We start from the raw sequence: 72089 nt of genomic DNA on the forward strand, positions 1-72089 counted from the left end.
GTGCCGATCACCGTTGCACTGGGACGAGGTAGGAGAAAGGCAGCTTCTAGGGCCCGAAGCTGTTAGGCAAGCTCAAGAAGCAGTAACGCTTATTAGACAGCGTATGCTCGCTGCTCAAAGCCGACAGAAAAGCTATGCAGATACCAAGAGACGCGATGTGGAGTTCCAAGTTGGAGATCAAGTCTTCCTGAAGATATCTCCTATGAAGGGTGTCAAGCGGTTCGGGAAGAAAGGCAAGCTCAGTCCCCGATTCTTAGGTCCTTTTGAGATATTGGACAAAGTGGGACCAGTTGCGTATAGACTAGCCCTACCGCCAGCACTAGCCGATAGTCACAACGTCTTCCACATCTCGATGTTACGCAAGTATGTGTCAGACCCATCTCACGTCCTCAAGTACGATACCATAGCACTCCAGAAAGACTTAAGTTACGAGGAACGACCGGTTAGCATCCTAGATAGGGGGATGAAGCAGTTACGGTCCAAGAGCTTTCCTATAGTTAAAGTCCTATGGAGCAATAGTTCTGAACGCGAGGCAACGTGGGAGTTGGAAGAGGACATGCAGAGCCGGTATCCGGAGTTATTTGGTAAGTAAATTTCGAGGACGAAATTCTTTTTAGTAGGGGAGAATTGTAGAGTCCAAGAACTTTACTTAGCTAATTGTTTAGTAGTATTATAGTATGTTTAGTGTTATCATTGTTACTTTGGATTTTTGGTTCAGACCGGGAGTTATTTGGACACTCATAGTAGTACTTATAGATTTTCTAAGTTTAACCTATAGTTTAAGAATATTAAGTATAACCTAAGGTTTGATTAATGTGTCTGATATTAAGGAATATATTATTATATTATAAGGTTTAGACATCAACCAATAGGATTTTAAGCACATGTTTTGAATGGTAATTAAGGATTTAGTATTTTTGAGGATTAAATTAAATAAGGGTAAAAGTTTGAATGTATAGGGTCAGTCAGCAGCTTTGAGCACGTTGAGGGCTTAGTCAAGGCTGTTTACTCCATTCAAACTCAGCTAAAAATGTGTAAATTCGTGTTTAAATATTCAGCGTATGCCGATATATCGCAGCTATAGGGGGCGATATGTCGCAGCACGTAGATACGGAAAACACGAATCGATGCACGGTCGCCTCGGGAACAAAGGTCCAGGCGATATATCGCCTATAGGGGGCGATATATCGCCTCCACCAGCATGAATTCAAATACATTTGAATTCTTTTCCCTTCAGCCATTCAAACTCCTTCAACAGTCCAGCATCTTCTGAACGAGTCTTCAGCCTCTGCTGAACGATTATTCAAATGATTTTCACCTAAAAAGCCATTATTTTTATTCAAGTAAAATCAAGATATTTTCATTCCCAAACTCTATAAATAGGACCTAGTACCCAGCCATTATTCACCATTTGCTCTAAGTTCAGAGGCCGCTAGTGTTAAGTGAGTGAGAAAGTGTAAACACTTGGTTTGGGGAAAAACTATAAGCTTAAACATCATAAGCTTATCAAACACTTGGGAAGTAAGTGAGTGCTATAGTATTTCGGTGGATGTTAGATTGATCTTGCAATCTTTGAGGTAAACCCAAAACTCTAGTCCTTTCTGTATTCTATGTTATTTCTTTTCTCAAAACCTTCTACTCAGTCCCCTAACCTTGTTCTTATTTTTGGTTAGGGAATCCAAGTTCTTAAGCACTTAAGTGGTGGTAAGCATATTTTCGTTTAATGGTTTAGTCTTCCTATTCTCTTTCATTTCATCTCCTTTCTTTAGACTCACCCTTGTTCATTGTGGTTTTAGGAGTGTTCCAAAAGTCATAACTCAGTCCATTTTATCCCGGTAACTTTGGTAAGGAAAATAGGCTAGAATTAATATGTTATGTGCTTATGTTATCTATATGTTTATGTTATTAAAAGTGTTATGATATGTATATGTGTATGTAGGCTTGGGCATATGACCCATATGACTAACAAGACCCCAAATGGGTTATGGGCATATGACCTACTTAGCTAGTAGGACCCCATTAACCCCATGGGCATATGCTTGTTTAGTCTATGGGACCCCAAGTAATAATGGCCATTATAATAAGTGTATGTTATATGTATTATGTTAAGTCTTTATGTTTTCTTATGAAATTGTGTATATGACTATGTGTTAGGTTTTTCCTTGCTGGGCATTAGGCTCACTCCTTTCTGTTTATGTGCAGGAAAATAAGCTTAGAGGCGGTAAGATTCGTGATGCTTGGGAGGATGTGTATCGATGATGAATGGAGTCAAGGGGCCGAGCGTTATCGATTCGAGGATGTAGTCTCCTTTTATGTTTTTTATGGTTTTACATGTATTTTCCGCATTATTATGTAATGTCTTTTATTTTAAATCTTATTTTGTTTTAAAGACAATGGGATCCCAAAATCCTTCTTAGTATTCTGTTTCTTTGTAAATAACTCTTATTTTCAAGTTACTCAATAAATTATGGTATTTTCGTAAAATGTAAGTTTTTATGTATAGTTTCGATAATGGTCCAATTAGTCTAGATTAGTGGGTCATTACATATGCATTTCATATGCCTTCCCTACACCAACCCGAAATGGTTTCAAGAAATTATAGGCCAAGTATGGAAAAGTCTAGTATTGATTTGAATCGTGAAACATCATCGACATCTGTCTCTGAAACCCAACTTGAACATAGTGTTGAAGGGTTGGAAAATGTAGTTCTACACAATGAAGATGAATCAAAGCATAAATGTAAAGTCAAATGGAGCAAGGAAGCCACTATACTTCTGATAAGTGGATGGCTTAATACATCTAAGGATGCCATTGTGGGGAATGACCAGACTTCTACACATTTTTGGGCTCGAATCGCAGATTACTTCAACACCAACCAAAAAGGTGAGCAAGCAAGGACTGGAAGGCAATGCAAAGACCATTGGAACAAGATGAATCAAAAGGTGGCACGATTCAATGGATGTTATAAACGAGTTCAATTAGCACATCACAGTGGTTGGTTTGATGAGCAAATTCTTGAGAATGCACATCAATTGTACAAATCTGAAAATAACAATTCAAATTTTCTGCTTGTGGACTGTTGGAGATTGCTAAAGGATGAGCCGAAATGGAATACAATATACCAACCAAAAGGTGGTAAGAGAACAAAGGTGTCAAATACAGGGGCATTTACTTCTTCTTCCAATGCAGACATCAATGATGATGAAGTACGTGAAGTGCGCCCTACTGGCCAAAAGGCAGCAAAGAGAAAAGGGAAGGAAAAAAAAGACACACATGCTAGATTTATAGAGATTAGTGAACGGAAAGCATCTGCATTGGAGAAATTGGTGGCGATAAAGGAGAAAGAGGCGACGATAAAGGAGAAAGAGGCAGAAGATAATAGGATGACAAAATACATGGATTATCTCATCATGGACACGTCGCATATGACTCATGAACAAAAGAAAGATCATGAAAACTTGTATACTTATATTAAGAATAATATCCTGAAGTTGTAATTGCTATGTATTTTTATCAACCGCATTATTATGTATTTTATTTTATTTAAATAAATTATCTTTAATGTTAACGGCTATATTTTAACAGCTATATTTCAACGGCTATATTTCAACGGCTACATTTTAACGGCTTTATGTTAACGGCTATATTTTAACGGCTATATTTCAACAGCTATATTTTAACAGCTATATTTCAACGGCTACATTTTAACAGCTATATTTTAACGGCTACATTTCAACGGCTACATTTCAACGGCTATATTTTAACGGCTATATTTCAACAGCTATATTTTAACGGCTACATTTTAACGGCTACATTTTAACGACTATATTTCAACGGCTATATTTTAACGGCTATATTTCAACGGCTATATTTTAACGGCTACATTTCAACGGCTATATTTTAACGGCTACATTTTAACGGCTATATTTTAACGACTATATTTAAACGGCTACCATGTATATAAATACCAAATTTCAATATTCCTTTTACTTAACTCTCCATTCAATCCTTCATTTTACTCTTTCATTCATCTTTCATTCCCAAATATCATATACTCTAAGTTCAACAATGGATTCGCCAAATTCTCCGAATCCATACGACAATATGAGTCTAGAGGATATCATAATTGCAAAGTGTATGACGATCATGATGATCAATATTTCAAAGCGCTCATGGATGGGGGTAGCTCAACAAGACAAGGAAGAAAGAGAGCCCACATTGATAGAGGTCATGTAGAAGGACACCAACGTTTGTTCGATGACTACTTTTCTGATGAACCGGTGTATACAGAATATCAATTTCGAAGAAGATTTAGAATGCGTAGACATGTATTCCTACGCATAGTGCAAGCTCTAGAAAATCATTCAGAGTATTTCCATACGAGGTTTGATGCAGTCAGTAGAAGGGGGCTTTCACCATTACAAAAGTGCACCGCTGCTATGCGAATGTTGGCATATGGAGTGCCTGCCGATTATGTTGATGAGTGAGTATGTTCGAATTGGTGAAACTAACGCTATTGAATGTCTAGTCAATTTCGTTCGAGGAGTGAATGATATTTTTGGGACCGAATATTTAAGACGGCCCAATGTTGGGGACATTCGTCGCTTACTTCAAATAGGGGAGGTGCGTGATTTTCCAGGCATGTTGGGAAGCATTAATTATATGCACTGGGAATGGAAAAATTGCCCATTTGCATGGAAAAGACAATTCACGCGAGGTGATCACGGCAGGCCAACAATCATGCTCGAAGCAGTTGCATCACAAGACCTCTGGATATGGCATGCATTTTTTGGTGTTCCGGGATCCAATAATGATCTGAACGTGTTAAATCAATCCCCATTATTCACTGAAATCTTACAAGGGCAAGCTCCAAGAGTTGAGTTTACAATAAATGGCACACAATACAACGAGGGGTACTATCTAGCAGATGGTATCTATCCAGAGTGGGGTACATTTGTTAAAACTATCCCACTACCTCAAGGAGAGAAAAGAAAATTATTTGCTCAATGCCAAGAAGCGGTACGTAAAGATGTTGAGCGAGCATTTGGAGTACTTCAATCTCGTTTTGCTATTGTACGAAGACCAGCACATTTTTGGCAAAGAGATGTTCTCAAAGATATTATGTATGCATGCATCATATTGCACAATATTATTGTCGATGATGAAAGAGATGCATATGAGAGTTTGGTTGATTTTAATTATGATGACGGCCCTACAGACACCCCAACAGTTGAAGTATTACATGGACCTATTTCCGACTTCCCGACAATGCTGCAAAGAAATGCTGAAATTCGTGATAGAAATATTCATCGCAATCTTCAAGCAGACTTGGTGGAACACAAATGGCCAAAATTTGGAAATCATTTTAATTAGTTTTTTTTTAATTATGTTAGATTGATTAATTACGATTATATCATTTTATAAGTTTTTTTTAAATTTAGTCTAATTTAAATATCATGTACTATTTATTTATATTAATATATGAATTTAAAAAATTTAGTATGATAATATTTATAATTATAAAATGATATATTAAATAATAATATGTGGGAACCATAGTTGTCAATTTTTAGGGTAGCTTGCATTAGAGTATTTTTAAGAAATATGTTGATAAAAGTAATATGGATGAGAGAGAAAATAAAAAATTATATTTTTTAGTTGATTTAAACATTTTAGGCAATGGTTGGAGTAGTTTGCATTGGAGATGCTCTAAGTTCAAAGGAAAAAAAAAAAAACTGATTTCCAACAAAAAACAATGTCAAGTGTTAGTACAATTTTCTTTGAATAAGTGATTTTGTCAAATCACCTTAAGGGGAAAAAGAGGCTACACGAGTATAATATTCATTTTGATTCCTATATATAAATTTCATTCTAAAATTGATATTCAACAGCTGCGGACACTGCACAATTCGACAACCGGATTTTGCCCTGCAAATGGAACAAAAAACACTAAGGTACAAAGCGTTGCAGAAAAAAGTGGGCACCAAAATTAAAACCCGGCTCCTTAATTACCAAGACTACTTTTCGTCACCGAACATTTCAAAAACTTTACATAGTGACACTGACGAGTGACGTGGTACAAAAATTTCCATGCCATTTATATACAACCTTGCATATGAATAATCTCCCATTTCCAAAATCCTCACAGAACGGCATTTCAATTGGTATGGTTATACGGCTGAGGTGTTCGAGCGTTTCTGCTGTTGGCAAGAAGAACCTGCAGTTGAGGAATCATTTGTGGGGAAGTGGCAGGGACTGATGGCGGTGTTGCAGCTTGAGAAGGTTGTGGTGGTTGAGTAGGCTGCATCATGAACTGATTAAGTGCAGATGTATATGCCTGACCTGAAAGGCTTCCACGCATTCGAGCTATTGGACGCCAATTATGCTCAGATGCCAAATCCACCGGGCTATCCCCTCCCATAGTCCCCATCTGATCCCCCCCTGTTGATACCCTAACAGTGTTAGGTGGTAAAGACAGCCCTTGTCTGGATGTTTGAGCTTGACCCAAAGGGTATTGCCTAGCCGCATGAGCAGCTCTCTGAGCAGCGAAAGGCATCCTGGCTTGTTGGTTTCCACTAACCGGTGATGCCTGAGGAGTCGCCAGTTGAGTAGCCCCTTGCTGGGGGACTGGGCTCCGTGACAGATGTGGAGGTCGAACAGCATGTGAAGACTGGCCCATGGCCTGTGGTATTCTTCCATTATTAAAAGCTGCCTGTAGGTGTGAATTTTGAAAATCTGAAAGTGTGGGTAACCTATAAGCATTTGGGAGTTGACCTGGAAATGAACGATCTTGACGATTCTGGTTCTGTGGATTGAAAAAAACAAAGTTAGCATTACAAAAAAGAATTATCCACTCTGAGAAGCCACAGCAGGAAACATTTTAAAAACCATTTTATAGTGCAAGATTTTTCAAAGGTGGTAACGTTAATGTCTACCAGAGTACATTTACAACCAAAAACAATTTGTTGGAAAAAGGATATCCTTGAGGTCTAACCTGTGTTACCAAGGAAGGCTGTGAAGACGGCGAGGCAACATTGGATGCTTGAGGCTGGTTTATAAGGGATTGAGAAAAATGTTTCCGCCTTTCCAAATCACTGTATACCATGTTAAAAGCTGTAGGTGATAAACCACTCTGAGAAGCCACAGCAGAAGCATTGGGAGTTGAGGAATTCAAATTATTTCTTAATCTTTGTTGTGGAGTATGTGTTGCCTGGGACTGTGCTGGGAGGGCCTGAATTGCCGTTGGTGACCTGTTTACCGTTCGGGAAATTGTTGGAAATGTCCCATACTCATTAGCATTTAAGTTCGCAGACTGCATCTGTTGTAACTGCAAAACATTTGGTGAAGAAAAATGATTCTGCATTTCAGAAGCTGTGAGATTAGTATTTACACTACCATCAGCTTCATGAGTAAGTACAGGTGAAACATCAGCCAATTGAGGAGCCTGCACAAAAGTTGCAGGAGTAGTCTGAGGAACTCCACCAAACAAGGCTTCTGACCAAGCTGCAGTCGACAAGTCAGGAGAATCGAAGAGAGCAGACCAATCCGTATCCTCTACTTGAGCACCAACGTTTTGATTTCTCATAGTGCTCAAATCAGGAAGAGAACTTAGATCAGCCTTGGAAGGTTTCATGTCATCAAGGTCACAAACATTGATATCCATTTCATCATCATCATCATCATTATCATCACCAGTGAGATCCAGAATATCAGGGACGTCATTTGGGGTAGTAGACTCTTGCAGCTCAGTCGTTTCCTTTGAACAATCAAGGTTTGTGTCATGAGCCTTATCTGACTGATCAGCATTTTCCATGACAGCCTTCCAAGACCCGTCTGTGGAGATAATAACATCAGCAATATCCTTCCCCACATCTTTCAAGACCTGAGAGAGAAAACATCAGAAATATACACAACAAAAAATCCAACAACAACAAAACCCATAGGGAACAAATGTCTAGCCACTTGCCTTGACCATATTTTGATCTAGACGAATATCTGAGTAGCAAACATGCTGATTACAGTGAGGACAGCGCCAAGATGGTCTTCTTGAATTTATATTAATGAAGTTACTAAAGTCGAAACACTGCAAATCATATAGATATTAAGACAAGAAATAAGATACTCCAAAATCACCTCAAGAATGTTAAATTACTAAATTTGCAGATCATAAAAATAAAACTACGCAGTCCCTGCACCCAAAAGAAAATGAGTGCATGGAATACCACCGAGTTGTTCATTTTTCATGAGAAAAAAAGTTAAGAGCAAATTATCCATTGCTTCTGCCATTAGATTGGAAAATGTATCAACAAAAGAAAGATATGCTATTTTTTTTTTTACGATTTGCCAATCTTGTTTCTCCACTCTGTACCTAGACCTATACATAATTTAACATTTACATTATTCCGATTTCATTTTATTAACGTACAACAAGATACTCCTAATTATTTTACATATATAATCTTATGTTGTTGAAACACGATTATATGTAGAACATTTTAGAAAAAGTGAAAACTGACACTTTCAGGCCAAAAGACAAATTAACAGAAAGTCCCCTAGAGAAACAAATTAATTGATAACTATAATGCATGGCACAATGTCTGATGGCTATTTCTTTTGTAACCTATGAGAACCAATCTAAAAAATTTAAATCATATAAAGATCTTGCATTCATACGTGTGTGCACGTATGAATTTTTCAAAACTCACCTGAAGATGTTTGCATGAATGTCCTTTGACTGGAGTACTAATACGGGTATAACTATTTGTAAATCAAAGCCACATGAATTAATAAAAGATTATCAGTTCTATTAGATTGAAAAAGAAAATGTAAGAACATGATATAATATGGATCTGAAATTTAACATTAACAAGGCTATAACAGATCAATAACAAAAAGGAGAGTTGAGCGCCAAATTAATAAATCAAATTTGTGCGCAACAATATAGAATGGTATACCTTATTGGACAATTCAGAGATATTCGGGATGGCCCTTCAATCAGATCAAGATCTTTAAAAAACATACAACAGTCAGCTCCAAGGATTCATAAATATAAATAGGATATGAACAGCCAATAAAAATATTTCCTATCTTTGTTCCTTTTAGCACACCTGAATCAAATCCATCTGCAAGAGGCTGAACATAATCTGACAGGACTGGAATGTTGTCACATAATTTTGTCTCTTTCATAAAGGCAACAACAATAACGTAGTGACCTAAAAAATTAGTGGCAGACTGTCATGGAATGATAAATGTCACCACTATCTTAAAGCTAAAAGACTATTGTACAAGCTTACCATTGAACTGGCCCACGGCTTGAAGTAGATTTGTTCCATATTTTAACAATGGAGTCACGTTAGTTGGCATCTGTGGTCCAGCATCCTAGATAAAAAAATACAGAGAGATTAAAGAGCTACTATAATAAGCCTCTAAACAATTAGAGATGCACCAGATATTGTCATATAAACTAAGCGATCCAGAAATAAAATTGAAAGAGACAAACCGTATAGACATTAGTTCTCTTATCCACTCCCCTTCCATTCACAATGAGGCTAAAGATGTCATAAGAAAACATCATCAGAACAAAGAGTAATAGATTCGTACAAACAACTCCCTTGATTTCTCAAGGAAAAATAGTAAACTGATTCTCACTTTACTTGTTGAGGAGTTATGATACATGCAGATGTCTCCACATTGTCTACTTGAGCTACAAACAACCGCTGCAAGCAAAATAAAGAATGTACAATTTAGAAAGATTCCCACAATCCATATTCCCAATTTCAGTAAGAAATTGCTTATTTGAACTACTGATTCAAAATTGTAAATGCCTTGCAAACATTAAATGAGAATGCCCAAAGTTTAGATTCCTTACAAGAAAAGATTAACTAATCAGCAGAACTATATTGCTCCAATTTATAGACGTCAATAAACAAATATATACAAAGGAAGTCTCATTCGCATTATGATATGGCTTCCTATTTCAAAATGCAAAAGCAAATAGAAATATATTCATACATATATATATAGAATTTTTTTAAATATTTATGTCACTATAAGAGTTATATTTTAAAAATATAAAAAATTGTATCATTGAATAAAGATCTATCAACTAACCATCCATTGAGTACTAGCTATATGTATACATAATACATATACATATATATATATGCATATGAATCATGAATATCATTTGTAAACAAATGCAAAAAAGAATAGCAAGAAGAAAGTTAAGATTGGATTGGAAAGATCATGCAACCATAAAGAAAATTAGTATGGGAGCACTAGAAAATTAGTATGGGAGCAATAGAAAATTAGTATGGGAGCACTCAAGTGCAGAATAGAGTATGAGGCATCAGGTTCGGTTCAAGTAACATAACATTTAACAAAAAAGGAAATATATTTTCTTTTGATCTTCGTAGAATAAGTTAAATCAAGAAAGTTAACATGCCAGGAGAGAGTGCCCTTGTGGTACAGGCATATTTGCACACATTTGCAAGGTCTCTCAAGCTCTGGGGTCGAAATCAAGTAAAGTGGAGGCAGGATTACCCCTTCTAGTCCAGCCCTTGGACCAAGAAAAAGTCATACACTTGCACCCTAAAAACGAGTTGAATAATTGCATTACAATAATAAATACATAGATACAAACCGTGCTAAGCAAACCTATAACTAAAAGAATCTCATATACAAATTAACTAAAGAGATGCTTACAATCTTTTCCTCTGGAGACTGCACATTGTTCTTCAATATATGGAAATCCATTGTGTAGATCCCATATCCAGGCTAGAAAGCAATATTAAAAAAAATAAACAAACAAATAAATATTAAAGAGGGATAACAACATGCTTCACAAATGCAAACTGTACAAAAAATCTATAAAAAGCCTACCTTGACATCAAGAGAGACAAGAATATGACCCATCTTCAACTGTGGATAAAACCTGAAAAAGGACGCTCAAAAATCTATAAAAAGCTACCACTAGTATGTGACCAACTAGGAAAAACTTAATAAGGCTGAAAATAATTTTTTAAAAAGTTTAATTAAACTAAGCTTAGGAATTTTTTGAACAGTAAACCAGATCAACAGTCCCACCTTGCCATGACTGTTGCAGCAGTAGAATCCAAACAGCTAGTTGCAGTGTTAAGATCCCCTTGACTGCAGAAGTTCATCCCTATCTGTATCAACAAAATGAATGAATGAGCAAGGGCCATAAAAACCCATCTAAGGCAGACCATAAATTCTACAAAAAAATATATATAATATATAATAACATAAACAAATAAAAATATACAACAGTGTAGCAACCTCATTAGCTAGAGTGTAGAGCTCCTTGGTCTCCCATTCTGAAAACCATCCAACTTTACAAGCATTCTGCAGAGCACAAGTCATATAACAGTCATTTTAAAAGACATCTTTAAAAAAAGAGAAATTTTCCCCCAAAAAAAAATTATAGTAATTACAAACATTCCAACCTTAGAAGAAGACTATAAATAAGACAGCAGTGTGCAATAATTCGATTAAATTAATAAAATATAATCAGAAACCAAAAGGGTTCAACTACTTTTCCAATAAAAATGTCTAACTGTTCGTTGTGAACACAAAAAATTTGCCCATCATTGGCGGCATTTAACATTTACCTTTACAGAAATCATTACCACCATAATCACAGCTTGTAAGGAGGAATCACCTTTTCGTTCACATATCTACAAAGACATGAACAAAGGTTTGATTTAAATAACAAACTTATACATGAGCAAATACATAAATATAAAAGACCAAGGTGTTATGCTAATACTTCCAATGATGCAGTAGGTGAAAACAAAGTACAAACAAGTGGATAAATTCATCAGAGAACAAATTGTACCCAATAATATTAAAAAGAAAAAATTAAGATCACTCACGTTGTAACAATTCCATACCTAAGTTGATCTTTCTGACAAACATAATAGACCACCTAGGTTTGGTGTCGTTACAAAAGAAATAAGCTCCTTTAAAGTTTAAATAAAATCCACAAAATTTTTAAGAAATTATCACAGTTAAGCAACAAGTAAATGCATAAAGTTCTTGTCTAAATTCCTAGAGTCATCCTATTATTAACTAGATACACCCGATCTACCATGTCTAAATTTAAATTAGTAAGCAATCTAACTAAAAATTGCTCACAGACAAGAATATATTTGCAAAAATGGATATAGAATCACAATGATTCATACAAAAGTAAAAATCATTCCCTTGCCACTTTACTGAAGATTTGTTCAGTGCCTGGTGAGCTTATTCTGCCCTCTACCCACCCAATACAAACATGAACAAAAGGAAACAGTAATATTAAAGAAAGATGAGGGAAATAGCATGTAGTAAAGTTCAATAGGTAAGGGTGTGCAGTATTCACAAGCAAGATCGACTAATTAATTAGTCAATGTACTACAACCAAACAATACCAAAGCACACTGTTTACTACTCAAATCTTCACACATGAGTATCTATGTATGCATGTTAATCTGTCTGTAAGTCCAATAGCTTACAAACCTGCCCACACCCTCTGCATATAATATATGCTAATTGTACAAGAAAAAAAATGGAGTTTGATTTTAATTAGAAAATCACCTGCTTCGCCAATGCAGATAAATCTTGAGATCTAGTAGCTTCTGCATTGTTTGCAACTGCATAATCAACACCCCTGTATTTTCAAAGTTAACCAAGCCAATTAAAAGACACTATTAGCAATAAACTTTACAATTTTAATATAAACAAATGAAGCATCCCATTCAAAGAATTAAACAGCTGATCAACATGACAACCAGGATTAATGATTTGTACAATATCCACCAATTCAAATAAACTGAAACAAGCTTTACCCCCAGACCAGGTTAAATCTGTCTTCTTGTTACCTAAGCTGGTTCGGTATGGGGTTTCTGAAAAGTGAGGTCTTCCACAAGGTAACAGACTAACTGTTTCAAAGATCCTAAAATCTTACCAAATACAAACCATATGAATTTAAAAATTACTCATAAATCCCATACATTGATTACAATCTGCTCCAAAGAACCATCTCTTTAACAAAATGGTTACTAAGAAATAGGCTGTTGGTCCTTAAACAATCTGTCACTTGACCACATAACTGCAACCTCTCCTACTTATCAATGACTGAGCAAGCTTGGTTCTTATCAACTAAACATTTCTCCAGTTTCTTCAATCAGATGTACCTAAAGGTCTATTTATGTTTAATAAAACAGGAAACTATAAATAGAGAAAATTATTAACTTAATCGTTTAAGTTTCAACTCTATCCACGTCTTTGAGTGTTTTAAAAAAAATAACAAAAAGATAGCCAGTTGCCCATGGGTCTCATTATCTGTAAGAAAACTTGAACTAGACCAAGATTTCCGTGTAGATCACAGTTTACCGAAACTAATCTGTTCATTGGGGGTTCTAACTCCGAATCATGCTATGAACAGCCAACTTTCACCCAAACCAATGACTTCTACAGCACAACTCAAACTGATCCAGAGGCTTAAGTTTTCACCCAAAATGACAACAAACACAACCCTATAGTTCATACATAAATTTGGGAAAACGGAAAAAAAAAATCACAGGAAGAATAACCATAAATTTGGGACAAAAGGAAGCATAACGACATGAGTGATAAAGTAATAATATCACAACTAAGACAAGTTTCCACAACCATAACAAAACCAGATCATCCAATATTACGCTAATAGCAAATAACACTGGGTTAGGTCATACTCCATAATTACATACTCCGCAATGCGGCACTAACTTCTTTCATCTTTAGCCAGTGACCTCGAAAAAATAAAAACAAAAAAACCCTAAAATCCAAAGCTTCATAGCACAACATCAAAACCCAGAATCCAAATAAACCAAAAAAAGAAAGAAAGAAGCCCAAATAATGAGGTTAGGTCATATATAATCAAATACTCACACTACTTCCATCTTTTGTCCACCAAGAAAAAAAAAAGTGAACCATAAAGCTCAAAAGCTTTAAACCAAAATCAAGAACAAAAAAAAGGTGAAAAGGAGAGTAAAATATAGAAACAAACAGAAAGAAAGGAGAACATGCTACAATAAGATACAAACAAAAAAAATGCCCGAAAAACGTCAAGTACCTAGCGAGGGAAAGGCAGAGATTGAAGAGCTCGGCTGAGTCTACACGTTGTCCGGGCCTTAGAACGATGGCCAACCTATCCATAACGCTGGAGATCCGATACGCGTTCACAACTGCCGCCGGTAACCGCCGATCAACGGTACCGATGCCAACGCCGGAGTTGAGTATCGGAAAACTTACCGCAGCCGCAGCCGAAGCCGCTTTCAGTGCTAACGCCGCCGTCTCTGTCATTTGCTGGCTTAACTCACTCAACCACCCACTCCTCTCTCCGTGCCTGGCCTCGTTCCCTGCTCAGTTTTGCACAGACATCAAATTTGTACCATTTAATTTAGGCGGTATTTGTAAAAAACAATTTATAGATAAAAATAGTCAAATTTGGACCTGACAATTTTTCAAATAATCATAAATAAATAATAAAATAAAATAATTGTTAATTTTAAAAAATTAAAAATAATAATGATGATTAAGAGGGAATTGGCGTTACAATATAACCTAACCGACTTATAGTAACGAAAATGAATGTTAGAACATTTTGCAAGCTGTAATTTTTTTTTTTTTTTTTATGTTTTGTCTTTAGTTTGATTTTATTTGTAGGGTGGTTGACCAAATGAAGATCCAATGTAATTATAGGGTTTTAGGTTGTATTTTCTTGGTGGTAAAGGATTGGAATAGAATTTGTTATGTATGATTTTCGAGATAAATAAAATTAACTCGTGAAAGGGATCAAGATAAGCTCGGAAAAGAGAATATTACTAAAACTATCGTATAGCATTTAGATGGCTAAGAAATAGACTATAGTACGCAATAATTCATTAGTGTGTACTAGCTCGGAGTAGTGTCGAGAAACTTATATAAAGGTTGAGAGGGTCGACTCGAGAATGATCCGCTACTTTAACTCTGAAAATATGTATATGAGTTAGCTCATCCAAAAATATCATAATAAATATGAGAACCCAAATTTAAATTTAAATGATGGTTACACTTTTTAAGGAACTAAATAGTATTTTATATTATTTTGGTTTTTATTATATTGTAATTTGAATTTTAAAAAGAAATATCTTATAACCTCTCCCTAAAATTGTGGAGGTAGTTTCTTGGTTATCAATTATTCAGATTTTTATGCTAACTTTTTTGTATTTAAAAACTTAAAATTTTTGGAAAAATAGCTTAATAGTTGTTGTTATCCTCATTTCCTGTCGTGGGCCCGGGACGATGGTCCAGGCCCATGGTCTAGGCGTTCTGATATGGGCCCGGCCCAAGCCCGCTTGGTACAGGAGTAACCAAGGGCTACGGCCCAAGTGTGATTCTGGACCAGATGGCGTCCGGGATGGTGATCCAGGACAGATGTCCAGGAGACATATGGACAGTTGGGATTACAATTGAAGTATACGTAAAACGATCCCGGAGCCTGGTAAATGGTCCGAGCCTATGGTAAACGAAAAGGGACAGAGGTAAACGAACCCGGATCAATTCCTCCCTGTTGGCAAGGAAAAGCATCTGTGACCCTGAAGCCGCCCCACGACGCGTGGGGGTTGTCCCCACTTTTCACCTGCGGAAAATGCCACCTCGGGATTGCACGTCGCTATTTCAGACCTGCGCTGCCAAGTACACTGACTAGTTTTGTCCCCTAAATCTGCCTCGTAACTCGGAGTGCCTATACTAAAAGCACCATTTTGTCGGGCGAAATATAGTTCTTGGGCCGCCCTATTGGGCCTTAATTATTCTTGGACCCGTGTATTTTTATCTTTTGTATTGGGCTTCCGCCAGAGAAGTCAAGAGTATCCACCTCTTTGATGGGTTCGGGTCATACCTGGTCCAGGTCCAGTGTTTCTATGAGCCTATAAATACAGGCGATAGAGCACTAGAAAAATGATCTCTTTTGGACTTGTATACAATTACTCTGTCAAAATATAGAGATAAACTCCATTGTAAAATACTTTTTAAGCTCTAATACAATTGACTCGTGGACTAAGGCTCGTTAACGCCCCAACCACGTAAAAACCCTGTGTTAATCTTCTAAATTCCATATCTCTAATCTTATCTAGTATTCATTAGTATAGTTTCCGAAAACCTCGGTAAACAGTTGTAACTCAAAATCTCTTCTATATAAAAAATGTGTAGATAACGGAAATTCTTAGTTTTAACGGTTTTTTATATTTTTAATGTTAACTTTAACATAATATTCTTATATTTAACGGTAGTTTGTAAACATCACTTAAAATTAAAGTAAATAAAATAAATAATTAAAAAATTAAAATAAGATATTTTTGAGATATTTTATAATGATAATTATTTAAAAATAATAAATAATTAAACAAATTAAAATATGATATTTTTGAGATATTTTACCATAATAATTATTTAAAAATAATAAATAATTAAACAAATTAAAATAGCATATTTTTTAGATATTTTACAATGATAATTATTTAAAAATGATAAAAGTATATGTTTTATAACTTAAATAAAATTTAATTAAATTTAAACTCACTTATTAGAATAATATCATTTTAAAAATATAATATAATCTACTGTCAATTAGCAACAAGTTACTTTTTTTTTAAATTAGCAAGAAACTTAAATTTAAAATCCACTTATAATATTTAATATTACATTAAACATATAATATATAATCTCTTGTTATCACTCCCAAATTCAAAAAGTAAAACAAATATAAACTTAAACAAAAATAAATAAATTATTTAATTAAAACATGATATTTATTTGAAATTTATATGACATTAATATAAATTTAATAAAAAATAATTAATAAATTCTATAAATAAAACTAAGAAAACATGCACTGTACATTACTTGTATCTGGTACACAATAAAAATGACTCATAGAGTAAGTAAAATTAATTACTAAACCATGTAAAAATCATATTATGTTCATTTTATTATAATCATTTAAATTGCTCGTGATGAAAATATGCGTCAACAAAATCATATTCTTTTGGTGTTGTTGGCAAGCTTCCAAAAATACTTTTATTTTTATTGTTTAGCTATAAAAGTTCTTGTGACAGCTAATTGGATTTAATAATTAAAAGTATTTATTATTGTGATAAGTTGTTTTTAAAGAAGCTAAGGAGAAATGCTCCTAGAAAAGCACAAGACATTCTTTTATTTGGTTTCACTCGTTTTACTTAGAATCATCTTTATAATGGAATGACTTTTCACTTAAACACAAAAATAATCATTCATTATTATTTTATCATTTTTGACCTCTCCTGTTTTACATTTATTATTATACTTTTTGGGATTGGTACAACATAATTAATATTTTTTTATATAAAAAATGTGTAAATAATTGAAATTATTTATTTTAACAATTTTTTTTTGTTAATTTTAATGAAATATTCTAAATATTTAACGAAATATATCTTTAAAATTAATAAAAATTAGATATTTATTAATTATAATAATATAAATTCAAATTTTATAAAATATTATTATTATAATAATATTTAATATAAGACTACATATTTAATAATTATATTAATATAAATTCAAATTCAAATTCAAATGTTATAGAATATTATTATTATAATAATATATAATACAATACTAGATATTTAATAATTATATTAATATAAATTCAAATATTATAAAATATTATTATGATAATAATATATAATCGTAATTATATAATATAAAATATAATCCTAATTTTGTACTAATTATATTAATACGAATTCAATTATTATAAAATTTCATTATAATAATATTTAATAAAAAACTAGATATTTAATACTTATATTAATATAAATTTAAATATTATAAAATATCATTATAAAAATAATATATAATACATAATCTTAATTTTTATTGAAAAATATCATTTATATTTAAAAAGTTTATCATATTATATCTCTTCTATATAATAAGTGTGTAGATAACGGAAATTCTTGGTTTTAACGATTTTTTATTTTTTTGATGTTAAATTTAACGGAATATATTTATATTTAACAGAATATTCTTATATTTAACGGTAGTTTGCAAACACTTAAACTTAAATAAAATAAAATAAATAATTAAACAAATTAAAATAAGATATTTTTGAGATATTTTACAATAATAATTATTTAAAAATAATAAATAATTAAACAAATTAAAATATGATATTTTTGAGATATTTTACAATAATAATTATTTAAAAATAATAAATAATTAAACAAATTAAAATAAGATATTTTAAAGATATTTTACAATGATAATTATTTTAAAATAATAAAATTATACTATTTATAACTTAAATAAAATTTAATTAAATTTAAACTCACTTATTAGAATAATATCATATTAAACATATAATATAATCTATTGTCAATTAGCAACAAATTACTTTTTTAAAACATATAATATAAAATCTCTTGGTGTCACTCTCAAATTCAAAAACTAGAACAAACATAAGCTGAAATAAAAATAAATAAATTATTTAATTAAAATAAGATGTTTGTTTGAAATTTATATGACATTAATATAAATTTAATAAAAATAATTTATAAATTTTATAAATAAAAATAAACAAACGTGCATATTGCACGTTATTTGTATCTAGTATATTTAAAAAAAACCATACACAATATTTTGATTTAATTTTTAATTTAATATGTTTATGTAATTTTTTTTAGACATAATATTATTTATTTATTTGAAATTTATATGACAATGATACAAATTTAATAAAAATAATTAATAAATTTTATAAATAAAACTAAGCAAACGTGCAATACGTTGCTTGTATCTAGTAATATATAAAAATATAAAAAATATTATTGTTGCGTCTCATATGCATGCCCCACAAAAAAAATGAAAAATACTAGCATCTATCCTGAGTATTTTATAAAAGAAAATTTAAAATAAAATCTCTTATTTTGTAAAAAAATGTAATTTATTTTAAAATGAGTGTTAAAAAAATATTCATTCATTTATCTTTCAAACTTCCAAAAGAATCATTTTTCTTTTCTATTCGTATTTTATTCAATTTGATTCCATATAAGTTTTTTATTTTTTTAATATTATTCTATTTGTAGAGTATATTTATTTTAATTATTGGAAACATATTATATTTAAAAAAAAAGTTTTCTCAAGTAAAAATGAAAAAAAAAGGAGCATATAACTTATTATTAGATATGATTAAAAAAATTATTATTAAAATCTCGTAAATAAAATCTTTAAAATACATAAAGTGTATTTTTAAATTCATTCAAAAATGATGAATTATCCAAAATAAGTGTCTCTATTTTATTTTTCAAAATACATCATCAATTTTTTTTAATTTACATTAAACTTGTACATTACATCTTATACATTAATAAAATAAAATGTTATTAAAATATTGTTTGAAGTAGGAATAGTACTTTCATATGTGAAGAAGCACTATAGCATTCTTAAGAAAATAATGATTCAAGTGATGTAAAAATCATTTCACCCACTAAGCCATCAAAGAAATTTAAAAGTCATGATGTGGGCCCAAATAGGTCCAATTTTTTTTTTTCAAAAAGATGTTAGAATATTATATAAGGGAAGAGTTTTCAATGGATACGGCTAAATGTAATTACATTTTTAGTAAACTTTTATATATTGTTTCTATAACTCAAAAAGATATATAAAAAAAAGTTAGATTTTAATTTTGGAATTAAACTGAATTTCCAAATTAAAAATTAAGTTAATTATTTATTACAATAGTCATTATAAGATTATAGTATGAAAAATACATAATTATACATCACATGAGAATAGCGAATTCATTTTCTTATTTGATCTGTGACACTACTACAGAAGATAATTTTCACTTGTTTTTCTCTTGTTGTTATAGTAGGAAGTGTATCACAAAGGTGAAACTTTGGCTGGGTTGGCATTCAAGTTCTAAGAATCTTCAAGGATTTATGAGATGGCTTGCTAGAGGGAAGGGTCTCTCCCGTTTCAAGAGGGGGATTTTTGCTTATAGTTTAGCAACAACTACCTATCATTTGTGGAGAGTGCGGAACCTTGCTTTATGGGAGGACAAAGTCTAAAGTGTTGATTGTACAGTTAGACATATTACAAGAGACATTAAAGCTAGAGGGTATAATTTTTTGAAGAATAGTGTTTCTGAATTAGATAAAATCTGGTTTGGAGACTTAGTTGTATAGAATTTGTTGGTTCTTTATTACTCTGGTTTCCTTCTTAGGTGATTGTAGGTTGTATTGGTGATTTTTTTATGAATGAATTTGCTTGCTTACAAAAAAAAAAAAAATACATAATTAATGTTAATATTTTTATAAGTAAAATTGCTATTATTCTTTTGTATTTATTTTTGGTCCTATAATTCTAATTTTTTATATGATTTATTCTAATTTAAATATTAAGGCTTTTTTTTCTTAAAAAAAATGTTCTTATATGCCTATTTTCGTTATATGTGTGAGTGAGAAAGTTTTGTTGATGTTGTCTATAAATTTTTATTAAATCCAAAAATCTCTTATTATTATTTGTAGTTTTTCGATACATTATTTTACAAAACTATATTAGTCATTATAAATGGTGATATTCAATTATGGTCTAACACTCTAATTTATATGACCAATTTTTATTCAATAACTTGCAATATACCACGATTAAATATAAATTCTTATCTACAAATAAATTATTTCACTTAAAAAAAATAAAAAGTATTAGGTATTAATGTATATCAAATTATTAAAATGTAAATATTTTTTAAAGGATTTATAAGTTAAAAGATTTAGATTAAGAACATAAGTATAAATACATAAACAACTATGAACTATAATTGAAAATATTGTTACTTTGATTAAAAATAATTAATTTTTAGAAAATAATTAATAATTTTAATTAAATTAATTTTTTTAAATAAGGTAAACTTTAACAAGCATTATTTTTAAGCAAATAAAATATTTTGAGTAAATATTATGCAATCAGGTTGTATAGGTTATTGGTTATCAATTAATGTTCATAATTTTTGTAACTCAATTATTAAATTAATCACTACCCTTCATTAATGGTCCAATAATTAAAAAAATATAATTCAATAGTTATAAATTGACATAACCATTAAGTACTAACCTATTATATAGGATATCATAATATCATAATTATATCTACAATTTAAATATCATATAAAATAAATATCTTAAAATAAGACATAGGTTTTATAAAACAATTATAAATATATTTATATAATAATTAAAGGTAATAACTTAAAGAGAAATACAGGTAAATGATAAATAATAAAAGTGAAATAAAAAAATTTTGAAAGATGAGCATATACTACCTAATATTGAATAAAATTGAAACTAAACTTAACAAAAATGAATAAAAGAAAGATAATGTAGTCTAATAAACTAAATTAGAGAGTTACATAGAATAAACGGAGGATCGAGATTGTGTACCTTCAATAATTGATATTAATAACTTCGATATACTTATTTTAAATATGCAAAATAAAATATAAGAGAATTAGTGAGGATAAACGGACTTCCAACCTCTTACTAACTTTTTTAGATGAAGTATCTGAAAGTAAGAAAATGAGCAGTGAGCTTGAGGATTAATACTCTATATTTATATAGGTGGGACTTTCCATCAAAATCTGTCACAATTAATATCAGAATATTTGATAATCAATGAGGATATGAAATTAGGTAACTGAATATATGTTGACCATATTTAGAAGAGAATGTTAATTATTCGCAATATTGACCATTACTATAAATGATTAAAATTATTTCTTATATATAGATTATTAATAAATATTAAATGTTGGAATTATATAAAATAAAAATAGAAATAATTCTAGTCACTTTTTAGGCTTAGTTTTTTAAAGTTTTATTATTTTTTATATATTTTTAATTATTTTATGTTACATGGATATTTAGGAAATATTTGAAAATTTATTTAAAATAATATGAGAAAAAAATATTTATTTAAATTGATTGGAGAAGATTAAAAAGAATTCAAACTTAATTTGTTACAAATAATCTTAGATATTTTGAATCTAAGATAGTTTTGGTATTTTAATCGGATCTCTCTGCTCACATATTTGATTTACACATTCTTGGTGGTATTAGAAATACTATTAAAATTCCTACAAAATTTTGTCTAATAAGCAAAGTCAAATTCAAATGTTTACTAGGTGATATTTTACCAACGATATGACACATTGTACAGATTTGAGATTTGAAATTCAAAATGAGATATTTTTTAGCATCATCAAGTGACAAGTGTCAACATCTAAAATATTATTTTCACAACCTTATTACTATGAAAAAATTGCTTACTTTGTGATTTTTTGAAGTCCTAAATAGTTTAGAGAACATTGAAGGCTATTATTCTTATAGTTTTTTTTTCTATCTTTCTTTATACACTCTTTATTGAATTTTTTTGGTTATTTTAGTTTTCATGATGAACCAAACATCTTTTCTAGGGTTATGATTGTAATATCCGTTTTCCCAGAAGGGTCATTTCGTAATTTTTCCACTGTGTGCATCTTTGTTATTTTTCTTTTTCTTTTCATTTGATGGAATATTGGATATGTATGATTTCCAATGGAAATAAAATTCATGGTTTCTCATGTTTGAGTTTTTGTGGAATCACAACATGAGAATAATGTCAAGTGAATAAATAATAGCTCGGGTAAAGTTATTATTTATTTAATTAAAAATTATTATTATTATGAGCATAATAGTAATAATAATATGCTTGAAATTATGTTATTATATTATGTGTAATTTTTGGTTTGCCATAATATTAACTAACTGAATTTGCGAAAAGATCATAATACCCTCAAGTTTGGGATTGGTTCAAGGGGCATTTTAGAGACTTTATTTCTTCTGATTTAACATGACTAAATATTGATAAAATTTGTCAAATTTTCAAAATTTAACTGATGATATCAGTTATGGAACCTTAGTTTATTATTTTTTTAAAAAAATATAAAGAATTTATTGAAAAGATGATCTTACCACTTCAAATGCTAACTTATTTTCTAAACTTTTTTTTTTTAAAAACGTGTTTACCATGATAATCTAAAGGAAATAAATTGTGGAAATAAAGAGGGAAGCAAAGGGTCGAAGAGAGAGAATGCAATTATCGTTTTTTTTAAAAAGAGAATAAATTTTTGAGTTCTTGCACTTGGGAAAATCTAGGCGGTATTGGACATTCTAGAATCATTCTAGGGGAGGAAATAAACCTTTTGAGTGTGGGAAAAACTATTATAAGGTCCCGGATTGGGATTCACCATTTTTATCCAAGAAAATGCATATTCTTGGATAATTTTGGATTTAAGGGTGTTTAAGAGTGCATTGTGTGTGTGGTTAGTGACAAACAAGCTTAGGGGACTCCAAGAATCAGTTTGAACGTGAAGAAACAAGCTGAATTGGTCCAAAGCAAGAAAAACCAATTTTGAGCTCCATTGTTGGCAGTACACCGGCGTTGGAGAAGAAGACTTCGACCAAGGCGATTGTGGCGTGATTCTTTGGTGTCTTAGGGTCGATTTGGACTGCTGGAACGAGTGTGAGAAGTTTCCAAGTGGTTTGGAATGTTGGGGTAGCCAGAAACAAAAGAAACAACCTCGCCGGCGCCGAAGAAAACGACAACTCCGGCGAACTCGTTCTGGATGTTTCTAGAGGAGCTAGTAGTCGTCGAGGTGACACAACAAGTGGTTTGGGACACGTCAGCAGACAACACACTACTTAAGGTAAAGGCAAAGCAAAACAGTGAATGGTGCAGGCTCGAGGAATGGGCGGAACATGTTAGAGGCTGGGCTCCAGTTATTTTATGTTTTTAGAAATAAATGTTATGTTTTTAATTTTTCAGACTTGAACGGTTATTTTCTTTATGTTTTTGTTATTAAACCTAGCGTCCAACATTTTTATTTTTAAATAATGAGATCTCATTGTCTATTTAAATTTTAAATAAATATTTTCTTTTAGTGTCTTAAAGTATTTATTGTTTGGTATTTTTAAACGGACTCCCTAAGTAACGTCTCGGGAAATCGGGGCGTTACAGTATGCTATCAGAGCAAAATGGTCCTAAAGAATCTATGGTAAGCCCTAACATGTAAAGTTCATCGCTAATGACGAGCTCGACTCACTGTACTGTAAGCGATTAAAGATTACTTATGAATTTTTGCTTTTTGATAATGCACATTTACGTACTTAGCGTTCTCTTATAATGATCTCTTCATCGCAATAATCCATTTTTCATTATAAGTTATTTACGTGTGTGGTTCAGGAAATTGAGAATGCGCCCTCGTAGATCAGTCAGAGTAGGACGTGGTCGAGGTAGGGGAAGAGCAGCAGTGAATGCAGCACAGCCCAAACCGCCACAAGGATGGGAGGAACGTTTTGTGAGAATGGAAGAGACCATTCAAAGACAGAACACAGAGATCAATCAATTGAGGTAGCAAGTTGGGCCACCTGTAAGGTCTGAAGCACCAATGGTTAGGTAGGCACCTACCAGTGTAGGGTTACCGGTTGCGGAGAATTGTATGGAGCCCTTGTTTGAAAGGTTCCAAAAGCAACACCCGTCAGTGTTTGAAGGTAGCATCGATCTGGTCCAGGCAGAGGAGTGGATCAGTGGGATGGAGAGGATCTTGAACATGATGGGAGTTCAAGGCAATGAACGAGTGGTGTGCGCATCTTTCATGCTGAGAAAAGATGCTAGGATTTGGTGGGAGGTAGTGGAACAATCACGGGCTGTTAACACTATGGATTGGGATGGATTCAAACAGGTGTTTAATGATAAATACTACAACTCCGCAGTGTTAGCAGCAAAAATGGATGAATTTACCAAGCTGACTTAAGTTAATTTCCCGGTGACAAAATATGCACAGAAGTTCGATCGGTTGGCGATGTTTGCCAAGGATCTTGTACCTAATGACAAGGTATGAGCGGACCGGTTTGTGAGAGGTCTGAAACCAATGATAGCTTGGGATGTGGAGATTGTTTCCAGAGGTGTTTTCACCTGTGCGGGAGTGGTGGAAATGGCTCTTACGGCTGAAAGAAGCGAAGAGAGAATCTAGAAAGATAATGTTGCTAGAAGGGATGCCAAGAAGAGTGGGACAACCACCTCTAATGACAACAGGAAAAAGGGACAGGAGCAGCCAAGCCAAGCCGGAAATGATAAACGGCCCAAGCCCAACAATGACAACCATCCTGATGGAAATGGTGGCAGAAACATTCCACCTTGCCCTAAGTGCACAAAACACCATTCTAGTGAGTGCAGAGCTGGAGTTTGCTACAAATGTGGGAAGGAAGGTCACATGAAGCGCAATTGTCCGACATGGGAACAATCTGGCAATAAGGAAGAACAGAAGAAGAATGACAAGTACGACCCAACTAGAGTCTTCACTATCACCCAAGCTGAAGCTGAGGCAAGCCCTTTCGTCGTAACAGATCAGATCCCTATGGCCAATACCACATGTAAAGTTTTATTTGATTTTGGTGCTTCGCACTCTTTTATTTCTAGTAGAATTGTAAAGTAAATGCACCTAGTGAATTATTTAATGTGGGGTTTGGGACTATATTACCTTCGGGGGAAATTGTAATATCTAAAAATTGGGTTAAAGTTGTACTTTTATGGATATATGGGAGGGAATTGTATGTAGACCTGATTGTATTAGATTTATCTGATTTTGATGTAATTCTGGGGATGGATTTTCTTTCCAAATACGGAGCATCTATCAACTGCAAATGCAAGAAAGTGGTATTTGCACCGGAAGGCAGAGATCCGTTTGAGTTCGAAGGCATAAGCAAGAAACCCATAACTCATATCATATCAGCGATCAAAGCCAGAGAAATGTTGCAACACGTATGTTTGGGGTATCTCGTGAATATGGTCAATGCAGCCGAAGAGATAGAAAGGAGACCTGAAGAGACAAGAGTTATAGCTGAGTTCCTCGATGTCTTTCCAGAAGAACTGCCAGGTTTACCTCCGCACAGGGAGATAGAATTTGTAATCGATTTGATGCCCGGGACAACGCCAGTATCTCGAGCACCATACAAAATGGCACCAACAAAATTGAAGAAGCTCAAAACTCATTTGGAGGAATTACTTAAGCTGGGGTTCATCAGACCGAGCTATTCTCCTTGGGGCGCACCAGTTCTTTTTGTCAAGAAGAAAGACGGGTCTATGAGGATGTGTATTGATTATCGGGAGCTGAATAAGGTCACAATAAAGAACAAATATTCTTTGCCGAGAATCGATGATCTACTTGACCAACTTCAGGGGACCAAGGTGTTTTCAAAAATCGATCTTCGGCCGAGATACCATCAGTTGAGGATCAAGAATGATGGTATACCGAAGACAGCCTTCAGAACCAGGTATGGGAATTACAAATTTTTGGTGATGTCGTTTGGACTCACAAATGCCCCAGCAGCTTTTATGGACCTCATGAACATGGTTTTCAAGGAGTACTTGGATCCATTTATCATTGTGTTCATAGATGATATATTGGTCTACTCCAAGACAGAAGAAGAACATGAGGAGCATTTACATCTGACCTTTCAACGATTGAGAAAGCATCAGCTGTATGCCAAATACAAGAAGTGTGAGTTATGGTTATATGAGGTTGGTTTTTTAGGTCATATTGTCACTAATGGAGGAGTGGAAGTAGATCCTACAAAGATTGTTGCAGTGAAAGAATGGTCAAGACCAAAGAATGCCTTGAAAGCCAGAAGTTTTATGGGTTTGGCGGGTTATTACAAGAGGTTTGTTGAAGGATTTTCGAAGATAGCCGCACCAATGACAGAATTGATAAGAAAGAATCTGAAGTTCACCTGGTTAGATAAATGCTAGCAGAGCTTCCAGGAATTGAAGAGCCGACTTAATAGCACCTGTACTCAGCTTACCCTCAAAGGACGGGCATTTTGTGGTTTACTGTGATGCGTCAAAACAAGGGTTGGGATGTGTACTGATGCAGTCTGGTAAGGTGACAGCCTATGCCTCTAGGCAACTAAAAGATTATGAACAGAGGTATCCGACACACGACCTGGAATTATCAGCGGTTGTCTCTGCATTGAAGATTTGGCGTTACTATCTTTATGAGGTGAAATGTGAGATTTACACTGATCACAAGAGCCTCAAATACTTCTTCACCCAGAAGGAGTTAAATATGAGGCAAAGGAGGTGGTTGGAGTTAGTCAAGGATTATGACTGCGACATACTATACCACCCCGGTAAAGCCAATGTTGTGGCGGATGCACTTAGCTGCAGAGGGCCGAGAATGGTTTCTTCTTTACAAGGTGTTATCCCCGTTTCACTCCGGGTGTCCAAATCCACGTCTAAGCTCGTGGGCCGCCCGATTTGGAGTTAAGGCCCAGTTCGGGCCCATTTGACGAGAGGAAAACGGGTGTTGGCAGCCCAAGTCTGGGCAAGGCCTAAAGTTGTCCGGGAGTGCGGACCGGGACCAGTGCTGGGTAGGTGGTATGAACCCGGGACCGCTCCCCAGCATCCCCCGAGGCGCGACTGAGGAGGTCGCGACTCCCAAAGCCGAAATGGGAGTCGGGATCGCTGTGGATAGACCTGGACCCTAGTAAACAGTCTGGGATCCTGGTAAATGGTCCGGGACCTTGGTGAACGGAGGGGGACGTTGGTAAACGAACCCGGGTCGGTTGTCCGAGTTCGGTGAGATAAAGTGTCCAGGATACTAACATCGTCCCATGAAGCGTGGGGGTTGTCCCCACGCTTAACCTGCAGAAGAGGCTACCTTAGGATTGTACGCCATTGGTTCAGACCTGCGCTGCCACTATTCTGACTGATCTTGTCCCACAAATCTCCCTCGCAGCCCAGAATACCCAGACTATAACTCCAGTTTGTCGCACGTCTTAGAATAAGATATTGTTTGGGTTGGCCCAATGGGCTTTGGTTATTATACACTTCATATTTTAATCCTTTGTATTAGGCTCCCATCAGAGAAGGTAATGGTATTTACACCCTTATTGGGCTCTGGTCAGCCCGGCCCAAACCCAGTGCACTTCTGTGCCTATAAATACGAATAGTGGTGCACTGGGGAGGGGATTAGAGATTTTGATTGTAAGCAGTTACTGTAACGCCCCACGTCACTATGGCTGCTTTCTGGAATGACGACTGGCCTTACAAACCAACACGAGTCTTTCCAGCGTGCTTTGTCCTCACTCGCACGCTTCCTGGGAAAGACTTCCCAGGAGGTCACCCATCTTGAGATTGCTCCAGGTCAAGCACGCTTAACTTTGGAGTTCTCAAGTGATGGGCTACCGAAAATAAGATGCATCTTGCTGATATAGGTAGTACCCATCAATCCATTTAAGCCATCTTCAACTGTGTAGTCCCATACCTACACAGTCTTAGAATCATCACACTTGACCGTCCCCAGGCGGTGTGGGATTGCACAGCTTTACTGGTCTTTCCCCTTACGGATGACGGGATTCTGACTGTCACAATAAAAATACGACACCACACCACCCACCCGCCAGCCAGCTCAGCTCAGCTCAGCTCGGCTCGGTCGGACGGACGGCGGCGCGCGCGCGTGGTGGTCAAGTGTGTGAGTCCTCACCCATGCGCACAAAACTGGGTACCCCTTGGGGCATAGCTACTTCTGGAATGGTGTTTACTCTTGGGGGTGGAGCTGTGATTTGGAGAAGCGTAAAGCAGTCTGCAATCTCAGATTCCACCATGGAGGCTGAGTACATAGCTGCATCAGAAGCAGCTAAGGAAATAGTCTGGCTAAAGAAGTTCTATTAAGATCTTGATGTTATTCCAGAAATGGATAAACCGCTTGTGTTGTTTTGTGACAATACAAGAGCGATAGCCAACTCGAAAGAACCTCGAAGTCACAAGAGGAGTAAGCATATAGAAAGGAAGTATCACATTATTCGAGAATATGTGGCCAGGGGAGATGTGAAGGTTATGAAGATTGCAACTGAAGACAATCTTGCGGATCCGTTTACAAAGACACTACCAGAAGCTACATTTGATAAGCATATCAAGGAAATGGGATTAGTAGAATTAAGGCATTAGTTTCAATTAGTGCAAGTGGGAGTTTGTTGGGGTTTTATGCCCTAATTAAAACTCAAATTCTTTGTAATCTCATTTTATTATCAATAAAAGAATAGAAATCATTTTTTGACTTGGTCAATCACTTTGCTCACATGTTTTATTTTCATGATTATTTGTTTAATATAAACTTCTATTAAATCCCGAGCATATAGCTAATCTTATTTATAGTGACGTAATCACAGTAGAATATAAATATGATTATATGTTCAAAATAAGTTAGTCCTAAGATTAGTCAGTGCACCGGATTTACACTGACTTGCCAATCTACGATATGATCTACTTACACATTACAGTGTTATGTTCTTTCCAGAACATTAGCAAAGTAGATAAGATCGGATGTATTTGTTACATCGGACAGGACTGATATTGACAGTTGATAAGATAAGTAAACATACCGTTATTATCTATTCTAGTCATATCATATAGTTGACCATAGGTCAATTCAATCTCAATTCTGAGTGGTTAGTATTCTAACTGATTGTATTATTTGAGTTCTTTGACTTGTTCGTTACCAGCTTACCCTACGGACTAGCCCATACTTACATCTTGGGAACTCGGTAGTGTAATTGAGTGGGAGTGTTAATCATAGATATGAACATCTATAGCTTCTGATGAAGAAGTGAAACGATGGTTTCCTTTTAGTTTGGTTCAAGGTGTTAAATGATAGAGATCTCATTTCAGTAATTAAATTAGTTTACTGAAATATCATTTACAAGGAACTAAGTGTTTTAAGGATAAAATACAATGAGGGGTAAAACAGTATTTTAGTCCTATCTCATTGTAGACCGTCTATAGAGGATTAAGTGAAAATTATGGTTGTAACAATGGATAATTAATAGCGTATCTATATTTGTTATGGAGCGTTCTATGAATTCAAGAGCACAATTCCAAGTCCATAGTGGAGTCACGAGGAATTAATAAGTTAGTAAATTTATTTGTTAGATTTATGATAACTTATTGAAGCTTGATTTCATAGGCCCATGGTCCCCATTGTACCTTGGATAAAATCATCTAGATAGTCTCAATTAATTGATTTAATTATCAATTAGAATTATCAAAGTTGACCAGGTCAATTTTGGATAGTTTCACAGAGTTGTGTAATTTTGAGAAGAAAATAGAATTTATGGCAGATTTATTAATTAAGATAAATTGGTATCTAAATTAATAAATAAATTTAAATCAAGGTTCAAATTATAAATAATTAATTTGATAAAGGATTTAAATAATTAAATCAATAGAAAATAATACAAGCCTTGATTTTAAGTCCAATGGGCTTATAATCAAATGGGAAATTTCACGGGCCTATAACCCATGATAATTTCGACCTAGGGCTTCAAAATGGCTATTATTTTATTGATTTTTTAATTAAATTAAATGGCCTAATTGAGTCTATAAAAGGAGTGCTTAGAGAGAAGTCAAAACAAGAAGTTTGATAAGTCACAAGTCAGATTTTCTGATAGTTTTAGATTCTCTCTAAACACAAGTCATTTTCTAAGCCTCTTTGTTATTTTCTCTTCTTCTCTCTATATCTATCTCATGTGTTGAGAATTTCCCACACTAGTCTAGGTGGTTCTAAGGATACAATGGAAGATCGTGAAGAAAATAGAAGATCGGTTCAGTTTCTTGATAATACTCTGCGACAGAAAGGATACAAGAGTTAGAGAAACTGAAGGAAGGACTCTTAATTCCGCTGCGTATACTGTAAGTATTATATTATTTGTTTCTCTTTGAATTCAATTTTAGAAATATGTTTTAGGCTATCTCGTATTAATTTGTTTAATTTTAGATATACATGAATATAAATAAAGATCTTGTATAAGCTAATCCAACATATTTACACATCACCACCTAAGCTCTCCACTCAAGGCTGGGTGGGTTTTTCTTTCCCTTTCCCTTTACCTGCACCACATAGCACCCATGAGCCAAGGCCCAGCAAGAAAACACAATATAGCATGATATAATATCAACAATGATCATAATAATTATTTAGGACTATCAATCCAAACAAATAGGTGACAGTCGCAAAAGTCACAAAGGTGGGTACAACCCCCTCTAGCCATGTGACGATAGGGTCACTCGGGCGTAACTGATAAGTGAACCTTTCATAAGTTTGAGCAGGATAGGTGTATGGTGAATGGTCACCAACATAACCTTCCTCATGACCTTAGAGTCATAACCCTGGAACAGCGTTCCCTAGCCATGTGACAAACAGTCACCGGGGCCATATGCCCTGGCTCTGAATAACTAGTCTCAGACTAGCCAAGCACTTATAAGTTCATCGACCTTAGGGTCGGTCCAGTGTTAATGCCTTAGAGCCATCCAACACTGATATCGATTAGATCTAATCTTCATTTGGCCCGGCGTTTATGACGCTATGCCATTTCTGACTCTTTAGATCAGTGTCCCTGACTAGTCAGTACATATACAAGTAATCAACATTCACTAGCATTTAATATCCAATCCATGTCCATATTTATCAATCAACATGCCTCAATAGCCAACACGTATGTCATATATACACAGGGTGCAGTTTTCTTACCTCAGGTTCGAGCGAGAAGTATAATAAGGACGACCCCTGAGAACGATCGATCTTTTGGTTCCTTAGCGGTTACCTAATCACAACCAATTATAACCTCCATTAATGAGAATCCAAAATAATAGGGTCTTAACCTAAGCACCATTCTCGGGACCTCGAAACATGCCCACACAGTGAGTAGATTCAATCCCGGGCCTTAAGGATTGAAACCCCAAGTCAAAAACCCTTAAAAACACTCAAAACGGGACTTTGAAGGAATAGGGTAGCGCTGCAGCGCTCAACCCCCAGCGGCCCAGCGCTATACTCAGAACCCCCAACATGCCAAAAAGCCTCCTGAGGAGCGCTGTAGCGCCCTAGGGTGGGCGCTATAGCGCTACCTCCAGACCAGCACCTCCCTGAACCGACCTTCTTCAACTCCTTCGATTCTAACCTGATTTCCAAGTTTCCAAATCCCATTCTTAATGCCAAATGAACCCAAAAACCATCCTAACACATCCCAAACATCACAAGCATAGGAACCCTAGCCAAAACTCCCAACAAAACCAAGAATTCACCCTAGAAATCTCAGCTGCAAAACAAAACCAAAACAGGGCAAACCAGAGAATTCTATGGTTAGAAACTTACCCAAAGCTCAGCTTATGATGCTCTTCAATGGTGGAACACACTCCCAAACTCCCCAGGCTTTCTTCCCAAGCTTGAATCCTCAAGATTGATTCAGAAATCACAAAGAAAGGTGAAGAAAAGAAGGTACGGGAGAAACTCTTAAGTGTGCTTTGTTTTTATTACCTTCTTTCAGCCATCAATGAATATATCCATCCTATAGGGGTGAAAGGTCCATTTTACCCCTAGGTCAATTAATAGTTTCTAAAGGCTCCCAAGGGAAAAATTGGTATTTTCCTCCTATCTCGTTAATCATGATTAACACCCTCAAATTCCCGCTATTCTCAATAATCTCAAATACCAATAATTCACATCCTGTCACCCTTTAATTCCCGGTAACGCTCCAATCATTAAAAATCACCTCGAGACTCAACTCAAGTCCTGATCTTAAACCTGTTGTGACTAAACCACTAATCAATAATCCAAGATCGTCTCATGCCGAATAGCAATGTGGTCTCAACACATATCATCGACATGCATACATTTATACAATTATACCCTCAACGGGCCAAATTACCATCACACCCATGTAATTACCATCACATATCATCGGCATGCATGCATTTAACATCATATTATAATATAATTCACATATACATGCATAATATCATTTAATGGCTTAATTAAACAAGTATGACCCTCCCAGCCTACTAATCCCGCCATTAACCACATTGGAGAATTTAGGGCATTACAGCAGCTACCCTCGAGGAATTCATAAGAAGGGCCCAAGGCTTCATTAACTTGGAGGAGGCCCAAATCCAAGCATTCTGATGGCAGCCAGCACCTCAGCCAAGTGCCCAAACATTTTTGGGATACGGGGTGCAGTATTCGGCCCAGCAGTATGTCACTCCCCCAATTGCACCGGGATCGGCAGCCGCGCCAGGAATGACCTTTGCTGCACCCGCGGTATATGGCCTTGCCCCTTCGGGGTATGCCCCAGCCCAGTCTACCCCTTATTCCGGGTACAGAATCGTGCCAGTCGGGTACAACGCTACTCTCGTCGGAGCCCAGCCGTCCCAGGTGGGGGAACCGAAGCGAGTGTGAATCCCTCCCTGGGAAAGAGGTCCGGGAAGGGACAAAATTGGGTCGAGTCGTCTAAAAAGGGCAAGAAGGGCTACGAGCCCCAATATTCGGATTACACCAACCTTGCGGATACCAGGGAGAACATCTACTTGGCCACTGAAAGGGCAGTTCATTACCGGAAACCGGCCCCCATGTTCAAAGGAGGAAGGAATCCGAGGGATACTAGCAAGTGATGTGCTTACCATAAGGAGGTGGGCCACACAACCGAAGAATGCCGACAGCTCAAAGACGAGATCAAAAATCTGATCAAATTGGGACACCTCCACCAATGGGTTAGGATGCCCGTGGGAGTTCTAGGACTGTCAACAGTCCCTGGACAGTCCACGATCCCGGGCGCGCCTGGAGCGTACCTACCTCCCTAGGGAGGATACGCAAAGGGTGCGGGACCGCTGGCCCCTCAGGGGGCCCCCGCCGTGCAGACGCCCGGACCCGAAATGCCTTATCCGGTTTGGACCGTGCCTCCGCGAGTAGATGGTCACGTAGCCACCATCTCGGGCGGGCCCCATCTTGGAGGACCATCCCAGAATGATCAGAAGCGTTACCTCAGCAAGCTTGACCATAATCAAGAGGTATGCGCCCTAGTCCAGGCACCGGCCCAATGCCCGAAGTTAATGAACCTCCCCATCACCTTCACGGAAGATGACGCCCGCAATGTCCATTTCCCGCATCATGACCCTCTGGTCATTGACGCCCAAGTCGCCAACAAGATAGTGTCTAGAGTGCTGGTGGACGACGGAAGCTCCGTCAACATTTTGTTCAAACCTGCATTCATTGCGATTGGCTTGACCGAGGCAGATCTAGTCTCTTGCCCAACCCAGATCTACGACTTCAATGGGGACTCAATACTCCCGATGGGAAAAATCCAGTGGCCTGTAACTCTGGGGAACGAGATGTAAAACTCGTTCAAATTTTGTACATTCGTGGTGGTGGACTGCCCCACCGCTTACAATGTCATTTTTAGTTGGCCTGCATTGGTCGAGTTCGGGGCAATCACCTCCATCCGCCACTTATGCATGAAATTCCCTTGCGATAACGGAGGAGTGGGAACAGTCCGGGGAGATCAGAAGAGCGCACGAAAATGTTACCACGTATCCACCTGACCTGTATACATGGTCCGCGAAGAGCCTCTTGAGGAAATCGCCGATTCAGTCCCGCCCCCTCCCCGGCAAGACAGTTTGTCTGGGATGAGGACAAGCTGGATCCGCGTATAGGGGAGGACCGCATCCTAGAGCTCGTGGAGGAGATTGAAGAAGTGTGCATCAGTGACACCGACCCGACCCGACCAAGGTAATCCAAGTCGGGAAGAACTTGAAAGCGGAGCTCCGGGCCGCAATCATCGCCCGGGTGAAGGAGAACCAGGACATCCTGCCCTGGTCTCATTCGGATATGACTGGGATCGACCACAATATCATCTGCCATGCCTTGAATATCGACAAAGGTGCGACCCCGGTCCGGCAGAAACGAAGGCCCCTAGGGGCGGAAAGGGCGGAAGCCCTCAAGATAGAAGTTGAATCCCAAAAAATGCCCCTTCGGCGTAGCATCCGGAAAGTTCCTAGGGTTCATAGTAAGCTTTCGGGGAATAAAAGCCAATCCGGATAAAATCAAGGCACTGGTTGAGATGCCCTCGCCCCAGAAGCACAAAGATGTACAAAGCCTGACTGGAAGGATAGCCGCTTTGAGCCGTTTTGTCTCAAAGGCCACAGACAAGTGCATCCCGTTCTTCAACGTCCTTCGGGGAAGCCATTGTTTCGAATGGTCAGGCGAGTGCGAAGAGGCTTTCCAAAAACCAAAAGAGCATCTATCCCAAGCACCAATTCTGGCAAAACCAGTGGTGGGGGGGGGGGGAAACTGCTATACATCTATTTGGCTGTGACAGAACACGCGATCAGCGCCGCCCTAGTACGGGAGGACGGGAAAGCCCAGCTCAGGCCTTTCCACTAATTGAAAAGATTATTGGGTGTAGAATCACAATATCCACTAATCTAAAAGCTAACTTTTTGTCTACTAATCGCGTCCCGGAAGCTCAGGCCTTATTTCCAGGCTCATGCCATAAGAGTTCTGACCAATCATCCTTTGCGGCAAGTGTTGCAAAAACTTGAATCATCAGGGAGACTCTTGAAGTGGGCCATGGAACTGAGTCAGTTCAACATTGCATACATCCCTAGTACCTCAATCAAGGGACAGGCCCTAGCCGACTTCATCGTGGAATGCTCCGGGATCACTGAAGAAGACGATCCCACAGCGCCCGTGTGGAAGGTGTTCATAGACGGGGCCTCGAATGAAAACGAAGCAGGGACCGGAATCATCCTAGTCTCGCCTCAGGGGCACCAATTACAAAATGCACTGCGTTTCCAGTTCAAGCCTTCGAACAATGAGGCCGAGCACGAGGCCATGTTGGCCGGGTTGCGCCTAGCCCGGGAAGTAGGGGCCGCAAACCTGGAGATCTATAGCGATTCCCAGTTGGTTGTTAGGCAGATCTCGGGAGAATACCAAACTAAAGGGGAAAAGATGGTAGCTTACGTGACTCAGACGCGAGAAATGCTTCAAACTTTCAAGAAGCACTCCATCCTCCATATCCTCAGGGAGCAAAACGTGTTTGCAGAAATGTTGGCAAAATTGGCCACGGATGCTAAGGCAGAGCTTTTCGAGCTAGTCTCGATCAACTATCTCCCCATACTGAGTATTCTGACCTCTACGATCAATGTTGTCGACTACTCCACGTCCTGGATGGGACCGGTCATCCAATACCTAACAACTGGGGGGTTGCCAACAGACAAGGCAGTAGCCAAGAAGCTTCAGTACCAGGTCCATAGATACGTCATGATGGACGGAAAGCTCTATCGTAGAGGATTGTCCATGCTGTACCTTCGATGCGTATCCAGAACCGAAATGAGTGCAATCCTGCATTAAGTGCACGAAGGCTTATGCGGAGATCATACAGCCGGACTCAGCTTGTCCAAGAAGATCCTGCGCCAAGGATATTTCTAGCCAACCATGAAAAAAAGACTGTGTTGATTACGTCCGCAAATGTGAGTAGTGCCAACGGTACGCGAAGATCCCGCGGGCCCCTCCGATGGAAACAACCCTAATGACAAGTCCCTAACCCTTCGCAGTTTGGGGAATCCACCTGGTAGGATCGCTCCCAACCGGGAAAGGAGGTGTGAAATATGCTATCGTGGCCGTTGACTACTATACCAAGTGGGTCGAAGCGGAGCCCATGAATACCATCACCTCAAAGAAGGCATTGGACTTCATCATCAACAACATCGTGTGCCGGTACGGGCTCCCCTACAAGATTGTGTCCAACAACGGGAAGCAGTTTGACAACATCCACTTCACGGATTTCTGTGAAAGACATGGTATCATCAAGAGCTTCTCCGCGGTCGCCAAACCTCAAGCAAACGGGCAAACAGAGGTCGTCAACAAAATCTTGAAGGGGACATTAAAGAAAAAGCTTCAAGCCTGCAAGATCAAGTGGCCAGAAGAGTTGCCCCGCGTACTATGGGCATACCGGACCACCGAACGAATGTCTAACGGACACACTCCTTACTCCATGGTGTACAGATGCGAAGCTGTCATCCCAGTAGAAACGACGATCCCGTCCCACAGAAGAGACACGTATGATCCCGCCCAAAACCATGCCTTACTCCAGGAATCCTTGGATCTCATCAAAGAGATCCGGGAGGAATCACAAGTCCAGTTGAAGATGTACCAGAGCAAAATCGCTCGACATTTTAACTCGAAAGTAAAAAGTCGAAGGTTCGAAACCGGTGACCTAGTCCTAAGGAGAGTCTTCCTTGCAACCCAAGATCTGGGAGTGGGGGTTCTGGGCTCGAATTGGGAAGGGTCGTATGAAATTCAGCATGAAGTGTGTCCGGGAACATACCGTTTAAAGCGACTCGATGGCACTGAAGTCCCAAGGGCCTGGAATGCGGAACATCTCCGCAAGTACTATCAGTAGTCAGGAGAGCATGTTTTAGCTTTATATTTTTGTTTGTAAACAATGTACACCCCAGGGCGATTTCTTGAGCAATAAAAATGGCGTGTACAAAATGTCATAAAGAGATATTGTGAAACAATGAAAATTCTCATCTACCTCCATAAGCAAGTGACCCAAGACCAGTCTTTGCTCACTTGGGGGTGGGGGGGTATATCCATTATAAACAAGTTCGAGAATAAAGCAGGAAGCTAAATGCTCCAGGTTTGAACCATCCCAGACCGACAAGGTCTGGGGGGTGAAAGCCCAAATGGACCTAAGGCTCAGGCCTAGTCCCAACCCGAACCGACAAGGTCTGGGGGGTGAAAGCCCAAATGGACCTAAGACTCAGGGCTGGTCCCAGCCCGGACATACACGGTCCGAGGGTATGATATATAGGACCTAAGGCTCAAGTCTGGTCCCAGCCCGGACGAGCGCAGTCCGAGAGGTGAAATATCCAGTAGGACATACGGGCTAGCCCAGGTCCTAACCAAGACATGCACGTCCCGAGGATATAAAATACCTAAAACTTGGTTGATTGTACGTGGTCCCAAATAACTAAATACCCGTTCGTGTCATTCCTACAATAGCACAAGACTATTAGAACGCGAACCCCAGGTAAAATTTATCTAAAATTAGTCTTAGAAACGGCCCAGGGCGTGGGAACCTAGCCTAGGTTTCAAAACAAACTAATCAACTAATACTGACGGTCCAGACTGTCAGATTTTCAACACTGGGAACTGGACAAATAAATTCAGGAATAATTATCAACACCCTAATGGCCCAGGGCGTTGGAACTTGAGCAGCAGGATTAAAAGCAAGCTGATAAGTTAAAATCATGAATAATCTAGTCCAGGCTGTTGAGACCCGAAGACGGGTCACCATAAGAGATCCCGGCCGTTGGAACCGGGACCAAACACTCGACTCATTCATGAATAGTGGTAAAACACTTGGTGAAAGCTTAACGAATAGAAACAAAGTAAATAAGAACACAAAAATTGTCTTAGACGCACCTGCGTCCATGAAAGTGTTACAAAATTAAAATCAAAAGGAAAGAAAAACAAAAAGAGGACCCGGGCCTAGGTTTCGCCATGCCCTGACACATCCGGAACGGCTCCATCTGCCTCTTCCTCATCCAGGGGCTCCGCGTCAGCTTTCTCCTTGGCCTCAAATTCAGCCCTCTTTGCGGCAGGGTCGGGGTAGAGCAGGAGGTTCATGTTTTTGTCCTGAAGCCATGCCATGTAGATGGCCTCGCCGAAGGTAACCTCCAGCATGGCATCCGCCTGTTCTTTCTCGTAATGGGTCTCATCGTGTGCCTTAACCTCCTGCTGGAGCAACTCATCCAATTCATGGACCCGAGACTCCAGACCAGTGACCCTCTCCCGATCCTGGGTAGACTGGGCTGCGGCCGCCTCCTGCAGAGCCTTTACTCGGAGGAGCTCCACCTCTAAACTGGCCACCAGCTTACCAGCCTCGGCTTCTCTCCAAGACATAGTCTCTTTAAGTTGAAACTTGGTCCAGGCAGCCTCTTCACGGTCTGTGTGGGCCTGAGCAACCTCCTTGGCCAGGGTTTCCTTGGCGGCATCCCACTGATTCACGACCGCCTCCAGCTCGATCGTCTCCATCTTCATGGAAATATCGACCGCCAAGTCGGCATTCCAATGAGCCAGTAGAGTGTCCTGGAACAAATTGAAGTTAGAAAAATCTGAACTAGAAGTGCAAGAAGAAAAATGAGATGGAAACGGATAACTTACAGCCGTGGCTTGATGGCGGAGGGCCTGGGAGATGAACAACATGTATTGGTTGGTGATGGTGGCGTACCGCTTCAACTGAAGGTTGGACATGGTATTCCCCACCTAGTTCAACAAGTTCGCCGCGAACGGATCCATGTCCTGCCCCAGTTTGGGACGAAATCTCGTCTCGGCAACCAGCTGATCCACGATCGGCTGGGGAGTGGTGAATGCTGCCGGATGCTCCGAGAAGTCAGCCTGACGATGAATCATCAGGGCCCGGTAGACTTCCTTTCTTTTCTCCCGACCATTCTCCCAAGTCCGGGCTACCAGCTTGGACTGTTCGTCCCGCAGGACTGCCTCCCCCTCTTTGGGTAAAGTCGGATGGATTGGGAGCGCAGGCGCTTCTGGGAATTCCTTGGAGGTGAGATGACTCTCCCTGGAAGATTCCTCGGTCGAGGTAGCGCCTTTAGTCTTGGCCCTCTTCTCCCTAGCCGCGGCTTCGTCCACACCCGACTCCGCGGCTCTCTTCCCAGAACTCCGACTCGCCGGCGAGTCCTGCTCCAGGTCGATTACCGGAGGATGAGCGGGGGGAGCTGAGGAAGTTGCAGGATCAATGGTTGTGATCGAGACCACGGCTAAAGCCTCCTCAATGGAATGAGATTCCGGCACCGGCTTCGGCTTGGGCGCACCTCTTGCAGCTTTTTTGGCCAAAGCCCTTGCCTTGGCAGCCCAGACCTCGAGGGCCTGCTTCATTTTGTCCACAGGGTTGGACATGTCGGAATCTTCTAGAACAAACACAAACCAAAAAAGGGTTAGCAAAATAAGCAAGTCAATGCGAATGAGTAATAACAAAACTAAAAATAATCCGGGATGAACCCTTGTCTAGACCTCGGACTCGACTCAATTCTCCTAAGGCGAAGGAATGGATTTGATCTCCCATGTCATCCGGGTATAGGAAGTTCCCATACTGAAGGAACCCGGATGAGTACATGAGAGTTTCTGAATCAACAGTGATGGGAGACGAATGCCTCATCTCCCCATCAGCCCCGACCAGGGGGCCTCGATAAACTAGTCTATCCCTAACTAAGTCCCCAACTCGGGGAGCATAAGTCAAAAGGAAAGGAGAATTACCTCACCCTGATACACTAGCACCGGGGGTCCCCATGTTCGGTTAGGCCTCGTCAAAGAGGGCTTCCAGCTCCTCGGAGGTGGCACTCTCCCTCTGCTAAGCCTGGTCCCATTTCCTTTTGGCCGCATCTGCCCGAGCCGCATCCTCTACAGCCCTGATGTGCTCAAGGGCCAGCGCCTCCTTAAGTGTGGGGTATTTCTCGCATTGTATCCCCTGGAGTCTTGGGGCCTTGATCGTTTGTTTGGCCGCTAGCTGTTATGTTATTTTATAATATAATGTAATATTATATTATTTTATAATATAATGTTTTAGATTAAATAAATGTGACATAGAGTGTCACATATTGTAACATATAATAGAGAGTTACATTATTTGGATATATGTGAAATATCCAAACATGTAACATATTTGGTGTTACAAATTCATCACAAATTTGTAACTCCTAAATATCACCCATTATTGTGTAGATTTGTTGTTACACAATATTGAGATGAATTTCTTAAAGTCATATGAGAAATGGCTGATAGAGATGTGATTTTAACTCCCATATTGTGTATGGTAGTTACAAAATCAAGTGGGAATAAATTGGAACGTTTTGAAAAAAACTGAAAAATTTGTTGCTGAACTTGACTGAGGGCTGCGACGCCTGGAACAAGCGCCGCAGCCTTAGTGGCTGACAGCTTCATACAATTTTTCAGTTTTTATCCAATTTTGAACTATTCCAACAGCCAAGTAACTCCCAAATCTCTATTTTAATTCCATAAAACACCCAATTAATCATTGGTAACAACCATGGGGGTTGGTGGAATTTGAAATTCAAAGGGTGTCTCTAAACTCTATAAATAGGAGCCTAATGCTCACTTGTAAGACACAAATTTTCTATCCACTAGAGCACTTGGCTAGAAACACCTTGAGGCTTGATTATTCCAGAAAGCATTTCCCATAATCTGTGAGAGATCCCTCAGTGCTTGAGTTTGGGGGAAATAAGCTTTTGGACAAAGGTTTCAAACCTTGTTCAAGTTGGTGATCCCCAACACTCTTAACTTTGGTTGTGTGAGTGAGAGTTTATTGTTTTGTTCTTGTTCTTATTTTCTTCTATTGCTCTTTCTTCTTTTCTTCTTATTCTATTTACTTGTACTTTTGTTTAAAAGTTGTAATCCTTTTATTTCCTTTGTTCAAACACTTCTAGTTTACTTGTATATTTTTGTAATAGGTTGTACTTTCTATTTCTATCATCTTGCATCTCCTTCTCCTTTTATTTGTATTTTTCAGTTATAGAGTTTTAACACTTTATTTAATCAATCCTTGTCTATTGTAATATTTTGCATAGAGTTGTAATATTTTCTTACCATTTCCATTGAGGCAATTTATATTTTCCTAACACTAGCATCCCGACCACTCGGAGGTTGTCTGTGTTGACGTAGCCCCCTACGTCTAAATCCTCCGCGCTTAGCTCGGAGTAGAGTCTTTTCCGGTCTAGGATGAACTGGGTGAGGGGAGTCTGGGCATAGGGTCCTGCCACCCAAGGCAATGAGTTGAGAATGAGGAATAAAAAATGAAAACAAAAAGGAAACTAGGGAACGGGAAACCACTTACCCACTCGCTGAAAGTCCAGCATCATCGTGGGGTTCTTTTCTATGAGTAACCTAGACGTCATGAACTAGTAATGCCTGACGTCCGGGGGATGCTTCCAGGTGCTGGTTGGAGTGGCGTAGTTGCCCCGCGGTTTTAGCCTGTAGAAGTCGTCCAGGGTCTTGTCCTTGACGTTGACCTGCGGCTCCAACTTGTAGAAATACAGCTCCTCTGCCGGGGTCGGATCCGGGATCTGCTTCGCGATGCAAAAGACGTGTCATCCCGCGAGCAGCCGGTACGCTTGAGGCAGGAGTTGGAACAGCGCAATCCCCAAAAATTTGAGGAATTGCACGAAGTAGTCGTGGAGCGGGAGAGTTGCTCCCGCACTAATGTGGCCTACAATCCAGGCCCCGAACTCGACCACGACGGTGTGAGCCTTCTCCTCTCTTTTGGCCAGGCGATTATAGAATATTCCGGGAGTCGAATCCACGCCCAGATGCTTCTCTAGGGAGTACAACATTTGGTAGTTTCGGAACAGGTTCTGCACCAAGTCCATCTCCCACCTGTTGCCTCTGGGAGTCTTGGACCCGGATAGAGTGATGGGGGCCGCATTAACTTGTTCTTCCGAATGGAGGGTGATGCCTGAGGTCATGGCTGATGATCTGGGAGCAAAACAAAACAAAACAAACAGCCAACACCAAAACCCAAGAAGGTCGGCTAAGGTACGGGGGCTCTCCTACGAACTGCTTGGAGGAGTCCCCTCCGGATTAGGCCCGGGATCACTAAGAAGCCGTGGAACCTTGATCGGGAACAAAAAAGAAAAGGAAAGGATCAGGCTGTTCTCCTAAGCCAGCCTATTTCAACTTGTCTGAGAACCCCCCGAGCCCGAAGAGATCCGGGACAGTCCGAACTAGTTTTCTTTTCCTAACCTACTCTAAGGCACCCAGAGCCAATCTGTGACGCCCCACGTCACTATGGATGCTTTCTGGAATGACGACTGGCCCTACAAACCAACACGAATCTTTTCAGCGTGCTTTGTCCTCACTCACATGCTTCCTAGGAAAACTTCCCAGAAGGTCACCCATCCCTAGATTACCCCAGGTCAAGCACGCTTAACTTTGGAGTTCTCAATTGATGGGCTACCGAAAAGAAGATGCATCTTGTTGATATAGGTAGTACCCACCAATCCATTTAAGCCCTCTTCAACTGTGTAGTTCCATACCTACATAGTCTTAAAATCATCACACTTGACCTTCCCCAGGCGGTGTGGGATTGCACAGCCTACCTGGTCTTTCCCCTTACGGATCACGGGATTCTGACTGTCACACAATCTAAAAGCAGGCGAGATTTAACAGCCTAAATAGATAATTATGACGATATGGCAAACGCAAGAAAATAAAAGCAAAAGTCAGGAAAACTTACTGTAAAAGGTTGGTCATGAAGAATGGTGGGTTTCCGGCGGCAGCGACGGTAAGATCATGGCTTTGAAAAGGTGGAGGCGGCCCAAAAGCTCGTCTATGGGGCAGGCCGATGTTGTTTGCTCAGGCAAAGGTGTGGATGTCGGGCGCGTTGGGAACAGGCGACGGCAAAGATGATGGAAAATGTCTTCGGCAAGCTTGGTCATAAAAGATCCTTTAAGTGTTTTTTTTTATGAGAATGTGAAGATTTCAAATGAAAACCTGATGTTATTTATAAGAGCCAGAAGGCTGTTTTGATCTAACGGCTAGGCGCAATCCCCCCTATCGGACGGTCTTGGATCGTGCAGGGACATTAATGGATCTACTCGAGTACTGGATCACGGTACCCCCGAGGCATGATCCGCACCGCCCCGATCCAACGACCCAGAGAAAAATCACATCAAAGGTCGCCCCATCCAATGGTCCTCCTTGTCGCAAAGGTAATAATGGGAGCACTCGTGCGGATGGGACGCTTCGTACACCAAGCCGACACGCTAGCCCCCAGCATAGTAACCAATAGGGTGTTTGCTGACCTTTCAAGATCAAGTGCCATCAATGCGCCAGTCGCAAGGGGACATGTGCACCCTTCGAAACGAACCGGGGCTCTGGTAAACAGTCCAGGGCCTTTGGATTCGGTCTGGGGCATTGTAACAGTTTTTAATTCCACGATGGTTCAGCACACTGCCCCTCACCCGCGCCTTGGAAGCGAACCGGGAAATGCCGAGATGGTCCGGGAGGGAGATAAGCCTCCAGCGCGCGAGCCCAGATGAAGGCTTGGGGGGTAATTGTTATCCCCGTTTCACACCGGGTGTCCAGATCCACATCTAAGCCCATGGGTCGCCCGATTTGGAGTTAAGGCCCAGTACGGGCCCATTTGATGAGAGGAAAACGGGTGTTGGCAGCCCAAGTCTGGGCAAGGCCCAAAGTTGTCTGGGAGAGCGGATCGGGACCATCGCCAGGCAGGTGGTATGAACTCGGGACCGCTCCCCAGCATCCCCCGAGGCACGACTGAGGAGGTCGCGGCTCCCAAAGCCGAAATGGGAGCCAGGATCGCTGTGGATAGACCTGGACCCTGGTAAACAGTCTGGGATCCTGGTAAATGGTCTGGGACCTTGGTGAACGGAGAGGGACGTTGGTAAACGAACCCGGGTCGGTTGTCCGAGTTCGGCGAGATAAAGGATCCAGGATACTGACATCGTCCCATGAAGCGTAGGGTTGTCCCCACGCTTAACCTGTAGAAGAGGCTACCTTGGGATTGTACGCCGTTGGTTTAGACCTGCACCGCCACTACTCTGACCGATCTTGTCCCCCAAATCTCCCTCGCAGCCCAGAATACCCACACTGTAACTCCAGTTTGTCGCATGTCTGAGAATAAGATATTGTTTGGGTTGGACCAATGGGCTTTGGTTATTATACATTTCATATTTTAATCCTTTGTATTGGGCTCCCATCAGAGAAGCTAATGGTATTTACACCCCAAACCCAGTGCACTTCTATGCTTATAAATACGAATAGTGGTGCACTGGGGAGGGGATTGGAGATTTTGATTGTAAGCAGTTACTCTGTTCAAACTTGTAGAAAACTCCATTGTCAAAGGTTCTCTAAGCTCTAATACAACTGTCTCGTGGACTAAGGCTCATTAACTCCCTAACCACGTAAAAACCTTGTCTTTATTCCTCAAACCCTTTCTTCTAAGCTCTCTAATCTTCTATTATTAAAGTTTCCGAAAAACTCGGTAAACATAAGGAGTATCAAGGAAGATCCTGGAAGACATGGAATGAGCTGGTATAGAACTGATCGACAACTTGCAAAGGTTACACTTCAATCCACCTTGTTAGAAAGGATCAGGGAAGGGCAGAATGTAGACAAGAAGTTGAGTGACCTAAAGCAAGAGATGCAGGATGAGAATGCCAAGGATTTCACTATGTCAGATACCAGACTAATCAGATTCAAGGGGCGTATTTGTGTGCCAGACAATGATGAGCTGAGGAAATAGATTCTAGCGGAAGCTCATACTACCCCATATCCAGTTCACCCTGAGACCACTAAGATGTACCACGACCTTACGGTATTGTATTGGTGGCTGGGAATGAAAAAAGATATAGTGGAAAATGTGGCAAAATGCTTAACCTGTCAGCAGGTTAAGGCGGAACATCAAAGACCAGCGGGGCTACTACAACCGTTGAATATTCCTGAGTGAAAGTGGGATGAGAAATCTATGGATTTTGTGACGGGGTTGCCTAGGACCACAAAACAACACGATGCAATTTGTAATTGTGGATAGGTATACCAAGTCGGCTCTCTTCCTACCGGTGCGCATGACTTATTCTATGGATCATTTTGCTGAATTGTACATGAATGAGATAGTACGGCTACATGGGACACCATACTCTATTGTGTGTGATCGGGATGCTCAGTTTACATCATCATTCTGGGAGAGTTTGTAGAGAGCAATGAGAACTCAGTTGAAGTTTAGTACAACTTATCACCCAGAAACGGATGGTCAGACCGAGAGAACAAATCAGATCTTAGAAGATATGCTCAGAGCGTGTGTCATTGACTTTCATGGATCCTGGAGTAGATACTTGCCACTGATTGAGTTTTCGTACAACAATAGCTACCAATCTACCATCGGGGTAGCACCATATGAAATGTTGTATGGAAGAAAGTGTAGGTCCCCACTTCACTGGGATGAACTAGGAGAGAGAAAACTACTTGGACCAGATGCAGTGCAACACACCAATGAGGCTATTTAGAAAATTAGGGCTAGAATGGTCACAGCTTAGAGGAGACAGAAGTCTTATGCAAACCTAAAGCGCAAGCATGTTGAGTTTGAAGTTGGTGATCATGTATTTCTGCGTGTGACTCCAAGGAAAGGAATCTCAATGAAGAGGCTTGCCAAGAAGGGAAAGCTAAGTCCCAGATATGTCAGACCTTTTGAGATTTTGGATAGAGTGGGCAATGTGGCTTATAGGGTAGCTTTACCACCATCATTGTCCAGGGTGCACAATGTATTTCATGTGTCACAACTTCGAAAATATGTATCCGACCCATCGCATGTGCTGAGCTATGAGACCTTGGGTTTGCAGGAGGATTTGTCATTCGACGAGTGTCCAGTGAAAATACTCGATCGAAAAGACAAAAAGTCCTAAGGAATAAGACCATTTCCTTGGTAAAGGTATTGCGGAGGAACAATGTTGTTGAGGAGGCAACCTGGGAATTAAAGTCTGATATGCTGCAGCAGTATCCCGAGTTGTTTGAATAAAATTTCGACGAAATTTCTTTTTAGGGGGGGATAATTGTAATATCCGTTTTTCCGGAAGGGCACTTTCGTAATTTTTCCACTGTGTGCATATTTGTCATTTTTTTATTTTCCTTTGATGGAATACTGGATATGTATGATTTCCAGTGGAAATAAAAATTCATGGTTTCTCATGTTTGAGTTTTTGTAGAATCACAACATGAGAATAATGTCAAGTGAATAAATAACAGCTCGGGTTAAGTTGTTATTTATTTAATTAAAAATTATTATTATTATGAGCATAGTAGTAATAATAATATGCTTGAAATTATTTTATCATATTATGTGTAATTTTTGGTTTGCCATAATATTAACTAATTGAATTTGCGAAAAGATCATAATACCCTCATGTTGACCCTGATTTTGGCCAACTCACACGGAGTCAAATTTGCTTGATGTGGACAAACACGTTGGAAAGAATGTAATGACAAAATAATAAAGAACACAAGAGTTTATAGTGGTTCGGCCCCAGAATCTGGTAATAACCTACGTCCACTTGAGTTCTTATTGATATAGAATTCAAAGGAGTGATCAAAGAACTAGGGTTCAATGAGTTTCACCAACCTCTGAAGAACAAGACAATATGTCAAATAGAATAACTCTAATCTCTAGTGATCAGAAAGCAAAAAAGAAGAAGAAGAAGAAGAAGAAGAAGAAGAAGAATAAGAAGAAGAAGAAGAAGCCGATCCTCTCCCTTGAGCCCTCTTTCTCTATTTATAGGCTCAAGGAGGATTTACATTAATTTGTTACAAATATTATTGCCTAAATAATCGGATACTCAACAAATCATGGGAGATAATTTCGGATACTATCATAACTGCATAAGATCTTTTCTGCGTATAGCATGCGTACGACCAAGCTGGTCGTATGAAGATATTGAACGTTGTGACAATAGATGTCTTCTTGGTCGATAGTCGATCACGAATTCTGCCAGATGTCAGCCCTGTGTACTAAATGTTTGCCATGTCACTCATGCCAGATTTTTGGGATAACATTTGCCCCCCAAGTTTGTTTAGTGCGACCAGCAATAAAGAAACTTTAAGGAAACAACCGTTCATATCCCCACGATGTCTATCAGAATCCCCGTGCGTTTTTTAAAACTGTGACATAATTATGTCTAATCAAGCCCTTTCAGTTTTCAAGAAGCTAATTGACGGCTTATACACTTCCCCACGTTTCGAAAATGGGAAGTAATGATTGTTACTTTTTGTCCATACCTTGGTCCCCATAAATACCTTCCTTTTCTTCTTTACGAAATTTTTCCTCACGGTGTTTGTCAAGAACTTCAAGAACTTCTGCCTTCAGAGTACAGAGCTTTGAAACCAGTCAGTCGCTTAGCCGAGTGTTTCTCTATCTCGAACTTTTTCATTCTCTTCCGAATCTCCATCTTCGCCCAGGTAATCACTGTCTTTTTAAACCTTTCATTATGCCATGCATGCCGTTTCTAGGTTCTGTAATTTCTGTGTTCTTGAGTAGGGTTTTATGAGGATCTTTTTGCATAAACCTTCCATTGCTTGGTAAGAGGGCGCCTTTATGCTTTATATAGGTTAGGACTTAGTTTGATAGTAAGGATCATAGGCTTAGGGTGTAAGATTGACGTAAAAATTCAATCTTTAAGCTAGGTGAAAAAACTAGATTTTTTCCCGCACTTCAGGAGTCGAAACAGTTCTCTTTCAGAAAACAGTTCACTTCCTTTTTTGATCCGTTTTTCAAACCATTAGTGCCGAGTCTTAGTGTAGGAGTAGGATGCTGCTGGTTTTTTAGACGCGAGCAACGTTATCCCAATCTTCCACATTAATTCGCGGACTGTGTCTTATCTCCTCCATTGTCTGTTTGCAGTTTACATGCAAGACCCTTGGGGAGGAGAAAGACCAATTGAAGATGACCTCTTGGCCCAACTACTCGAAGGCAAAGAGAACCCATCTACTTTGATACCAGAAATCCCTTTTTCTCGCCCTAGCTCAAACTGTCCTTCAATCCCCAATCAGAGAATGGCCCGAACGAAAACCAAAGCCCGAAAAAGGAAAAACCCTAACTCCCCAGACCAGCCTTCTGCTGATGTCCCCTCGACCAGTGGTCGAGGCGAATTCACTCCGGAGACCGATGTCTAAAGGCGTGCCCATCCTCGCCATGTTGACCAGCCAGCCATTGCGTGGCACATCGTCCCTCAGAGTACGGTGACACTGCGGATGATTGCTAACTATCTAAGCAGATACAATCTGACGGGTGTGACCTTAGTCAAACCATCTATCGACCAGCGAGCCAACCTGCCAGGCGGGGCTTACAGCGCCTGGTCGAGGTTCCACATTGAGGCATGTGCCACCCTGCCTTTTCACTTGTTTTTTCAGGGGGTGGCTAATTACTTTGGAGTAGCCCCCTTTCAAATCACCCCGAACGGATATAGAATGCTGGCCGCACTCTATATCCTTTATAAGCTCAAAAATGGCCAGTACATTCCCCCCATGAGGTCAATTTTCTTTTTGACCTTAAGTCCAATCCCAACCAAGACGGTACGGGGTTCTTTCACTTCTGCCACCAAGAATCCGGACGCACCTTTTTGTCCGACACCACCCATATCTCCAATGTGGGGAAGTATCATCATGAATACTTCCTCACTCCTGACCTTTCTGCGGACAACCTGGCCTTCACCCGAGGAGGTAAAAATTCTTATGCGAGTAGCTTCTTTACTTAGTGTTTTACTGTCATAATATCTTGACATCCGTTGTGTTCCAGGCCCATGGTTACGTCCTACCCCTACTTTGGGAATGGAGTCAAGGGCTACACTCTTAGCCAGCATGCCAAATGCTGATAAGAGTGTAAAAAACTTAGTTACCGAGGCTAACCTTAGGCTGGTTGGCCTTTGGGGATCCCAACCTGCGACGACTGAACCTTCGGCGGGCGGTGCTCAAGTCGACGCAAAACCTGAGCAGGAACCCGAGCAGCAACCTCAGGCGCCCCCTCCTCGGAGGCGGCCGACTGGGGTTACGATCAGGGAACCTGCCGTCCCCCATCGAGTAGAGAAAACTTCAGTCCCCAAGGGCAAGGGAAAACAAAAGGCTGTTGAGCCTACCGAACTTTCTGACGATTCGTCGGATGTAAACGGTACAATAATCTCGCTTTTAAATAATTTGCCAATTCCCTCTCATCTATTTGATGGGGAGGGCAACTTTAAGAATGCTCCTTCTTTAAACTCAGATTTCTTCCAGGAAATAGGTAGTTCAGTAAATAATGCTACGACCAGTAGTTGTAGCCCGGGTACTTTACTTGTAATCCTTTTACTTTTATCTCTGTTCCCCTTATGATTATTTAATCTTACTGCTCGAGTTATTTCCCTTTGTGCAGGCATGGACTCTGAGGACGTCTTTGCTCATTACGAGGCTGCCGCTGCCTCTTCTGTCCCGAAGAAGGACAGCAAGAGGGCTCGAGGGGAAAACAGCAAGACCCCTTCGAAGAAGGCTCGAACGAACGATGCTCTAGCCGCCACCCCTTCTAAGGAGAACACGACACCTCCGCCCCCCACCAAGCAGTCGAACCCCACACTTGCGAACCCACGACCCTCCTCTAGGGCCGCTGACAAGGAGGCATTGGACAACCTGCCCGAAGGCTCCCTGTCCAGCCTCGTTGTCGGGTCGGCCAGGGAGAGGATATATAAACTCTCGAAGCACAGACGCAGCCAGGCCGCCATTAATGAAACTGCCTCAATGGAGGTCGACCAAATCATCAACAGGGGGTTGAATGAGATAGTCAGCGTAAGCCATCTTCTGCTACTTCGTCATTTATGTCTGACTTCTTTCCCTTACTTTATCTCATTCTTTGTGTTCAGGGGTTGCTGTCTTTAACTGCTAGCTGGCGCTGTGCTGGGGCGTTGGTTTCTCGCGGACAGAACTTTGACTCCAGGCTTGCCCAGGCTAAACAAGCACTAGAGGATGAGAAGATCAAGCTGCTCGAGGAGAACAAGGATCTGTCCAAGCCGAATGAACAACTGTGCGAGGACCAAGCCACTCTCACCAAGGAGCTTCAGGACAGCCAAGGGGCCTTGAAGAAAGCCAACGAGGAGCGGCTGAAGTGGAGGGAAAGTTCTGTACTTGTCACCCAAGAGTGTAAGCAACTCGGACTTGATCTGACCGCCAGCAAGGATGAGACGAAGGAGCTTGAAGAGCGGGTGCGGGAGCTCGAGGGGCGAGTGCAGGAGGTTGAGGAGGAAGGGGCCATGAACTTGAAGAAGTATAAGGAGGCCACTCTCCTTTGCTTTTACGACTTCTGGAAGCACAACCGGGAGGCCAACTTTAACTATCTTTCCGAGCGGTTGAAGAGAACTCTGATGACGCAGTGCGCCACCCGGTTGGACGCAGAGGAGAAGGGTAAGGCTAAGGCTCCTACTGCTGATGCTGAAGCTGGTCCTCCTGCCGACTAGGGCACTCCCCCTAATCCTCAAGACCCCCCTACTCAGTAAATTTTTTTCTTTTATTTTGTTTTTATGGCCCACGAGTCTGTTTGTAAAGACAATTTATTTTTATTGCTGCAAGGGCAACTTTTTTACTTATAACTGAACAATTACATCCGAGCAATACTGATCGCAGTGCAAAAGCTTTTTACTTTTAATTGAACAATTACATCCGAGCAATACTGCTCGCGGTGTAAAAGATTGCCTTATTGATATTATAATGTTTCTTTTATTATAATATCTGTTCGTATGACCGAACTTAGCATAGTACTTTGGTTTGATTTAACAAAACATAAATTTTGAAAAATACTCTGAGTACCGTAGCATGCTTTCACTTATTTTGTTCATGTGTTTACATACCCTTTGGTATGCTTTGCTATCGATGTGCCTTATGTCCCCCCCAAGTGATCGAGGGGCTTTAGATCCTTGGTCACTTGCCTTGACCATGACCTGTGCGAACATTACTGCTCGATAGTAAACATAACATTTATAATACAGCAAAACAACACACGTAATGAACAAATACTTGTAAAAATGAATTTACAAAGGTTGGCAAGAATGACTGGCTGCGCACAGTCCCTTATAATCTCGTATTTTAAAAATGGACTAATCATGTCTTTACGAGTGATCTTAAAAAGATCTTACACTTATAAGCGATTAGCCATACAACTTGGCTAACCCTTTTTCGAAACTTGTAAAAAGTAAAATTTAATACAAGCCAGTCCTTTAAGAAGGACTGTTTATTGAAAATACTTGCGCAGGTGTTCTCCATTCCAATAGCATGGAACGAGATCTCCATTTAAGCGTGCAAGTTTGTAGGTGCCCGGATGAAGGACTTCTTCAATCTGGTAAGGTCCTCCCCAGTTTGGTCCGAGTACTCCAGTAGTGGGGTCGCGGGTATTTAAGAAAACTCGTCTTAGTACTAGATCTCCGACGTTGAATTTTCTTTCTTTTACTTTAGAGTTAAAATACCGGGCGACCTTTTGCTGGTACGCAGCAACTCGTGGTTGGGCTTTTTCTCGTTTTTCTTCAAGTGAGTCTAAGGACTCCATCATTAGTTGGCTATTCTGGTCCTGGTCGTATGTAATTCGTCGATGCGAGGGCGGATCTAACTCGACGGGCAACATAGCTTCATACCCGTATGCTAAGGAAGACGGAGTATGACCTATCGCTGTTCGATGAGAAGTTCTATATGACCAGAGGACCTCAGGCAGCTGTTCTGGCCATGCTCGTTTAGCGTCTTCAAGCCTTTTCTTCAGGGTGTCTTTAAGCGTTTTATTCACTGCTTCGACCTGCCCGTTTGCTTGTGGATGCGCGACTGAAGAAAAGCTTTTAATAATCCCGTGTCTTTCGCAGAAGTCTGTGAATAAGTCACAATCAAATTGGGTTCCGTTTTCTAAGACAATCTTTCGAGGCAAACCATATCAGCAAACAATGTTCTTGATGACAAAGTCAAGAACTTTCTTGGTCGTTATGGTAGCAAGTGGTTCAGCTTCGGCCCATTTGGTGAAGTAATCGACCGCTACAACTGCATACTTCACTCCACCTTTTCCTGTTGGCAGGGAACCAATCAAGTCTATACCCCATACTGTGAAAGGCCACGAACTCTGCATCTGCTTCAACTTGTTTGGAGCTGCTCGTGGGATTTTGGAAAATCTCTGACACTTATCGCACTTTCGCACAAACTCCATTGAATCTTCGTTCATAGTTGGCCAGAAATAGCCCTGCCTTAGAATCTTTTTCGCCAAACTTTGCCCCCCAGCGTGATCTCCGCAGAAGCCTTCATGTACTTCCCTCATCAGCTCCTTAGCTTTCTCGGGTGTGATACATCTGAGCAATGGCATGGAGTATCCCCTTCGATATAGAACACCATCGACCAGTATATACCTAGCAGCTTGCCTTTGAAGAGTCCTGGCTTTGTTCCTATCGGCCGGTAGTACACCATTTGTAAGATACTTCAAGTAAGGCGTCATCCATGTATCTTCTATTCGGATTTCCATACTAGTTTCACTTGCTTGTATGCTTGGCTCGCTTAATCTTTCCACTAGCACAATATTCAAAGTGTCAGCATCTTTCGTGCTCGCAAGTTTGGCTAAGGCATCCGCGTTCGAATTTTGATCCCGAGGTATTTGCTGGAGGGTATACTTCATGAATTGGGCTAACAAATCTTTAGTTTTGTTCAAGTAGGCCACCATCTTTAGGCCTCGTGCTTGATATTCCCCTAGAAATTGATTCACTACCAGCTGCGAATCACTGTAAATATCCAGCACCTTTATACTCATGTCTTTTGCCATCCTTAATCCAGCGAGGAGTGCTTCGTATTCGGCTTCATTATTTGATGCTGTGAAGTCGAACCTAATGGCGCAGTGAAATCGATGCCCTTCCAGCGTTATCAAGATCACCTCTGCTCCCGCGTGAGATTTGTTAGACGACCCATCTGTGAATAATTTCCACGGAGGAGCTTCATCTCGAGGCTCAGGCGCGCTAGGCTTTTCGCACTGCTCGTTGTCTGGGAGTTCGGTGAAATCTGCAATAAGATCGGCCAAGACTTGTCCCTTTACTGCTGCTCGCGGTGAATATGTAATATCGAACTGCCCTAGTTCGACTGCCCATTTTAATAAACGCCCAGCCACTTCTGGTTTCTGGCGGACTTGCCGAAGAGGCTGGTCGGTTAAGACTGTAATGGGATGGGCTTGGAAGTAAGGACGCAGCTTCCTCGAGGCCAAGATTAAATAATACGCTAACCTCTCGATGGAAGGATATCTCAGTTCCGCTCCGATTAGCCTCTTGCTTACATAGTAAACCGCTTTTTGTACGCCTTCTTCCTCTCGTACTAGTACCGCACTAGCAGCAACTTTAGTGATCGCCAGGTAAATGAACAAAGTTTCCCCTTCGATAGGCTTTGATAAAATAGGAGGCTGTGCCATATGGGCTTTTAAGGCCTGAAAAGCTTGCTCGCAATCTCTTATCCATTCAAACTTCTTATTGCCCCTAAGTAGATTGAAAAAAGGAACGCATTTATCTGTTGATTTGGAAATAAATCTACTTAAGGCTGCAATTCTTCCAGTTAAACTTTGTACATCCTTGATTATCTCTGGCGATTTCATGTCGATCAGGGCCTTTATCTTGTTGGGGTTAGCCTCGATTCCTCTTGAATTTACAATGAACCCCAAAAATTTCCTTGATCCAACTCCGAAGGAACATTTGAGAGGATTTAGTTTCATCTGGTACTTGTTCAATACATCGAAACATTCCTGTAAATCCTTCACATGTCCTTCTGCTTTTTTCGACTTTACCAGCATGTCGTCCACGTACACCTCCATGTTTACTCCGATCAATTCTTTAAACATGTGGTTAACCAATCGTTGGTAAGTCGCACCTGCATTTTTCAGTCCGAAAGCTGGTGTGATCCTCGTCAGGGGGATGCATGCTGATCTGATTGTAGCCTGAGTATGCATCCATGAAGGAGAGGATCTCATGTCCTGTAGTAGCATCGACCAGCTGGTCGATCCTTGGCAGTGGGAAGCAATCCTTTGGGCAGGCTTTATTGAGGTCTGTAAAATCCACACAGGTCCGCCATTTGCCGTTAGGCTTGGGAATCAGTACTGGATTGGAGACCCACGATGGATAAAACGCCACCCTGATGAACCCATTTTCCTTTAATCTTTCAACTTCTTCTTTTAAGGCTCTCGACCGATCCTTATCGAGCAGCCTTCTTTTCTGTTGCACGGGTGGAAAACTCTTGTCTATGTTCAGGACATGGCTGATAATTGCAGGATCTATCCCAACCATGTCTTTGTGCGACCAGGCAAAGACTTCCTGGTTTTTTCGCAAAAACCCCACTAGTGCATGCTTCGTGGTTGGTTCTAAATTTTTCCCGACCTTCACGACTCTGGTCGGGTCTTTTTCGTCAAGTTGGACCTCATCCAGGTCCTCGACGGGTCCAACATTTTCCTCAAAATCCCCAAAGAGAGGATCTAAATCTCTATCCTCACTTTGGACAACACCCTATTTGGTGACTTCATCACCGGATTGGGCTTGTGTATCACTCGCCATCTGCAACCTATCTGGGGGAGTGCTCTTTGACGTTCCCTTCTTCGCCTTTGTGACTGAGGCGTTGTAGCATTCCCTGGCCTCCCTCTGGTTTCCCAACACGCGTCCTACCCCTACGTCTATCGGGAATTTCATGGCTAAGTGCCACATTGAGGTGACGGCCCTTTGATCACCCAATATAGGCCTCCCAATGACGGCATTGTACGCCGAAGGACAATCGACTACTATGAAAGTAGCGAGTAATGTCCTGGTAGCAGGCGCTGTACCTGTTGTCACTGGTAGTCTGATTGACCCTGCTGGGGCGAGTCCCTCCCCAGAGAAGCCGTATATTGTTTGGTTGTAGGGCTCCAGATCCTTAACGGACAACTTCATGCGTTCCAGCAAAGACTTATACAGGATGTTCACCAAACTTCCTGTATCAACCAGCACTCTCTTCACCATCATGTTGGCCATTTGGACATCCACGACCAGCGGATCGGAATGTGGGAACCGGACATGTTGGGCATCGCTATCAGAGAAGGTTATTTCGCCTTCCTCTGATCGAGCCTTTTTTGGCGCGCGGTCATCCACAGTCATCATCTCGATGTCCTGGTCATGGCGTAGGGTCCGAGCATATCGTTCTCTGGCCTTTCCGCTGTTTCCCGCGAGGTGCGGGCCTCCACAGATGGTTAACAATGTGCCAGTTACGGGGTCAGGCTGCAAAGGTGGCGAGCGTTGGCGTGTGGGCACTTGCTCGTTGCCACCTGAAGCTTCTCGTTGGGAATTTCCCGAGGCCCGTATATATCTTCTCAAGTGTCCTTGTCTAATAAGGAACTCGATATCACTTTTCAGCTGGTTGCATTCATTGGTATCATGTCCGTAGTCGTTATGATAACGGCAGAACTTGGTAGTGTCTCTTCTCGAAATATCCTTTCGAATGGGAGCGGGTTTCTTATAAGGCACACTGGAACTCGTGGCCTGATAAACTTCTCCCCGAGACTCAATAAGGGCAGTATAGTTAGTGAACCGAGGTTCATAACGATTACCCTTGGTTCGTTTACTGTCAGAGGTGGAAGGCTCATTGTGTGGCCGTTTCCCCCCATTCTTGCCATTGCCGTTGCCGTTCCCGTTGCCTTTGCCGTTGCCGTTGGGTTTGGACCCATTGGCGGCTTTGGCGGGCTCGGCAGTCCCTTTGTCCTTGCCTGGGGGATTTCCTTCGTTGGCGATGGCATCTTCGAGCTTGATGTATCGATCAGCTCGATCCAAAAATTCCTGGGTAGTCCTAACCCCATGCTTTCTGAGGCTGTCCCAGAGAGGCGTGCGGCGCTTAACTCCTGTGGTTATGGCCATCATCTTGCCTTTGTCTCCCACTGTTTTTGCTCCAGCAGCTGCTCGCTTAAAGCGCTGGATGTAGTCTTTCAGTGGCTCTCCGTCTTGCTGGCGTATCTCGACCAGCTGGTTTGCCTCAGTTGGGTGCACATGACCTGCGTAGAACTATCCGTAAAACTCCTTTACGAACATTTCCCAGGAAACTATACTTGCAGGAGGGAATTTGAAAAACCACTCCTGTTCGGCATCAGAAAGTGTTGCAGGGAAGATCCTGCAGCGAGCGTCTTCGGACACTTTCTGAATGTCCATTTGTATTTCAAACTAGTTGACGTGAGATACCGGGTCACCATACCCATCAAAATTTGGAAGCGTAGGCATCTTAAACTTGCCAGGAGTTTCTGCCATAGCTATCCTCTGGACGAAAGGAGTGCCTTTTCTCCTATCATGGTCGATATAAGATGTTCTTCCCCCGACCAGCTACTGTACTGCCTAGTTGAAGGCATCTATCTGGGCTTGCACGGCGCTAGGAATCACCGGGGCCTCTGGTGCTGGGGGGACGTACTCATCATGCCGCTCCCGGCGATCGTTGAGTACATCCCTTAAGTCCTCGTCTCTTCTCCGCTGCTCGCTAGCTCCGAGCCGGTTGAAGAAATTATTTTGTCTGGGCTGCCCCCCAACATCCCGTCTATCGGGTTGGTCATCCCTAGGCGGCAGGCTTCTGCCTCCACCTCTTTCTTCGTTCCTCCAACTGGCATTTCCTCTGTCTGAGTCGGCCTCATTATAACCATGGCCATCCCTGAATCTTGATTGGCTATGGTGGGATCGACTGTTCCCTCGGTTGCCTTCCCGAGCTGGAACCTCTTGAGCATTAGAGGGTGGCCTGCGTTGGTCGGTAGGTCCCCGTGCATTATCATGCCGTGGGGGGCCTTGAACCGCAGAGCCCAACTCTGAGTTCCTTCTGTTACTAGAAGGATGTTGTCCTCTGCTCGGTTGGTTTGGCTCGTCGCCCCTGTGGCGTCTAGGACTGCGAGGCGGCTACCCGGCCCTATTCTGCCTCTAGTGCGGTGGATTGCCGCGACCAGCTTGGGATGGATGCTGTGCTTCAGGGCCCCTTAGCGGGACATCGTCCTGAGGTGCCTGTGGCGGCTCGGGCCTTTGTAGGCTCGAGGGCTAGATAGCCGGGCTAGGATTGGGACCCCTGTGGGGTGGCCCATTTGCAGGTTGATCAAGTTGCGAGGCAGGCGCAACTTGATTCCTAGCCAGTTATAAGGCTGCCTCGAGGGCTGCCATGGCCTCCCTCTGGCGACGGTCCATCTCCGCCTGCCTTTCACCAGCTCCAAGCGCTGCCGTTCAATTTCTTGTTGCTGTCGCGTCATGATTTCGGCAGTACTTTCCTGGCTGGCCCTCAGATTGGTCAGTTCCTCCTGCAATACCCCTACGGTATTCTTCAGCGTCTCGTTGTCCATTTCTTCCTCATCAAATTCCAAATGCGGCTCATCGTCGGCCGCGTTTGGAGGAGGAGGAGGTGGGTGAGATGGTGCAGCGCCGGCCGCTTGTCCAGTTTTCCTGGTAGTTTTCGCCATTGATCTCTCAACGATAATGTATCAAGCTCTCAATGAAAGCACCATAATGTTGACCCTGATTTTGGCCAACTGACACGGAGTCAAATTTGCTTGATGTGGACAAACACGTTGGAAAGAATGTAATGACGAAATAATAAAGAACACAAGAGTTTAGTGTGGTTCGACCCCAGAATCTGGTAATAACCTACATCCACTTGAGTTCTTATTGATATAGAATTCAAAGGAGTGATCAAAGAACTAGGGTTCAATAAGTTTTACCAACCTCTGAAGAACAAGACTGTAACGACCCAAATTTGCTAATAAGGCTTAAGGGCCTTGATTAGTGTGCCTGGTGGGCATAATGGGAATTATGTGTGACTTTAATGATTAAGATGCATGATTATGATTTAAAGCATGTTATATGACTATTTGAATATTTGAGATGCATGACTATGTGTATTAGTATGCATGTAGGCCCTGATTAGGTTAAAATGGCACAATCGTAATTTTGGCCATTATGGGCATAACTGTATTGATATATGTGATAATTGTCGAGACCACATTATTATGTGGATATATCTGTGATCTGTGACTCGAGACGATCCTAGTGAGCAAAGTAGCGAAAAAGTCATGGCGGGGATTTATACCCGGCTCGGGGTGAGCTTAGGGGTATAAATGGGAATTTAGTGAGTGTATTGAAGTCTATTTTTTCATTGAGGAATATTATTGGTGATTATTTAGGTATCGGGAGTTAAGCGGGAAATATTAGAGACACTCGAGGAGTTAGCGGGAATTGGGTAAAATGACTAGAATGCCCTTAAGTGAATTAAAGGATTAGAAATAAAGGGGAGGACATTAGGGTCATTTGGCTTTCTAAATATGGGAATTACTGAGACTTTATGTTAGTGGAAATTGTAGAGAAGTGTAGAAGTCTGAAAAAGAAGGAAAAAGGAAGAAAAAGAAAGGGAGAAAAACAGAGAGAGTTTTCTAAGGTTGGTTTAAGCTTCCTTCATCAATTTCTTGAGGATTTCTGGAGCAAAGCTCAGAGGAGAGCTGTGATAGACTGAACATCAAGGATCCTAAGCTAGGGTTGAGGAATTGGCAGAGGTTTAGCAAGAGGACACTAACACTTGAGGTAAGACTTTAGAGTTCTTCAGTTTCTGTTTCTGGTTTTTGAGCTATGGTGTTTAAGTTGAATTGGATGGAAACTTTAGGGAATTCAGGCCTAAGGCAGAGGAGGAGCAAGCCAAGGAAGCCTAGAGGCAACTTGTGGTCGAAATCCCACCAAAATTATAAATTCTAAGCTCTAACTTTGTTGTTCAACTGGTTTTTGCTGAGTTTTAGTGTTTAGGAGAGGCTATGGTGAATTTTGAGTTTGGGGATGCATGTGCTTGAGTTCTAGGTATTTGGGGTGCTTGGGATGAGTAGAGTATGGTCATAAGGTTGTTTTTGAGGTTGGGAAAGATTTGGAAGAGTTTTGGTTGAGGTTGGTTCGAGGAAATCGCAGGAAGGGAAAACTGATGTTGGTCTATCTGTGACTAGCGCTAGCCTTTGGGCGCTGTAGCGCTAGGCCAAGCTTGCTGAGGGGGTTTTGCTTCTATTTGTAGCGCTGTAGTACCCTCCCATGAGCGTTGTAGCGCTACCCTGCCTTCTGAAGAGGAATTTAGGGTTATTTGCAAGGGTTTTTGACCAAGGGTTTGGGGTTTGTTTCCACCACCTTGTTTGGTGGAACTAGGACTTCCCGGGGACTCGGGATTGGCCCCGAGGCTAGGTTTTGGACTTGAGGTTTGATGATGACTTTGGCCTATGGTTGTGTTTAGGTAAGCGCTAAGGCTCGAGGGGGATCGTGCTCAAGAAGTCGAGGGATCAAAGCTAGTGAATTGGAAGGTAAGAAAACTGCACCCGGTTATATGTTTGTGATGAGACTAAGTGCTCCCGATACTTGTATCGTGTCAATGATGGTATTATGCCATGGGACATGTAAAGCGGCCTAAGGGCGCCGTACACTATATTTGCGCACAGGGCGCGGCTTGGCCACTGGTAGCCGAGGACAGCTTAATATTCACTGAGCTCGGTTTAAGCGGGCCGGAGTCAGTGGGATAACGGAGGGAGCGGCCTGAGGGCGCTAGCCCTAGTTATCATTTGTGAACTGCAAATGATATGAGTTGATATGTTTAGTATGTGGAATACTTGATTATACTGAATGGTTACATGGTTGAGATTATGTGATGCAATATGTGATATTGATTTGTCTATTGATTGCTTATGCTCTGTTGTTGTGTTTTCTTGCTGGGCCTTGGCTCACGGGTGCTACGTGGTGCAGGTAAAGGCAAGGGCAAGCTGGACCAATCTTGAGTTGGAGGGCTGTGGGGTTGAATGTACATAGACAGTTGTTCGATCGCCATGGTCGAGGAGTGGATCAGGACAGGGATTGCCTAACTGTCTGTTTTGCCTTAGTATGGCTTGATATTGTATATAAACCTTGTGTCTTTTGTAAACGGTCTTTAAACTTAATATTTTTGGGATCCCGTGTAAACAGATGATGTTTCTTAATGAAAATGCGACCATTGAAACCAAAACATTTTATCCCTAGTTCCTCTATAGATTCAATAACACGTTTTTAATTAAATGACTTGATTAGCAAGTCTAGCACCTTACAAACACACAGTGTAACGGTCTTGGCTATCCAGGGCGTTACAAAGACAATATGTCAAATAGAATAACTCTAATCTCTAGTGATCAGAAAGCAAAAAAGAAGAAGAAGAAGACGAAGAAGAAGAAGCCGATCCTCTCCCTTGAGCCCTCCTTCTCTATTTATAGGCTCAAGGAGGATTTACATTAATTTGTTACAGATATTATTGCCTACATAATCGGATACTCAGCAAATCATGGGAGATAATTTCGGATACTATCATAACTGCATAAGATCTTTTCTGCGTATAGCATGCGTACGACCAGGCTGGTCGTATGAAGATATTGAACGTTGTGACAATAGATGTCTTCTTGGTCGATAGTCGATCACGAATTCTGCCAGATGTCAGCCACGTGTACTAAATGTTTGCCATGTCACTCATGCCTGATTTTTGGGATAACACCGCAAGTTTGGGATTGGTTCAAGGGGCATTTTAGAGACTTTATTTCTTATGATTTAACATGATTAAATATTCATAAAATTGGTCAAATTTTTGAAATTTAACTGATGATATCAGTTGTGGAACCTTAGTTTATTATTTTTTTTAAAAAAATATAAAGAATTCATTGAAAAGAGGATCTTACCACTTCAAACGCTAACTTCTTTTCTAAACCTTTTTTAAAACGTGTTTACCATGATAATATGAAGGAAAGAAATCATGGAAATAAAGAGAGAAGCAAAGGGTCGAAGAGAGAGAATATAGTTATCATTTTTTTGAAAAAGATAAGAACTTTTTGAGTTCTTGCACTTGGGAAAATCTAGGCGGTATTGGACATTCTAGAATCATTCTAGGGGAGGAAATAAACCTTTTGAGTGTGGGAAAAACAATTATAAGGTCCTGGATTGTGATTCACCATTTTTATCCAAGAAAATGCATATTCTTGTATAATTTCGATTTTAAGGGTGTTTAAAAGTGTATGGTGTGCGTGGTTGGTGACAAACAAGCTTAGGGGACTCCAAGAATCGATTTGAACGTGAAGAAACAGGCTGAAATGGTCCAGAGCAAGAAAAACCAATTTTGAGCTCCATTGTTGGCGGTACACCGACGTTGGAGATGAAGACTTTGACCAAGGTGGCTGTGGCATGATTCTTTGGTGTCTTAAAGTTGATTTGGACTGCTGGAACACGTGTGAGAAGTTTCCAAGTAGTTTGAAACGTTGGGGTAGCCGGAAACAAAATAAACAACCTCGTCGGCACTGAAGAAAACGACAACTCTGGCAATAGCTCTGGCGAACCTGATCTGGGTGTTTCCTGAGGAGCTAGTGGTCATCGAGGTGACACAGCAAGTGGTTCGGGACACGTCATCGGACAACGCACTGCTTAAGGTAAAGGCAAAGCAAAGCAGTTAGTGGTGCGGGCTCGAGGCATGGGCAGAATATGTTAGAGGCTGGGCTCCAGTTATTTATGTTTTTAGAAATAAATGTTATGTTTTTAATTTTTCAGACTTGAACGATTATTTTCTTTATGTTGTTTTTATTAAACCTAGCGTCCAACATTTTTATTTTTAAATAATGAGATATCATTGTCTATTTAAATTTTAAATAAATATTTTCGTTTAGTGTCTTAAAGTATTTATTGTTTATTATTTTTAAACGGACTCCCTAAGTAATGTCTTGGGAAATCGGGACGTTACAATGATGTGGCTAAACATGAATCTTTAATGTTATTTATTTTAGTTTTATATTTTATTCTCCATATCTATGTTTTTTTAAAAAAAAAAAAAGCTTTTTCATATCTGTATTTGAATTCTCTAATTTGTGTTTACTGTTTGTGAGTGTCTGGTCACAATGATTTATGATTTTTATTCGAGACCTGAGAAAAAGTGAGAATTGAATATGTTATAGTTAGATAACCATAGATTCTTATAAGATGTTAATACTTATTTAATATATGGTGTAAAGTTTCTGCTCTTAATGAAGCACAATAGGTTGAAATTGTGAGATGTAGAAAATTTACTTATTGTGTTTACTTTCTATATCTTGAGAAAGAATAAAAAAATACAAAAGAAAACTATTATCAACATAGGAAGAAGAAGTTATAAAACCATAATAAATACATTAAAGATGATTGCTATGGTGAAGTCATAAACCTTAAGTTTTTATTCATATAAGTTTTTGTCAATTGTTTGCATTCATTTATTGTAGAGTCCAAGAACTTTACTTAGCTAGTTAGATAGTAGTATTATAGTATTTATAGTATTATCTTTATGACTATGGATTTTTGGTTTAGACCGGGAATTATTTGGACACTCATAGTAGTACTTGTAGATTTTCTAAGTTTAACCTATAGTTTAAGAATATTAATGTTAACCTAAGGTTTGATTAATATGGCTGATATTAAGGATAATATTTATTATACTATATGGTTTAGATAAGAACCAATAGGATTTTAAGCACATGTTATGTATGGGTGATTAAAGGATTAAGTATTTTGAGGATTAAATTTAATAAGGGTAAAGTTTGAATGCTCTAAGGTCAGTCAGCAGCTTTGAATACGTTTAAGGGCTTAGTCAAGGCTGTTACTCAATTTGAATTAAGCTAAAAATGTGTAATTTCGTGTTTAAATAATCAGTGAATGCCGATATATCGCAGCTATAGGGGCGATATATCGCAGCACGTAGATACGGAAAACACGAAACGATGCACGTTTGCCTCGGGCATATTGGTCCAGGCGATATATCGCCTATAGGGGGCGATATATCGCCTCCTTCAGCTTATTTTGAAAGTTTTTGAATTTGTTTTCCATTCAGCCATTCAACCTTTTGATAAGTCCAGCAACTTTTTGAACGAGTCTTCAGCCTCTGCTGAACGATTATTCAAATTATTTTCACCTAAAAAGCCATTATTTTTATTCAAGTTAAATTAAGATCCTTTCATTCCTAAACTCTATAAATAGGACCTAGTACCCAGCCATTATTCACCTTTTACTCTAAGTTCAGAGGCTACAAGTTGCTAGGTGAGTGTGAGAGTGTAAACACTTGGGTGGGGAAATCATAAGCTTGATCACCATAAGCTTATCAAACACTTGGAGAAGTAAGGTTTCATAGTATTTCGGTTCGGGGTTTAGATTGGTCTACAAGTCTTCAAGGTATTTCTACACCTTAGTTCATTGGTATTATTTTATTTTAAGTTCTCATAGTCTTCTACTCAGCCTCTAACCTTAATCTTTATTTTGGTTAGGAAATCTAAGTTCTTGAGCAAAAAGGTTTTGGTAAGTATTTTTCTCAATGGTTTAGTCCTTCCATTCCTTTCAATTCTCTTCTTTTCTATACTCACTCTTTTTAATGGTTCTTAGGAATGTTCCAAAGTCCCACCTCTGTCCTCTTATCCCGGTATTTTGGTAAGGAAAATAGGATAGAAATTCATATGTTATATGTTTTATATGTTATCTTATGTTTCTTATGTTATGATAAGTGTTATGATATGTATGTTTGTAGGCTTGGGCATATGACCCATATGACTAACAAGACCCCAAATAGATTATGGGCATATGACCTGCTTAGCTAGTAGGACTCCACTAATCTCATGGGCATATGACTTGTTTAGTCTATGGGACCCCAAGTAATAATGGTCATTATAGTATGTGTATGATATAAGTGTAATGTATGTTATGTTATGTTTTTATGTTTCTTATGAAATCTATGTATATGAACTATGTGGTAGATTTCCTTGCTGGGCATTAGGCTCATTCCTTTTTGTTTATATGTGCAGGAAAATAGCTATAGTGGCGGTAAGGTTCGTGGATGCTTGGGGATTGTGTATCGGTGATGAATGGATTCAAGGAGTCGAGAGTTCGATTTTCGAGGATGTAGTCTTCTTTTTATGGTTTTACATGTATTTTTCCGCACTTGCTATGTAACTCCTTTTTATTTTAAATTATGTTTTGTTTTTAAAACAATGGGATCCCATATCCTACTTGACATTTTATGTAAGTAACTCTTATTTTTTTTTACAAGTTTCCTAATAAATATGGTATTTTCACAATGTAAGTTTTATTAAGGATTAGTATGTTTAGTTTTAGTTAATGGTCCAAAAGTCTAGAGTAGTTGGGTCATTACATTTATTTTATTGTTCATTTGTTAATCTTATGAATCAAGTCGTGCTTAATCAAATAAAATTAAGACTAAAGCTATTGGTAGTTGATAAACAATATTTGTGGAAACGATAATTTTACTTCTCTTTATTATTTGTCTTATATAATGAGGGTTACTTCTTTAACTTATTTTTTATTCACCTGTAAACTAATTTGAACTTTTATTTAAAACATAAGAACTCGTAGTATTCTTTTCTTTTGATTCCATATACATAATGTGTATGTGGCCACACATCAGAACAAAAGCACACCAAACTCAAACTAAATAAAGTTCATATTGAGTAACTATATATACAAGCATCAAAACTAGAAAGTTTGACCCTCCCATAGGGTCAAAATATCCATATGTACATCACTATGGTCAACACTATGCTCCAGCTCACTCATCCATCTACTTATTTATAACTTTACCTGCAACATATTATGCATGATCTTGCTCTTTAGAAACATTTATTTTCTTAATTTCTTTGGGCCCTTGAGTTTTGTGCACATTGTTTGGTTCAACCTATGCGGCAGGGCTTGCATAACATATAATTTCTTATGGGTTCTCATTCGACTAGCCATGGTCACAGCAAGGCTCCTTATTGACCTTACTCCATCGTTGTCCCATTGAGCTCAAGAATCAAGGCGGCCTCTAATTGCAACACTATCATACTTATATAGGTGGAGGAAAAAGATAAGAACATGACGTGGTATATAAATGGCCAACTCTGACCTAGTCCGCTCTGTTGGGCTGCCACTATGAGCTTTATAGACCTCCGTCTGAATCTCTGAACTTTCCTTTAATGCTTCTCCAAAACAGTGGCACAAAAAAAAAAACTTCTTTTATTCATTTAAACCTACCTTCCGTGCCTAAACTCTTTCATGACATTTCATAAAACTATGATTTTTTCTTAAAATCGGGCATGACCTTATAATATACATATCTATTTATACATATGCATGCCATGCATGAATGCTAGGATGAAAATGCCAATTGTCGTGCTTGTCAATAAAAAGCAAAGCAAATAAGCACAAAATAAACTTCCACATAACATATAATTCTAGTGTTATAATTCAGTACTTTACTTACCTCATTTCGAGCTCTCTAAGTTTTTGCTGGTGAAATATTCTTTGCATTAATAATTCATTTAATTATTTTAAAAGTTCATCACATAATTCCTAGTGTGAGCATCAAATTATACATATGGTGCTACGTTGAAATTCTACAAACAAGTGGTGCTCATAATTTCCATATAAAGGACTTGTGTCTAATTCACACATAATTCATGACTGTTTATAACTCAATATAGAAGTCTACAAGTACCTTTTTATAACTCAATACAAGAATCTATTGAGTAATGAAGATTGCATATTTAACTTACTATATGGCTCAAATATAATTAACCATAGACATATACATACATGAGCAGTATGTACTAGAAACAGAATAACAACAACCAGTAAGATCTAATTTGTGACTATTCTTTTAACATCCCACAATATAGATTAATTAACGGAACTCAAGAAACTAGAATGAGAAGAAAAAAAAAACATAATTCTCATATTTATTGTATATAGATATGTACCTTTCGTATGGATATATATATAAAAAAAAAGAGTAGCTCAAACATTCATATTCACTAACATGTTGCTTTCTCCCAAGAACCACATAATAAACGGTTCACTAACATGTTGCTTTCTCCCAAGAACCACATAATAAACGGTTCCTCTTCTATCTTTTCTCTTTCTCTTATTCATGTATTTACTTATTTTAGCTTAAGGGTAATATCTTTTCTAAGAGAATCCACACCTTTTAACTTTCTCTTGTATTAGCTATGGAAAACTTAGGCTTAAATAAGTCGCTTAGTGTAGCTTATATGTCTCTTCTATATAATAAGTGTGTATATAATGGAAATTTTTTATTTTAAGGATTTTTTATTTTTTTAATGTTAACTTTAACAGAATACTATTATATTTAACATAATATTCTTATATTTAACAGTAGTTTGTAAATACTTAAATTTAAATAAAATAAAATAAATAAATAAAATTTGATATTTTTGAGATATTTTACAATGATAATTATTTAAAAATAATAAATAATTAAACAAATTAAAATATGATATTTTTGAGATATTTTACAATGATAATTATTTAAAAATAATAAAATCATACGTTTTATAACTTAAATAAATTTTAATTAAATTTAAACTCACTTATTAGAATAATATCATATTAAACCTATAATATAATCTACTATTAATTAGCAATAAATTATTTAAAAAAAAATTAGCAAGAAACTTAAATTTAAAATCCACTTATAATATTTAATATTACATTAAACATATAATATATAATATCTTGTTGTCACTCTCAAATTCAAAAATTAGAACAAACATAAACTTAAACAAAAATAAATAAATTATTTAATTAAAATATGATATTTATTTGAAATTTATATGACTTTAATAAAAATAATTAATAATAAAACTAAACAAACGTGCGGATTGCACGTTGTTTGTATCTAGTATATAACTATATACATAAAATAAAATGAATTGCTAAGCCTAAAAATATATAAGTAACATATTTAAAATTTCAAAGCACACTATAAATTTACCACATTTATATCCAAATTAAATAATATGAAATAATTATGACTAAAAATAAAAGGTCACTCTTGTACAAAAGAGCAATTCTTGAGCATCTCACTGCATAATACTTAGATGGTAGTGATAATAAAATTAGAAGAAAAGTTCTCAAATGCTTAGCTTTGACAATATAAAATGCATTTCATATAAAATACACAAATAAAAATAACATAATGTCATGACGATTTACGAAATTAGGATGTCACACGTTTGATAATACATTATAATTATTTGAGAGTTTATGCGCCGGTGAAAAACCAACCTCCCATGCAATTAGAATTTGAAATTCAAATTCCTTATGATTTTCAAATTTAAAATTTAAAATATAATAAATAGAGTTAATTACTAGTCAATCCTAGCAAAAATCATCATCTCATAAAATCTACTAATCATTGCCTTGGTAAGCTATTACCTCACCAATTAGCTAATCACATGTGATCACATGTGAGTTCCTCCTCGAACAGATTCATCATTTTGCTTCTTAGCTTATAGGATATTATCAATCGTTTCTAGCCATTGTTCCACTCCTAAAGCCAAGTAATTATGGGTTACTCACACGTCTACCACAGAAAAATCACTTCTTGTTCGACTTACATGTGATAAGCAAGTCGACGGCATTATTCATTCTGAACCAGGATCAAACTCTCCATGAGATTCGTAATTGCATTATTTATTGTGTTTATTATTTAATTTGTATTCTTTTGGGAGATGTAACTCATAGTTTTACTCATTATAATCATTATCACTACACATACAACATTTTTTACTAATATAAACATTTTATCACATATTTATACTTAATTTTTTTTATTAAATTAGTTAAGTTATTAAGATCTTCTATTCTCATATTGATTAGGAATTAATAAGGATCATCTTTGAAGATTTTGTGTGTTTTTTATAGCAAAATTAAAAAGTTAACCTAATATAATAAAGGCATTCATGAAATTTAGAATATTTCCTTAATTGTTGTCAATCAGTTTTTTTAGAAAATAAATAAAATCTAAGTCAATTAATGTTTCCATTTAATATATGAATCTTCTTCAATCAATTAGGAATCAATTATAATTGATTTCAACATGGAAATTTTGTCATGAAGATCAATTACATACCTAATCATTTTGACTATAAGAATGATTTTTTTTTTTTAAAAAAAAGGTAAGAATCTTAAATCAAAATTATTTTGGTAGGAATTTTCAATCTATTTGATTTGGATATGGAAAATCTATCATGAAGATCAATCACATATCTAGACATTCTCATGCATGAATCTAGACATTTTTATGTTGTAATAGTCATTTTGAATGTAGCAATGTAGGATTTTTTTTTTTTAAATATTATAAGAATATTCAATTAAGATTTTTTTTCATTATCATTTTTAATTAATCTTTGATTATAGATTATTAATAAATGGTGATTGGAATTCATCATCTCTTGCATCCAAAGGTTTTGGTACGAATTTTCATAAGAACACAACTACATAACAACATTTTCACGCTGATCTGTGTCCAACGCATGCCCGACGAAAGGTAGGGCAAAAGAGGCATGGGCCAAGCTTCAAAATTTCACCCAATTTTTTTTTAGGAAATTATATTTTATATGAGATTTTTAATTTTGTAAAAAAATATAGTTTTTTTTCAAAAAAAAAAAAGTTAATCGATGACTTTTTATAAGAATTTTCACTTTTATGGGTTTATTTTCCCATATTTTTGTATAAAAGCTGGTTTATGCCATAGTGTTACTCTTATTCAAGTTTTATTAATTTGGAAGGGTATGTTTGTAATTTGATTAATATTTTTTTTAGCTTATTTGTTTTTATATTATTTTTATATTACTAATTTTATATTAAATTTTTCTTTAGTTGCTTAGTAATTTTTTTTCGTAGTAAGAATTGTGTTTTTTATTTATTATAAATATTATTTTCTTTCTTTTAGATTGTACGTTTCTTTTTTAAAATCCTAAGTAAGGTAGCCAATTACTTAATTGATCTTTGACAGTTATGTAAAAATAAAATTCTAGAGTTAGGTTAAATAGCATGTACCAGGAGGGATAACCAGTTACCCTGAAAAGAGTAACCTTCTGTCATAAGAGGGTGTAACCAGTTGCCGTAAGAGGGGTAACGGGTTACTCATATTAAATATGAAAAAAACATCAAATTTGAAGGAAAAAGAAGAAGAACACTTCATTAATAAAGGAATAAGAAATGACTATGATTTTAGTAACATAGATAACCAGTTACCATAAAGAACCTAGAAATATACACACACATCAGGACGTGAAGGTAACCAGTTACCATGAAGAACCCATCAATATACACATACGTCAGAACGTGAAGGTAACCAGTTACCCATAAATATACACACATAAAGAACGGGAAGGTAACTTGTTACCCCCATAAATATACACACAAAGAACGGAAAGGTAACTAGTTACCACAAGCCTGAAGATAGAAAGAAAAAAAATCAAATCCACCCCCTTTCTCTCTCTCCCATCTTCTTCTCTTCCCTCATCAAGAACGCTAGTCATTGCATGCCTTTCATGCCGAATCTCCACTCCAACCACCTCCTTGCATCACCTTGAAATAGAAAAAAAATTCAGATGTGGGGCTCGCCTGGGTGTGACAAGGCTAGGGTGGAGCTTTCGGGTTCTTGGGTTTGAGAGAGATGTGTACCCCTGTGTTAATTTAGACATTAACTGATTTCTGAATTTGTTTATGCCTTCCGTTAATTTGTGGAGACCAGTTGCTTCTTTTTCACGTGAAAAGCATCTTTATTTAAAAAAAAAATCTCATTGAGAATTATTTGTTCAAATGGATTGAATACATGAAATGTGAATGTGAATCCTTAATGGATGATATTAACCCCTGATTTAGCTGTGAGTTTTTGCATGCTTGTTGCAAAACTAGTTTTAGTTTTCAGTGTAGCATGTGTTGTAATTTTTATATATAGGATATTTTTCTTTATTCAAAATTTTAAACTGATTATGTTCTGCATCCCGTCTTTCTAATTCATTTCTTAATACTAGAGTAAAATTATTCTACATGTCTAGCAGGTCTTGTTCAACACTGTGATGGAGAATGCTTATAGTGATCAAGGAGCGAGGATGTCTGCCATGGATAATTCAAGCAGAAATGCTGGAGAAATGCTTGATCGTCTCACACTTACTTATAACTGGTATATGTCTCTTTTACACTATGACATACAACTTTTAAAGCTTTCTGTCTATCTGAGAAGGGAATATACTCATTTGGTACCTTGTGTTTTTGCAAAATATCATTTTGGTATTCTCTGTTTTCAATAATACTCATATGGTACTCTGTATTTTAAAATCGTACATATTTGGTACCCTAAACTCAGATTTGATAGATAAAATTTTGTCAATATGATCAAACTGTCATCGGTTATATGTAATTATGTAATTAAATTTAAATTTGTAACTTACATAATTGACAGCAGTTTGATTAAATTGACAAAATTTTATCTATAAAATCTGAGTTTAGGGTACCAAATATGTACGATTTTAAAATTAAGGGTACCATATAAGTATTATTAAAAACAGAGGGTACCAAAATGATACTTTGCAAAAACATAGGATACCAAATGAGTATATTCCCGTCTGAGAATGGTGCTTTGGACCATAGAGTTACAGTAACTGCCAATTATTGTTGATGGTAGAGGAGAGTGATGTTAAGTTGGAGAATTTGTCTAGTTTTTTTTAGTGGGATGGGAGTGCCAGAAGTTTTAATCACTGGCATGCCCAAGTAGAGATATAGCAAAATCTACTTGGTTCTTACAAAGAAAGCAAACAGTTGGGATTTTTTACTTGGTTCCTTGCGTTATTGAAAATTTGCTCTTTGTTGTCCATATAACTGAGTGAAGTTTCGGACTAGATGAAGTTGGGGAAAATAATATATTTGGACTTGGCAATGGTGTTTTTAGTTGGATTATTTATCTTTGAATATTCATGTATGTATAGGTTGTATATATATACTTTCTCATGACCGATATTGTTTTTAATATTGTTTACGAAACCCGTCAAGCATCTATCACAACAGAATTGACTGAGATTATTTCTGAAGCATCTGCACTCAAGGGCTTGAATGTGAAGCGGCATCGACAGTGACGAAATACGGTTTTAGCAGAGGCTTTGTTTGAAATTTGTGGTGCTATATTTGAGTTTTTTTCTTCAACTCTAATAATTACTTCCATAATCAAAACTGGTTTATGGGAACTAAACATCTTATGAATCATGGTTTCAATTGATTTTGGGATTTTTTTTTATCCTCTACACTTAAAATTCATCTTTAAAAGATTCAAGTTTTTATACAATTTCATCATAATCAAGATTCATAGGAAAGAGAACCTTGAAATCAATGGCTAGGATCGGGCTGGTTAATGTAAATGGTCTTTTTCTCTCAGTCCTTTGGATCAGTGAGTTTCAACAAAATAAATGTCTGTTGGGGTGTCTTGTTGCTTATAGCTATGATTAATCCTTAACTTATTCCCAATTTTCAATGTTCTTATTTTGTTTTTAAGTTCAATGCAATAAATGGAAGGCAGACTACCATAGATCTTGATGTATAATTCTCACATTTATTCACTTTAGAGATCAATACATCTTTCTGCTCTATATGAGCGGTAGAGATAACAAGGTTATTATAGCTTATAGTTTAGTTTGAGTGGTGTAAATTAAAAAGATTGCTTTAAGTTTGAA

The 72089-nt window shown here is 38.7% G+C and overlaps 3 protein-coding genes and 1 pseudogene across 3 annotated transcripts; 3 read left to right on the forward strand and 1 right to left on the reverse strand.

The window, feature by feature from the left end:
- The first annotated feature begins 2582 nt into the window (after positions 1-2582).
- Positions 2583-3708, forward strand: LOC133780138 (glutathione S-transferase T3-like). Its single transcript, XM_062220012.1, has 2 exons — positions 2583-3460; positions 3684-3708. The coding sequence occupies exons 1-2, from the start codon at positions 2583-2585 to the stop codon at positions 3706-3708; spliced, it is 903 nt and encodes a 300-aa protein (XP_062075996.1).
- A 507-nt stretch (positions 3709-4215) lies between these two features.
- Positions 4216-5373, forward strand: LOC133780139 (uncharacterized; annotated as a pseudogene).
- A 458-nt stretch (positions 5374-5831) lies between these two features.
- Positions 5832-14445, reverse strand: LOC133778507 (E4 SUMO-protein ligase PIAL2-like). The gene is made up of 16 exons (XM_062218463.1): positions 14117-14445; positions 12598-12670; positions 11631-11696; positions 11299-11364; positions 11086-11168; positions 10882-10933; positions 10705-10776; positions 9649-9716; positions 9500-9548; positions 9294-9378; positions 9108-9212; positions 8955-9006; positions 8706-8757; positions 7967-8083; positions 6995-7882; positions 5832-6805 (listed from the first exon to the last, which is right to left on the reverse strand). Exons 1-16 carry the CDS (start codon positions 14344-14346, stop codon positions 6158-6160), a joined length of 2706 nt encoding a protein of 901 aa, XP_062074447.1. The 5' UTR covers positions 14347-14445; the 3' UTR covers positions 5832-6157.
- Positions 14446-24137: 9692 nt separating this feature from the next.
- LOC133780140 (uncharacterized) lies at positions 24138-26910 on the forward strand. Its single transcript, XM_062220013.1, has 7 exons — positions 24138-24157; positions 24346-24513; positions 24622-24844; positions 24947-24997; positions 25136-25535; positions 25721-26067; positions 26341-26910. The coding sequence occupies exons 1-7, from the start codon at positions 24138-24140 to the stop codon at positions 26908-26910; spliced, it is 1779 nt and encodes a 592-aa protein (XP_062075997.1).
- The last annotated feature ends 45179 nt before the right edge of the window (positions 26911-72089 follow it).

This window comes from Humulus lupulus, chromosome 5, assembly GCF_963169125.1.
Source record: "Humulus lupulus chromosome 5, drHumLupu1.1, whole genome shotgun sequence".
Taxonomy (NCBI): Eukaryota; Viridiplantae; Streptophyta; class Magnoliopsida; order Rosales; family Cannabaceae; genus Humulus; species Humulus lupulus.

What these genes read in the sequence shown, in the direction of transcription:
- LOC133780140 (XM_062220013.1), top strand. Translation starts at nt 24,138, where the DNA reads ATGGTCCTAAAGAATCTATG. An exon ending in ATTGGGATGGATTCAAACAG is followed by an intron (nt 24,845 to 24,946) that starts GTGTTTAATGAT and finishes AAATATGCACAG; the next exon opens with AAGTTCGATCGGTTGGCGAT. An exon ending in ATCTTGTACCTAATGACAAG is followed by an intron (nt 24,998 to 25,135) that starts GTATGAGCGGAC and finishes GAGAGAATCTAG; the next exon opens with AAAGATAATGTTGCTAGAAG.
- LOC133780138 (XM_062220012.1), top strand. Translation starts at nt 2,583, where the DNA reads ATGGTTTCAAGAAATTATAGGCCAAGTATGGAAAAGTCTAGTATTGAT. An exon ending in AAGAAAGATCATGAAAACTT is followed by an intron (nt 3,461 to 3,683) that starts GTATACTTATAT and finishes ATATTTTAACAG; the next exon opens with CTATATTTCAACGGCTACAT.
- LOC133778507 (XM_062218463.1), bottom strand. Translation starts at nt 14,346, where the DNA reads ATGACAGAGACGGCGGCGTTAGCACTGAAAGCGGCTTCGGCTGCGGCT. An exon ending in CTCTGCCTTTCCCTCGCTAG is followed by an intron (nt 12,671 to 14,116) that starts GTACTTGACGTT and finishes TTGAAAATACAG; the next exon opens with GGGTGTTGATTATGCAGTTG. An exon ending in AGCCGTGGGCCAGTTCAATG is followed by an intron (nt 9,213 to 9,293) that starts GTAAGCTTGTAC and finishes CTAATTTTTTAG; the next exon opens with GTCACTACGTTATTGTTGTT.